Source organism: Henckelia pumila, chromosome 3, assembly GCF_033568475.1.
Source record: "Henckelia pumila isolate YLH828 chromosome 3, ASM3356847v2, whole genome shotgun sequence".
Lineage (NCBI taxonomy): Eukaryota > Viridiplantae > Streptophyta > Magnoliopsida > Lamiales > Gesneriaceae > Henckelia > Henckelia pumila.
The window spans coordinates 29983081-30055169 of NC_133122.1; the positions used below are offsets into that span (position 1 = coordinate 29983081).

At 34.4% G+C, this 72089-nt stretch overlaps 2 protein-coding genes across 2 annotated transcripts; one reads left to right on the forward strand and one right to left on the reverse strand.

Moving 5' to 3' along the window:
- The first annotated feature begins 9129 nt into the window (after nucleotides 1–9129).
- On the forward strand, nucleotides 9130–10082 carry LOC140892996 (protein OXIDATIVE STRESS 3-like). The gene is made up of 2 exons (XM_073302062.1): nucleotides 9130–9479; nucleotides 9595–10082. The coding sequence occupies exons 1-2, from the start codon at nucleotides 9247–9249 to the stop codon at nucleotides 9851–9853; spliced, it is 492 nt and encodes a 163-aa protein (XP_073158163.1). The 5' UTR covers nucleotides 9130–9246; the 3' UTR covers nucleotides 9854–10082.
- A 19682-nt stretch (nucleotides 10083–29764) lies between these two features.
- On the reverse strand, nucleotides 29765–53561 carry LOC140887127 (RNA cytidine acetyltransferase 1-like). Its single transcript, XM_073294183.1, has 27 exons — nucleotides 53439–53561; nucleotides 53141–53284; nucleotides 52946–53037; nucleotides 52359–52530; nucleotides 52125–52247; nucleotides 51801–51974; nucleotides 51370–51480; nucleotides 51152–51285; nucleotides 50970–51063; nucleotides 44687–44785; nucleotides 43894–44030; nucleotides 43647–43744; nucleotides 42058–42181; nucleotides 41888–41975; nucleotides 41695–41794; nucleotides 41582–41634; nucleotides 35240–35416; nucleotides 35126–35163; nucleotides 32979–33072; nucleotides 32402–32581; nucleotides 32178–32286; nucleotides 32011–32080; nucleotides 31782–31920; nucleotides 30952–31080; nucleotides 30378–30503; nucleotides 30234–30299; nucleotides 29765–30146 (listed from the first exon to the last, which is right to left on the reverse strand). Exons 2-27 carry the CDS (start codon nucleotides 53243–53245, stop codon nucleotides 29910–29912), a joined length of 3069 nt encoding a protein of 1022 aa, XP_073150284.1. The 5' UTR covers nucleotides 53246–53284; nucleotides 53439–53561; the 3' UTR covers nucleotides 29765–29909.
- Nucleotides 53562–72089: the final 18528 nt, after the last annotated feature.

The window sequence follows — 72089 nt, forward strand, 5'->3', positions numbered from 1 at the left end:
CATTTGCTCTGAGTGTCACGAGCAGATATCAGGCTAATCCTGGTCAAATGCATTGGAAAGCCGTGAAGGACATTCTTAAGTACTTACGAAGGACTAAGAATATGTTCATGGTATATGGAGGACGAGATCTGAAATTGGAAGGCTATACCGACTCTAGCTTCCAAAGTGACGTGGATGACTCGAAGTCAACCTCTGGATTTGTGTTCATGCTCAATGGCGGTGCTGTCTCTTGGAAGAGTTCCAAGAAGGACACCACAGCGGATTCCACCACTGAGGCTGAATACATTGCAGCATCAGCTGCTGCTAAAGAGGCCGTTTGGATGAGGAAGTTCGTCCAAGAGTTGGGCGTCATTCCTGAATTTGTTGGTCCAGTCCCGGTGTACTGTGACAACACGGGTGCCGTTGCTCAAGCAAAGGAACCAAGGTCTCATCAAAGATCCAAACACGTACTGAGGAAATACCACATCATCCGGGAGATTGTGGAAAGAGGAGACATCACTGTCGAACGAGTGGCCTCTGCAGACAATATCGCTGATCCGCTTACTAAGCCCTTGCCAGGACCATTGTTTGACAAACATCGCGAAGCAATGGGTCTACGTAGTATGACTAGTTGGCTATAGGGCAAGTGGGAGATTGAAAGAGTGGGTGCCCAGTGAGCCAACTTGTGGCTATGGGCTTTGATGACTCTTTGTACAAACGATCTTTTGTTTAATGTAATTTACACTTTTATTAATGGCAATGACTTTATCTTTCTTCATATTGTTATATTGTGATATACTATTGTTGTTTTGATAAAGACCTTGAATATACTATAGTGTATGTAAGATGTGGTAGAACATGGGGATGTCTATCATGAAATACATCTTATAGTCACTGTATATTCTAAACTGTTCCTAGTCGATTGAGCCGTCCGAGAATAAGGATAAGGATCGCTCGAGATTGAGACTAGCATTTGCGATGCGGAGTACCACGTTTCATTGGTAGGGAACATGGAGATGTTCGAAGCATGCAAATGGATATTCATAGGATGAATAATCGAACTACCCTATCCGGACTTTCCAAGTGGTTATCACTTATCGAGTGGATAAAGTCCGCGGTTTTGGTTGTACACCATTAGTCCTTACTACTTGAAACATCATGGAGACTCTATATGCTAGTACTGTGCTTTGACTCGTTTACCGACTCTATGGGGGTCATCAGGTGTCGGGATTGGGTACAGTTACAACACATATAGGAGTCGATGCATTGTTGTCAAGGATTCACCACATACTTGCGAGTGTGGATATCCTATGCGATCTGAGGAGATATTAGTGTGACGAATCTCTGGCCAGAGTACTTGATGTGATTTAAGAAATGGTTTCTTAGTAGCACATGCGATGTCACTAATTTGATCTTCAAGATGTATTGCATAGTTATCGAATCTTGAGCGACTCTCGATATACCAATGGTTGTTGATTCGATCGGGATATTTGGATGAAGGGACCGTACTGTACGCGAACCAAAATCTACTGGTTCTTGTAGGCACTATCAGTGATACCTAGGGAATCATGGGGCGATGTTGCTAGGCGCTTTACCATGATTCGTTGGGCAAGTCGGAAATCGTTGTTCCGAGTCACAAGGAGTTGTGAGCCCACGGCTAGCTGTATCCCTGAACCATTGAGGGTCACACAGTGTAATGGAGTTTTAATCCCCGTTGAGATAGTTAAATTTAAAGAGTTAAATTTAATGAATAAAGAAGTTGGACTTCTTAAATAAGAGTAAGGGAGTAGGATTTCCTAAAATGACATAGGGATGTACATTTTTGGAAACCACTGAATTCGGATTCAGGAAAATTTATCTTGACTTTAAAATGTGCAGAAATGGTTTCTGTGCACATTGGTAAAATCGGTTTATCAATCGGAGTCACGATGAATTTTATATTAATTTCTGAACATGCGGGCTTTGCTTGTCGGGCCTCAACTTATGACTAATGGGCCCTAAGGTGTTAGTGGCCTGCATTATAAATAAGTTATTACAGTACAGAAATTACACACAACAGGTCATAATTTGAGACAGGTTTTTCGAAAACCCTAGCCTCCTCTCTCTCAAATCGGCCGCCCCCTTCCCTTCTCTGCGTGAGAAATTCCGGTCTGTGATTTTGAATTGCAGTCTGGAATAGCGAATCAAATTCGTTTATTCTCTTCGTAGAAAACTTCTGATAGATTTTCTAGTGCAATCTATCAGAGGGATTAAACCTCCATTCGTGGACCTGATTGAAGGAAAGCTTGTTCATCAGTTCCAGGGAGATACAAGAAGCGCAGAGAAATCTGTGTGGTGTCCAATAATCTCGCTTCGAGATTGAAGGTAAAATTTAATAATAGTTATTTAATTTTACACACACAAATAATTTAATCGTTAAACGGTTGATACCTACACTATGGAATTGTTCCATAATAAAATTTTAAACTTCCGCTGCACCGGGTATCAATCGTGATTGATCTGAGAGCCGCGTTTTCCAACAACAGAAGAAGCTGAATCCGAGAGCAATCAATTTTAATCTTAGTTTTAGTTTTCTTTTTGTTTTTGCTAGTTTAGTTTGATTTTTTTTTGTTTAATTGTTTAGTATTTTTTTTCTCTGATCCTAATCAAAACTGTCTTTATGTGGTGTTAACTCTGATATGATTTCTTGTTTTTGTTTCTCCTTGCTCTTATGGTTTTTGATTTAAGGTGTCATAGCTAGATGTTGCCAATATCTCGCGACAACACCTCTGGATATACTTAGGGGGAGAATCTATTCAGGAGGAGTTTTGATGAAGAGGGAGTTTTAGTTGGTCTGTTTGTGAGTTAAATGTGTTTTGTCCAGAAAGGCAAAAAGGGAGAGATTGAAAGGAATATTTTATTTCTTAAAATCATCCTATTTTGAAAAGAATTTATTTAATATCTTTTGTCTTTTTTGGACATGAAGTAATTTTATATAAGTTATTTATTTCCTTGAATAACTTGATTTAAGATATGATTAATTTTATCATAATATTTATTATCTTATCTCTAATGATTTAATTTTATTATTATATAGATTTGACTTGATCAAAAAGAACAAGATCTAGAATCCTATGTATACAAGAAAATAACTACAAGGAAGGATTCTAGACTATATATTGAAGGAAGGAGACCGATTAAAAGTGAGAACGATATAGTTTCAAAATACGCACGTTGAGAAAGAATTGAAGATCTTTTGAAGTTAGTATCGGTCGTGGTTGCTTGAAGCCGTGAAGAACACTCGAAGATTGTTGATCGAAGAAGTGTGCTACTCACGTGTTTTGGCTTCAAGATTTTTCTCCTTACTTCGTTTTCGTTATTCTATTTCATATAGAATGTTTTAGGAGAACTTTTACTATTTATTTTTTCACTTGTTTTGAGAAATTGAGTTTTTCAATAATCACTAGCTTTAGGGTTTGTAAAACTCTTTGAAAGTTTCCTAGTGAAGTTTTGTCCTGATGCGCTGCAAGAGTATCTTATACTCTTGCTTAAATCATTTGAGTCTATTTATTTGGTTGCTTGTTTATTTTATTTACGCTTTAATTATATTCCGCTGCAAATTACTCAATGTGTTATTTTAGGTGTTGTCAACACCTTGTGACAACACCTCAAACTGTTTATGTGCAACCCCAATTCCCTTACAAATAAAAATTTAATTTTTTAGTTTTGATCAATTATAATGCTTGATCAAAATAAATTATGTGGGTTGGAAAAAATTTTAAATCGTATTTATTGTCATATTACAATAAAACCTAAATTCATAAAATTATCAAATGAGTTTCAAATATATTGTATATAAATTTTTTTAAAATTTTATGATAAAAAATTATAATTTATTATATTAAATTCAAGTCTTTCATAACTTTAATTTCTGAATCCGTCCCTGCTCTTCACGAAATAAAATTTATGCATATTTTGTCGAAAGAACATTAATAAGCATGATTCAAAAAAACTAAATACAAACGTAGAACAAATTTATACACATTTCGACTAATTTTGGTTATAAAATATTTTATATATTTTTATAACTAATTAAAAAATATTTTAAAAAAGCCGACACACGGCCTAAAGTGGGTTTAGTACATGTCGTCCGCATGGCAGTGCCCTGCGGGTGATGTGTAATCTCATGATTGGTCAAAATTAGTGGGTCCCACGTGGAGTCCACTGATTTTAACCAATCATGAGCCGCCACATCACCCGCAGGGCACTACCTTGCGGGTAGCATCTACTCAACCCCTAAAGTGACCAGTTAAACATCCAGATGTTAGGAGAAGGTGGTCGTCCGCTTACTCCGCTACCATTTCGTGTGTCTTGGGATCTCGCTTTAAACCAAAGTTTGAATGCCCCTGATTTCCGTTATATTATTTAATATAAAATTTATCTTTATTTTATTGAATTAGGTCCCTTGCATTCTGGGCTGGGCTCTTCTTAAACTAATAATAATAACAGCTAAAAATTTCTGAACGTGGGCCAACTGAAAACTTGGGCTTTTATTTTCTTTTTTGGGCCCGATATCAGCGGACAGCTAAAAATAGTGTATAATATACCTGATCAAATAGTTTTATTGATATCCATATGCATACATAGTCCAATTGATGTTTATATATTGGGTAGTACAAAATCAAAATATCAAATGAGACATCAAATTCTAGTTATTTATATTTCACAGTCAGAGATATTTACAATTTTATTTATTTTTAAATATATTTATTCTAGATGCTAACAAATTTCAGGTGGCCAGAATCCCACCCCAACACTCATTCTCCATTCAACTACATTCCGTGGAAGCTTTTACCTTATTTCTTGTCACGCACTTTCTTTGGGGTCACTCACAATTACACCATCTGTCGCTTTTTGGGATAGTTTGAAAAATGACTTAGATCAAGCATTTTTTTATGATCATTTTATAAAAAAATTTTGCAAAACGACCTTCAAACACAAAAGAAATACAAATACTAAACAAAGGAAAAAATTTGAGAAGCTATATTTCAAAATCATGGTCAAACAAATCTCATTTAGTTAAATAATTTCCTTGTGTTTCTGTCTTTCTTGGTAGTGTAAAATGTATTCTCAAAATAATTAAATTTTATTATGATTTTAAACATTTTATATATTGTATTGATTATACATCTTTTGATAAAATAACATATGCGAGGGCCGAGGTATATATGTTTTGGTAGACATGAAATTAATGTCTTGTTTACTTTCTAAAACGATCCAATCGCAAGGAAACTAAAGAGATACATGTAACATCAAATTTTTCGTTCGATTGATCACATGAAATTCAAAATATTTGATCAATAAATTAAGATGGGAGACACAATTTGTTAAATGAATTAATGTGAACAAATGAAAAGAATGGAGAATGTTTTAAAGAATATGAAAAAGAATTGTCAATTGTGCTTAAAAAAGGCAGGATTATTGAAAAGTACACTAAAGAAATCGTATTTGTAATTAACACAAAACTACCGTGAGTTGAATATTTTATTTGGATTATCGATGAAGATATTATTTTTTTATGATAAATATGAGCATGATTATGACCTACCACACTTATAAAAATCTGTGAAATCATCGTAAAAAAAATCTATTCGTGTGTTAAATATTAATTTTTCGTTGTAACATTTAAAATATGATATGTGAAAAAAAATTAATATAATATATGCAAGCAAAAACCGCGTGCACTACGATATTCCAGTGACGGTGGCAATAGATGCTTGTAGGCAAAGAATTAAATTTATTGAACTCACGGGTCGTGCTCGTGCCACTTGTTTTTTCCCTTATTAATTATTATTAATATATATATATATATATATATATATATATATATTAAGTGTTCTATGTTCAAACAATCACTGCGATTAGTCTCTAGTTACAACATGTGCATCCTTCTCACGTATGCATTTAAGTGGAAGGATAATAGTAAATAATACATTAAAATATTCGAGCGAAATGCGAATAAGTAAATTAATGCGCATAAAAACGTAATAAGTAGTCCTTTTTAGTTAATTCGTCTATCTCAACACCTTCTAATTGATAAATAAATTATAAGGAGTTGATTTTTAAAAAAATACGTAAGAAGTAGCAACATATCCTAAAAATTTTTTAGGATAATTTATAGGTTTTTATTTCTATTATGTTATCAGTTAATTTATAATCTTAGTTCACTAATCAATGTTTGACTATCAATTTCATCATAATATTGTCAGTATTTTACGAGATATAGGGAGAGATACATATACCATTTTTAGTGTTTTTTTTAGATGTTGGCGCAAACATCACACCAAAAAAATCTTACTGAGAAAAAAACATGTGGACCCCAACAATAACTTTTTTGGTTTTTTAACATGATGTTCGCGCAAACATCTAAAGAAAAATAGAGTGTAACTTCCCGTTATAGCATAGACCAACCTGTATTTTACGGTGAAACTAATCATTCCCATTATCACATCACATAATTTTTTGTGTCATGTCGAAATTTTTTTTTTTTAAAAAATGATTAAAATAGGAAAAAAAATACAAATTAGCAGTTTTTTTTTTTGAAATCACAAATTAGTAGATTAACATATAAATTAACCAAAAACATTGTTAAGAAAAAAATACAAATTACATGATAACAAATATATTTTTTTCCTCGTTAAACTATACGTGCGAAGAATCGATAACTCAACTAGTTAAAAAAACTCAATTCTCTAATATGTTGATTGGTTTATCTTGCTAATCCTTTTTACTTATATCATATTATAATGCTACTAATAGCCGAAATAACACTAATCGATAGTTTAAAAGTATATAAAATATCATTATCTTGTTACTCTAATCAAAGAAAATGTATTAGTGTTCTCGTGAGTCGTGACCCAATCTAATGATTAAGTCACAATTTATGGAGAGTGGAGACAGTATCAATCCAATTTATGAAAAAAAAAATTATATCAAAATAGTTTTTCATTGAATTATAGACTGGATTCATGACTTAATTTACATATCATTTCACAGAAAACTTAATCTAATTAAATTAGACATTAATGGAAGTTATGGAACCAACTCGATGCCACCGAATTATTTTAATTATATATTGCATATCATGATATCCTTGACATTTAATTGCAAGATCATTGTTGCAGACAAAATAAAATATAATAATCCCAAGAATTTATTTTATTCTCATTTTATTGTACACCAATTAGTAGATAATATTTAATAAATATACAACTCCTTTTTAATGTTATTTTAGAAACTTTAGTTACAAAAAGCAAACATAACGCAACTTTTTTATTGGCAATTTTCCCTTACAAACAACAAAGATAACCTAAAATTTACCTAATTAAGGACAAAAAACAAAAACTTATTAACAAAATGTTACCAAGTAGATTTCACTATTTTAGCCTAGCTATAACTCTTATGATAACATTTTTAAAAATTTTAGATAATAAAATTTAATAAATATATACATACTTATAAATATGTGCAATTCGTTAATTGGCCAAAACGTTTTACACAAAAAAATCATATAAAATGGTTTTACGGACTAATTTTTTGAAACATATTTCCTGTATATTCAATCCGATTCATAAAAATGCATTAATTTTTTCGAATCATATTACATTTATTTTAAATATAAGTTGAATTGATTTGACTCATGAATATAGACTCATAAGATCATCTCACACGAGACATACTAAACATTTTATTATACATAGCAAACATGGAAAATAATTTCAAGTTAAAGTGATCAATCAACATATATATTTAACTTTAATATAATATATTAATATAAAATCACACGTCTGTCTAGCCTATGTAATTACTTTCCAAAAGAATAAATAACGACTCTCGATTTTTTCTAGATAAGTGAAATCGATGGAGTTGATAATTCATGATCTGATCTTTTTTCACGGAAATAAATTTTTTTCTCAATCAACATATTCTATTTTCAGTTTTGGTCAACTAATTAAATATATTTAATTATTGATGCAGTTCGGTTTTTATTATATTTTAATCCTATTTTTTCGAAATGCTAATACTAATTCACCGATACTGTTAATATAACATCAGAAAGTGTTGAAATAATACTGAAACGTTAACGTGTACAATGTCATGCATTTTTACACTAAAATAGCTTGAAAATTTAGTATAATACACCAACACAAAATTAATGGATCAAACCCAAACAAAGATAAATTAGTGGAGTAAAAATTTTATTTTATTTTTTGCCGTTTTTATTAAAAATATTTTTTATATCTAAATCACAAAGATAAACAAATGAAGAAACTTGATATATGACAAGCATATATATATATATATATATATATATATCGTTATTAATTATGTATAATAATCACATAATAATCAACTAAAAAAATTTCAAATTACAAAAGGTGCACTTTTTGGCATAATAATCTTTTAGATTGTGGATTGTCTCGAAATTAAATCGAAGCTTGCCCGTGTATGTAACAACATGCATAACTATAAAGTACAAAAATATTGTGAAACGCATTTTTTATTTGATCCAAATCATAAAAAACAATATAATTTTTTATTTCAAAATTTTTTTGTTCTCCCGTCACTTTAAATATGGATAGAAGCTAGACAGGATAAAATGTATGTGGAAGAGGAGACTTACCCAGAAGAACATAATGTTCTTAATTTATGAAATTAAAATTGCATAAAGTGGACTTGTTGGCATAATGATCTTTATTTTAAACCGTGGATTGCCTCAAAATCAAATGAAATTAGAAAGGAAAACAAAGCCTGCCGTGTGTCACAACTTTGTGGGGACAAAAGATGCGGGAGATGGTGACCTTAGTCTCCCCAAAGTGCAAAGGTAAAAGCAAAGGGGTGACTCGGATATGGATGTATTCAAAGCCACACAACCTTATCCTCTTCCTTGTACAATGTGAAAAGATGAGCAAATTCAAACCAAGAATGCCTCCCATATCATGTCTCATTTTGGATCGAAACAAATGTTTTATGGATAACAACAATAATATTACAAAACTGTACACCTAATCATACCCCCTTGAAGCCCACTCTTTTTTAGCCACATGTACACACTCCCCCACTTGCATCCCCCCATTTCCCATATATATATACACATAAATGTGTACTCCCCAAACATGGCATTATTTTATGTGACATAAAGGGACTTATCCTCAATACAACCATCTCTCCTCTATCTTGGCTTGGATAAATATTCCTTTGGCTTTTTTTTTTATATAATTAAAATCAATGGTTGAAGAAATGAAGAATTTCCAAGAAATAATGGGATCGAAGAAGTCGGATTGTGGATCCATGGAGTCATGCTTTTCTTCCATCAACGATTCGATCGACTCGTCTTCTTCTTTGTCCTCCGAGCTAGTAGATGATGCATCGTCGACACCATCTTCGTCGGATTCTAGTACTTCCCCTAGACTCGGGCCTCTTTTCGAGTTGGCGGAGCTCATGTCCCAACTCCCTATCAAGTAAGTTATAAATTATACTCACATTAATTTGCGACTTATTAAAGTATAGTGTAGCAGATGATTTCGTCTTGTTATATGTTTTAATTAACATTATTTTTAAATTTGATTTGTGTAGGAGGGGTCTATCCAAGTACTATCATGGGAAGTCGCAAACTTTTGGGTCGTTGGCAAGTGCGAAGAGCCTAGAAGACCTTGCAAAGAAGGAGAGCTCTTACATCGAAAGAATGAAGTCGTGTAAGAGCTATGGAGGGAATTTGAACCGCCACAAATTTGGTCCGAAGGCGACCATAGCAAAGAAGTGCCCTAGGACATCATTTTCTCCTTCTTTGGGTACTAAAAATGGCGCCAGTATGGTTATCAATTGTAAAAATTGATCACCACCTTTTGTTTTGTTTTTTTATTTTTATTTTTATATATATTTTTTGTTTGGGTCTGACAATATTTTGAAGGGTTTTTGCTAATTTTTCCCTTTTGTAATGGCTCTTCTGCTTTTATTGGGTGAACAAGAAAATATCTGGTAGCCTTCCTTACATTAGAGATGCTGATCTTGTACATATATATTTATATATAATATGTATTACGCATATATAATTTTTTTTTGACTAAATTACACATATATAATTGGTTTATAACTTTTGGGATTTTGATTTGATTATCGTTTTTCTTTTTTGACCGTGATTATCGCTTTTCATTTAGCATGAGTTGAGAATTTCGCGGCTGACTCAGGGCAACGAGTTTGACCTACATAATTATCAGACCAAGATTTAAATACAAAAGCTGCTCCGATCAGACGGTTTTATAATTAATTTTGTGACATAAATCTCAAATTCGATTTAATTTACGAAAAAATATTATTTTTTATATTAAATTTATTACTTTTTCCTAAAAATATTAATCAATTATATTCATCGTCTAACAATTGATACAAATAATATAATATATATATATATATTGAAAAATATATTATTATTATTATATTGAATATTGAATGTTGAATGTTGAATATTGAGTTGTAAAATGTGGAAAATTAGTGTGTGATGATGTAGATGATGATGTATTAATTTTTGAACTAATCTCAAATGTGGATCTATAAATAGGTCTTCATTTCGATGAAAAATACAATTGAGTTGAGAGAAAAATATTATAAAGTGTAGAGTTTGATATATTTTGAGTTTTGGAGTATTTACTTTTTACCGTAAATTTTTACTTTTTCACAACATGTTATCAGCACGAAGCTCTAAAAGTCCTCCATATTTTTCCAAGCTCCAAAACACAAGAAAAATGTAACAAAAGTAAGAATATTTATTTTATTGTTTATTTATTTGTTGTATATATATTTAATATATAATATCATGTTATTATCAGAAATGATAAAAAAAATAGTTTTTTTAAAAAAAACTTGTTATAAATCCTGGGAGGATGTTAAGACGACATTCCACACTCACAGTAAGTGATACGACAAGTATAAAATCCTCTAAGGTTTTTAAACAATAACGTGATATGAAATATATTTATTATGTATATATACTAACTATATCAATATATAATTTCATGTTATTATATAAGAGGTTGTCTAGGACACTGACCTTATAATAACATGATATGATATATATTTTATTGCGTATATTTAATTATGATTATCATTATATGAATCACATGATTATCACAAATTTTTATTCAACACATATTCGATTTTTTCTTACCCCAACGGTAACAAACGGCTAGTTTTTGCCCTATAAATATGTTCACTCAAACTCATTTTCAATCACACCAAATTCACTCTTTCTCTCTAAATAATTTCTCCTCGATTTTTCGAAGATGAAGATGATGGCATTTCTAAGACTATTTTTCATAACGATTATGATCATCATGCTCACGAGTCTTGTACTCACCAACGATTTTCCACCACATACTTTTTCTTTATTTGTACAAGCACTTGTAATCTTCGTTCTTCCATTATTATGTATTGTCATATTAATGAAAATTAACTAATAAAATGCATTGTTATTTTTCTAGTACCACCATGTCAAATTTGGCAAAGATTGAATTCGTTGCGCTCGATATCACTGGAAAGAATTATATGTCATGGACTCTCGATGTAGAGATGCATCTTGAGTCATTGGGTCTAAGTGATACCATCAAAGAAAATAATATATCATCCTCACAAGAAAAGGCAAAGTCTATGATTTTCTTACGTAGACATCTTGATGAAGGATTGAAATGTGAATATCTCACAGAAAAAAGACTCAATGATTTTATGGAAAGGGTTGAAAGAAAGATTTGAGCATATAAGGGAAATGATACTTCCGACCGCCCGTGATGAATGGAATACGTTGAGATTCCAAAACTTTAAAAAAGTCAGTGATTATAATTCTGCGATGTATCGAATAGTCTCGCAATTAAAATTTTGTGGACTTGAAGTCACAGAGATAGAAATGCTTGAGAAAAACATTTTTCACTTTTCACGCATCGAATATAACTCTACAATAACAGTATAGAGTACGTGGATTTTCAAGATATTCTGAACTCATCGCATGTCTTCTTGTGGCGGAAAATAACAACGAATTGTTAGTAAGAAATCATCAATCCCGACCCACTGGTTCAACGGCATTTCCAGAAGCAAATGTCATAATTAAAAATGAAAACCAAAATCAAAGGCATAGACAAGATTTTGGTCGTGGACAAGGTCGAGGAAGTGGGCGTGGACGTGGACGTAAAAATTATCGCGGTCGTGGTCGTGGCCGTGGATATGAAAATAATCGAGATAGTTATTTCAATAACTCATCTCAAAAGAACGTCACGAATCACCCACCAAAAAGGCAGCATGAAAATACGAGTGAAAATGAAAATCACTCAAAAAGATCTGAGAGTGTTTGTTATAGATGTGGCACTCCAGGACAATGGTCACATATTTGTCGAACCCCTGAGCACCTATGTAAGCTCTATAAATAATCGACAAAGGGGAAAGGAAAAGAGACCAATTTTGTTGAAAATAGTGACCATTTAATTGGTTCAACTAGTTTCAATGCTGCAGATTTTTTGAATGATTTCGAAGACATTGATTAAAAGATTGGTGGGACTAGATTGTAACAAATTTGTATTTTTCATGCATTCTTGTATTATAAAGCATGTTATATTTTGCATTTGTATTGTACTTAATTTTTCTTTATTGCATTTTTGTGAAGTTTGATATGAAAAATACTATGAGCAAACATGGAAATAATATCATGAAAATTTGCATACCGGATAGTGGTACAACGCACACTATTCTGCGAGATGAAAGATATTTCTTGAAAATAAAACCAACAAAAACAATTGTGAATACCATATCAGGTCCTGTAGACTTGATTAGAGGTTGTGGTAAAGCACAATTTTTGTTACCAAATGGTACAAAATTTCTGATAAATGATGCTTTATATTCACCACAATCGAAAGAAATTTTTTGAGTTTTAATGACATATATTCTCATGGATATGATACTGAGACGATAACTGATGGAAATCAGAAATATATGTGTCTTACCACATATAAATCAGGAAAGAAATATGTGGTTGAAAAATTATCAATGCTTCCTACTGGATTGCATTATGCACATATAAGTCCAATCGAATCAAATATGATGGTTAATAGTTCTTCAATATTAACAAATTGGCATGATCGATTGAAGCATCCTGGTTCAATAATGATGCGAAGAATTATTGAAAATACGTATGGTCATCCATTGAAAGACCAGAAGATCTTTCAGAATAATAAGTTTCAATGTAAAACATGTTCTCTTGGAAAACTTATTATAAGACCATCGCCAGCTAAAGTCCAAACAGAATCACCCATATTTCTTGAACGCATTCAGGGTGATATTTGTGGGCCAATTCATCCACCATGTGGACCATTTCGATACTTTATGATATTGATCAATGTTTCTAGCAGATGGTCACATGTATGCTTATTGTCAACTCGAAATGTGGCATTTGAAAGATTAATGGATCAAATAATAAAATTGCGGAATCAATTTCCCGATTATACAATCGAGAAAATAAGACTTGATAATGTTGGAGAATTTACTTCCTTAACTTTCAATGACTATTGTATGTCAATGAGAATTACTGTTGAACATCATGTTGCTCATGTTCATACACAGAATGAATTAGTTGAATCATTGATTAAACGTCTACAACTGATTGCTAGACCAATGATTATGAGAACAAAACTCCCTATTTCTATATGGGGACATGCAATTTTACATGCTGCGGCATTAATTCGCATCAGACCAAGTGCATATCATAAATTCTTCTCATTGCAGCTTGCATTTGGTAAAGAACCAAATATTTCTCATCTGAGAATTTTTGGATGTATGGTGTATGTGCCTATTGCACCACCTCAACGATAAAAAATGGGTCCTCAAAGAAAAATCGGTATTTATATTGGTTATGATAGCCCATCAATCATTCGATATCTTGAGCCTCAAACAGGCGATGTGTTTACAACACGTTTTGTTGATTGTCATTTTAATAAAGAAATCTTCCCAATGTTAGGGGAGAAAAGAAACACATCGAAAAATAAATCACATGGTGCTTACCATCATTGTTACATTTGGATTCAATGACCAAACAATGTGAGAAAGATGTACAGCAAATTGTGCACTTGCAAAAAATTGCAAATCAAATGCCAAATGCATTTGCAGACACAAAAGGGGTAACAAAATCATATATACATGTTGTAAATGCCCCCGCTCGAATTGAAATTCCGAAGAAACAAATTGAAGACACTCATGATGTCATAAAATGCTTGAAGCGTGAAAGGCCAGTCGGTTCCAAGGATAAAAATCCTCGAAAAAAAAGGCATAGAAAAATACGATGATCATAAAATAGAAAATGATGTTCCAGAAAAAACACCTGATGATGAAAATGTTCTGTCAGAACCACAAACTGACGAGAATCATGAAATCTCTATCAATTATATTAATACTGAAAAAATATGGAACCGAAAAGATATAAAAGATATTGATGAGATATTTTCTTAAAATGTGGCATGTGACATCATAAATGAAAATGAGGATCATGAACCAAAATCTTTTGGTGAATGTAAAACTCGTCATGATTGGGCCAAATGGAAAGATGTCATCCAGGTTGAATTGGATTCGCTAAATAAACGTAATGTTTTTGGACCTATAGTCCTCACACCTAAAGGTGTAAAACCTGTTGGATACAAATGGGTTTTTATTCGAAAGAGAAATGAGAAAAATGAAATAGCAAGATATAAAGCTAGACTTGTTGCACAAGGTTTTTCTCAAAGGCTTGAAATTGATTATGAAGAAACGTATTCTCCTGTTATGGATGCAATTATATTTCGATATTTGATTAGTTTGGCTGTGTCTGAAAATTTTGAAATGTGTCTTATGAATGTTGTTACAGCTTACTTGTACGGTCCACTTGATAGTGATATATACATGAAAATCCCTGAAGGATTTAAGATGTCTGAAGCACAAAGTTCAAAACCCAAATAATTTTATTTTGTAAAATTGCAAAGATCATTATATGGGTTTAATCAATCCGGCCGAATGTGGTATAATCGGCTAAGTGAGCTCTTGATGAAAAAAGAATATGTAAATTATCCAATATGCCCTTGTGTTTTCATCAAGAAAACAACATCCGGATGTGTAATTATTGCTGTATATGTTGATGATTTAAATATCATTGGAATGAATAAAGAAATTCAAGAAGTTATGATGTACTTGAAGGAAGAATTCGAAATGAAGGATTTTGAAAAAACCAAGTACTGTTTGGGTTTGCAAATCGAACGAAAAAAATGTGAAATTTTTGTTCACCAGGCAAATTATACAGAAAAGATCCTTAAACATTTTAATATGGATAAATCAAATCCATTAAGTACTCCAATGGTTGTAAGATCATTAAACATAGAAAAGGATTCATTCCGTCCATGTGAAGATGATGAAGTTATTCTTGGTCCAGAAGTACCATATCTAAGTGTCATTGGTGCCCTTATGTATCTTGCAAATTGCACTAGACCTGATATATCTTTTGCTGTAAATTTATTGGCAAGATTCAGTTCATATTCAACAAAGAGGCACTGGAACGGAATTTAACATATATTTCGTTATCTACAAGAAAAGACAGATTTGGGACTTTTGTACTCAAAAGACACCAATCAAAGTATAATTGGTTATGCTGATGCTGGATATTTATCTGATCCACATAAGGCACGTTCCCAAACCAGATATGTATTTACTCGTGGAGGCACCGCAATTTCTTGGCATTCACAGAAACAAACACTCGTAACAACTTCATCAAATCACGCCGAGATTATTGCATTACATGAAGCAAATCGTGAATATGTATGGTTAAAATCAATGACCAAACATATTCAAATATCGTGTGGATTGACAGTAGATAAGAAGCCTGTGACACTATATGAAGATAATGTTGCATGTGTTGCTCAAATGAAAGAAGGATACATCAAAAGTGACAGAACCAAACATATACCCCCAAAGTTCTTTGCCTACACTCAAGAGCTTGAGAAGAATAAATATATTGATATCTGTTATATTCAATCAAGTGAGAACTCATCAGATCTCTTCACAAAGGCACTTCCCATGACGATATTCAGAAAGCATATATACAACATTGAGATGCGCAATCTACGGAATATGTAAAGAATCACTCATGTTAACATGAGGAGGAGTTTACGTGGCTGCACTCTTTTTTCCTTGCTATGATTTTTATCCCACTGGGTTTTTCCTAGTAAGGTTTTTAACGAGGTAGTATAAAACACGTAATGAAGACAGTCATCATATCACGATCATCATCACAAGGGGGAGTGTTGAAAAATATATTATTATTATTATGTTGAATATTGAATGTTGAATGTTGAATATTAAATTGTAAAATGTGAAAATTAGTGTGTGATGATGTAGATGATGATGTATTAATTTTTGGACTAATTTCAAATGTGGATCTATAAATAGATCTTCATTTGTGATGAAAAATACAATTGAGTTGAGAGACAAATATTATAAAGTGTAGAGTTTGATATATTTTGAGTTTTAGACTATTTACTTTTTACCGTAAATTTTTATTTTTTTCACAACAATATATATATATATATATATGTTGTACTTACTCAAGTTTAAAAAAATTTGTACGTTTTCGTTAGCTTTCTTGTATATATATATTAGATGCTGATATTGAACTCACACACTGACACACATATATCTGTGTGTGTATTACACGTATATAATTGCGTTTATAACTATAGGGATATTTATTTGATATTTTTTCATTTAGCATGAATTGAGAATTTTGCTTCTGAGAGACTTAGGGAAACGAATTTTATCTACATAATTACCGTACCAAAATTTAAATACCAAAACAATTATTTAAGTAAATTTTGTGAGACACATCTCTAAATCGATTTATCCTATGAAACGTATTATTGTTTATATTAAGGCTTCGTTTGTTACGATTATTATTAATCTCGATATAACTTATCTTATTTAATCCTACGTTCTTCTTGACGTATTATTTATCCATATATTAATTATTTATTTTATATCAATCAAATCATTAATTATTTATCTTATATCAATCAAATCATTGAATTGAAATTACTATTTTTCCCTTATAAATAATATTATTTATATTTTATTAATTATTAGAAGGACAAAATGGTAATTTATCATTTTTATATAAAATTTAATCAATCAAATCAAATAAACTATAATCTATCAATCAAATCAAATACTAAATTAACTATAATTTCTTATTTATTTTTATTTACATTACATTACTTATTTATATATTATCTATCATATCACGCAAAGCAAATTGAACCTAAACGTATTATTTTTCACTATAAGTATGGACATATTAATCGTCACGCAGATATAGATATTTGAGAGTATGAGACCTACTCAAATTTAAAAATTTCTTAAACTTTCGTTGGATCGATTATTGTCATATAATTATGCACCGAAAATCAATTTTAGTTTTTCTCATGTTAATCATGTAAGAATGGATACTTCCATTTAAAAAAAATCTAGCATTGTGTTTAATCACGTAATTAAAAAAATAAACAATGATATCGCTTACTTAATTACTTTAGTGAATTGCACGCGCATTGCACATGAGATCAGTTCTTTTTGAAAACAAAAAAAGAAAAATAAAAAAAAGAAAAATAAAAAAGTAGTTAATCCAGTACATGAAAACGACAATTGTATATTTTTACAAATCATGTTGTTCACTTATAAGTATATGCCATTTAACTTTCAAAAAGGCTCCATGTTCTAAATTTCTTTCGTCTTTAAGTTTTAAATATTCTAACTTTTTATCTATTGTTTTTATTATAATTCAAATTTTTGGTAAAGAACTCTTTTGGGATTCAAATACACCAACATATAATTATATGCAACAAATTTTTCAAGTTTGCCTTATGAGTACATTTATTTATTTCCAGATCTCGTGATTTTTCTTTATTATTACTTTTGTTGGGTAGTCAACAAAAGTCTCACATTGAAATATTAAGGGAAATAACATGAGTTAATATATTGAATGATATCTTCATTGGTAAGAGACCTTTTGGGAGTTCCAAAATCAAAACCATGAGGGCTTGTGCCTAAAATGGACAATATCATATCATTGTGGAGATATCCGGATTTCATTGACCTAACAAATGGTGTCGTATGTGGGAACGAGTCATGGTCTGATCGAGCCAATGTGGGTGGAATCCTCGGAGACTTGAACGAAGGAGAGTGAGGGCTCCCGATAAAAATCCGTGATAAGCTCTCGAGGGTGATGCTCCCGGAAATTCATATAAGGCGTGTGTCTCAACGCAGTGAAGAGGAGTGGCCTCGATTGGAGGATGTATTGAGAGGAGGCCCGGACCAAGTGAATGATCGTGGGACTTCGTTTGAGGGGGGATTGTTGGGTAGTCAATAAAAGTCCCACATTGAAAGATTAAGGAAAATCACCAGATTGTTGGGTAATCAGTGAATCTGGATCAACAAATCGGACTGGAAATCCAACCCTTGTGCTCAATCAATCAGGGTACACAGTCGATCCGGGTGATCAACCAACCCCAGCGGCATCCAATCCAATGATTAATCAATCTGGGTAGTCTGTCAATCAAAGTGGTCAACCGTCACTCCAACGATTAAAAAAAAAAAAAGTTTTATACGTCGTCGCATGCATAACGAACATGTGTCAAAGGTTTCAGGATTACTAGCAACGACACTTTGATAATCAAGTCACTAATCACTATATGACGTTCTCCTCATAAAATAAGAGTGCTTGAAATGTAAAATGAAAACCCTCCCTCCAAATGTGAGGAATTTGAGCTATTCATATACTTTTTCTAGACTAATGTGGGCCAATAATTTCCACCTCATAACATCGAAATTTTCACATGCAAATTGTGTTGTAAACAAAAATTTCTATAAAACGATCTATTAATTAATTTGTGAGATAAATATCTTATTTAACATGTTTATAAATTTTTTATGTTAAAATAATATATATATTTTTTTATATCACACATTAATGATATATAGAACACACGGGATTAAAATCCTAATCCAGCAAATTATACTATACCGAACACGTTTTCATCTACGATAAGATACTGTTATTCTAAAACTTGGCATGAAATATTAATAAAATATAAATTAATAATTAATGTTTGTTCTTATCCATTTCGTTCAAAGTCCTTGTCGGTCACGTGACCGCAAACCCCTCCCTTTCCACTATATATGTACAGACCCATAATATGAGAGATACGAATCGGTTCAAGAAAGATGAAGAACACCACCAAGAGTATCAAACCGGGGATCAAGCCGGACGCGAGGAAGGACCGGAAATCGGCCACCGGCAAGAGCGGATCCCCCAAGAAAGGCGGTCACGGCGGCAAATTCACGTGGGTGGGCGACGGTTACTCCCCGGCCGAGCTCGGATTCGCGGATAAGGAAGCCGTCACCATGGACGCCAACGATCCCAACATCGAAGATCGCGATGTGGTCAGTGCTCCTTGATCTGTGGATCATCCGCCCGTTTTCTGTGTATATAGGGTTTAATAAGTCGGATCTATTTGGGGATTGTTTCTTCGTGTCCAGTTCGTTGTAATTAATCTCACTCTCCTTTTTTTTTTCTTGATAATTCGTGGAATGAATGCTGCGATGTTTCGTTACGATCTATTGTTACTGCCCAATGACTGAATACAACGCAGCGTAAGGTTCAGTAGTGAAAATTGTTCGGTTGCATATGAAGCGTTCGATGAATGTACTACGTGTGAAACAATCACTGGTTGACACATAAAACAACATACATGCATTCATCACATTGAAATATCAAAGTGATTGGGATATAAGAAATGGGTTAATTAGGTAGATTGAAGGGCTTAAACTACTCAAAGTTAATGGGGGATCATTTGGTTGAAAGAGGGACAATTTGTTATGTTAGAGGAAGTGTCATACATCTCTTTCTGGCATTCGATTCCACAAGCAAAACGATGTCTTTGATGACACCCATTTTCTTGAACTTGAGCTATAAACGACTCAAACAGGGTTTGGACCAAGAGTTTAAAGTTTTATATTTTTCCACTTATGTACAAGCAGGGTTGTAGTTGAATCAAGTTGCGCACGAGTTATTAGGAGTGTGACACGGTGAAAGATCGTTTGAGATCATTTGTCAATTTTATTGAGTTGAGTTTGAGCTTCAATGATATCGAACATGTTTGTTAGGATAGCTCGTTTATAGACTCGCGAGTGTTAGGATAGCTCGTTTATAGACTCGCGACTCGCGAGTCTGTTCGTGAGCTCGTCTCGTTCGCTTGGGTTGATTCAAAATTTTCAATAACCGTCCGAACACTGTACCAAAACGCATAGTTTTTTTTTTCATTTTTTTTAATAAATAACCACAGTTTTTTTTTAAAATATGAAATCCCACCGACTCCACGATGCGGTTATTTATTTATTTATTTTTTATCTAAAACTGCATGCACCGCATCGACTTACCTTATATAGTAGCTTTTAATAATTTTATTAATGACACATTAATATATAATATATTCTTAGTTTCTAACTTGCATTTCATCACTTTCTCTAGAAATCTTCCTTCAATATTTTCTTTTTTTTCTTTTTTAGCACAACAAATATTCTTAAAAATTATTTTATAATCATGATTAAAAATAAAAAAGGATCTAATTTATCTATTTAACTATTTTTTTATGTTATCTAGTTTATATAATTATGTTTTGTACTATTTGTGGTTATATTATCTTTAAATATGTTATTTATTATTTTTTTCATTATTGTTTTAAATAATTTAAGATTTTTTTTCATTCTAAAAAAAAAACCGCAAACCGTCCGCAACCGTTTAAAACCGCGAAACTAGTTTTATATGTAAAATCACAATTAAAAAATAAAGTATAACCGAACCGCAAAGGGCAAATCGGTTAAAGTTTTTTTAAAAAAATCACAAAATCGCACCGTGATCATCCCTACTATTCGCAAACACTTTAGTTTAGTACTAGTTTATAGAGATGCATTATATTGTATGTGTGAGCTCGATTTTATCTGTAATAAACTCGAACTAAGCTTGAACTTCAGCTTTGTATGCTTAACGAATTCGAAAACGAGTATATTTAACGAGCTCAGTTGACGAGCTGAGTTCGAATTGAACTCGAGCTAATTAATTTCAAAACAAGCTCAATTCAATGTTATATAAATCTCAAGTCAAACTCGAGCTTCAATGTTGGTATCCTCGCTTAGTTTATTTACATCCCTAGGCATAACGACTGGTCATAGAGATTAAGAATGACAAAATAGGTTAGGTCATTTTTTCGACATAAAGTGAATTGAGTTAGCGATTTCCAAATCTGCTAAATAGATAGATAACTCACTCTAGGAGTGGTAAAAATTTTCGAAATCCCGACCCTTCTCGAATTCCATCTCATTTCCGTCCCGAAAAACTCTCAACCCAACATTTTTTCGACCCGAGTTTTTGGGATTTTTTTCGTCACAATTAATATCGGGAGAGAGATTGAGAATATAACCTTATACCGACGTGATTATCGACTTTTCCAAAATAATATTATAATATATTTTATTAAAAATTTTATTAATAGATTGAACTAAATATTATTGGGTTTCAACATATAACAACTAATTATGAATTTAATTCGCATAATTGTTTATTGTTGGAACGGTGAAATTGTAAAATCACGAAATGACTTATTATTATTATATATATTTTTAAAAAATTAAATTAATAATTTAATTAATTCATATTTCTATTTATCTAATTAGCTCAAATATGTAGAACAATAAATGCAATTTGACAATCTATTTAACAAAAATTATCTAGTAATTAGTATCCGAATATTATATTAATAATTATCCGATTCACTTCTTTTCTTGACAAAACCTTGAAGCATTGTCCAAAATATTTTAATATTATATGTGTTAAGTTGAATATTTATTTTTTTTTATTTAGAAATATAAGTTTCGAAATAGTATTTTTTTAATAAAATAATCACATTATTTGTTTTTGGAACAAAATCTTGAACATGCAAACAAATTTCGAGATTTTTTCTATCTATCAGATGAGATCCCGAATGTTTAGGTCCCAAAATATGTCCGGTACGGGATCGGACCCATACATGAAACGACATGTCGAATATTGCATTTTGATGTATCTATCTGTTCATACATATGTACGTATTGTGTGGTAACCCAGTCCCATTTTACAAGATTAATTTGTTAATCATATTTAGATTTAATAAATCTTGATTAAGAGATTTTTATATGATCAAAAGGACCAAGGAATCGGGTCCAAAACGCCCGAAAAATGGTTAATGGGCATCTTTGGATCTGAACAAGTTCGGAATATCCGAACTAGGTTTAGAAGGTCCGAATAAATCAGAACCAACGAAGCAAGATCAGATTCTACGGGATGATCGGAGCTTCCGATCTGTGGTATCCCGTACGTGGCATTGAAGCTTGAACATGTAGCTGCATGTAGGAGTTCAGAACGTCCGAAGTGTAGATCGGAGCTTCCGATCTTGGCCGATCGGAACGTGGCATACAAGCGCAGATCGGAGCTTCCGATCGTGCTCTATAATAGGGACGAAATTTCTCATTTTCAAATCGTTCAAAATCCTCTCATCTCCTATAATGGCTCGATTTTAAGGGCTTTGGGACTCTTTTATAAATAGTTGGAGTAGGTACTAGTATATTTTTATATAACGGACAGTGTTCGTAATAGTAGCCAAGCAGTGGAGCTTTGACGAGGTGTCTAGAGGCCATAGCAGGGCTGTGCCCAAGCTCTGGGGCATTCAACATCAGCGGACTGACGATGGACGAAGTTATAACTTTAAATCCTTATAGAAAATAGGAAATATGCGATAGTTTAATTAAGACTTTTAGAGCATGTTAGATTATGCATGGTTATTATGAAATGTAGTGCTGCATGCAGGGGCGGAGCCACCCCAAAGGCTGGGGTGGGCTCCAGCCCAGGGTTAATTTTTTTTTTAATTATTAGTTATAATATATGTTTACTCTTAGCCCAGGTTAATTTTTTTAATTAGCCCAATATTTGGTCCAACTTATTTTCTGAAATATATTTGTGAGTTTTGTTTGATTTGATTTATTAAAAAAGAATTCAAAGAAATAGAAAACAACTCTTCTTTCAATCATGATTCTTTCCAATTGCTCTAAAAGTTTATTTTTTTTATCAAGAGTACTTTTGTATTTTCTAAAATTATATTTTGTTATTTTTTAACTGTTTGAATTTATTGATGTGTGTAATTATGAGTTTTTTGTAAATAATTGTGAAGTGGACTTTTTGAAATGATTTAATCTTAGTTTTTATGACTTTCTATGACATTTTTGTATTTTTTTTAATTGGAAAATGAAATGGTCTGTATTTTCAAGTAATTTATTTTTAGGATTTATATATTTAAAGTTTCTTCATTTCTTTGATCATAAATAAGGTGTTTTGAGTGGTTCATGTTTAAATTTTTTCATGATGTATTATATTATTTGAAACATCATATTTTTCATTTTGAGAATATTGTAAGGATATCAATTGAATGCGATGGTTTAATATATTATATATATAAATTAATTTTTTTACAACCACAAACATTTTTTTCGAAGTTATCTCACTTGTAACATCGATCACATCTTTAGTAGTTTATAATTTTTTTGTCACTATATAATATTTATAGTTATAATAATATTTTTCGAGTGTTCCTTGATTATAAATTATACTTTTAATATATTTTAATTTTTAAATATTTTATTTAAATTATTTTAATTTTTTCATCGAATCAATCAGCCCAGAGTGAAATTTTTTCTGGCTACGCCCCTGGCTGCATGGTAGGCTTGGAACCTAAATGTGTGCTTCTAGGAACTACCTTAGAAAGGTACGTAAGTACTGACTGAGATTGCAAACGGGTTTGCATGCTTATGTGTTGCATATTATATGACATGATGCATGTTACTGATTTGAGATATTATGCTGCATGTGCATTTCATATTGAGCTTGAATCTCCTTTGAGATAAGCCAGTGTTATGGGGTGCTCAGCCCTTGTTAGGACGTTTTGATACTGAGAGTCACTATGACCGACGGGTCTGTCGAACTATAGTGATCTGGGGATATTTTGTCCACGTCCAGTTAAGAGCGAGTGGTCGTATCCAGTTGTTTGATTCCCCGAGATTACAACTCACATCCTAGGAGCCAGTCTGAGAAGATTCTGATTTGTCTACCCATATATGATACCCGTTCATTACATTTCATGCATCATATATGTATGTTTACCCGTACTAGCATATTGAGATTTACTGCTCACGTCCAGTTATTTTTGTTGTCTGGACACCCCATTCGACGGGATAGTTGCAGGTAGTTCTCTTAGAGATCTGAAGATTGAGTGGTTATCAAGACAGGATTGCAAGATCAGCCAATAGGTTTTACCTTTCTGGTATTAAGTTATTTATTTAGTTTGAGTTTCCGCAGTATATATCTGATTATGATTAACTGTTGTTTAATTACATGCCTAAGTTTCTGATTAGTAGATGATCACAGTGCGGGTCACTACATATTGGATACTATTTTTCAAGACAAGTAAATTCATACCATAAATCGAGACCGTATTTCACTTATATAAGAAATGTATTCCCCTCTTTCATTCAATCAATTCGTTTAGTTTTTGGAATTTGGTCATCTAACTAAAATTTCTAATATTACAGTTTTTAGCAAGGAGGACTATAAACTAATGTGATGACTAACTGTAGGACCAACCGCTTGCCGCTTTACCAAAAGCTATAACTGGTGGTAATTGTGTAACTCCAATATTTTAAATCGCACAACAGCCCAAGCGTCATGGTTCGAGCGCTCTTCCAACATGGACAATTATTGCACCCCAACAATCTCTCTCCCAATAATTGCACTACTTGCAATCAATGGAAATAGAACCAATGACCTTGACTCTGATATCAATTGTAGGACCGAGCGTTCGTCGTTTTACCAAAAATCATTGTAATGGTACAACTAAAATCTTTTGAACCGCACAGCAGCCCAAGCGTAATGGTTCCAGCGCTGTACCAACAGGAATAATTATTGCACCCCAACAATAACTATGTAATCTTTTCAAAAAATTTAGGCATTAAAAATATTTTAGTGGTGCTAAAAGTGTAATCAGCAACTTTGATTCTTTTTTGTCCAAGGTAAAAAAAAAATATGATTAAACTAATAAAATATAAACTTTATCTTTATCCATATAAAAGTGACCATTTATTTATGAATTTACAGTTTTGTCCATATTTTATTTCATTTAATGATTAATTTTTTGTCCTTTTCAAGTTTTTTTAGGTTTTTTTATGTCATTTTGTAGCTTTTTTCAATGAATATTTAATAAATTCCTATTTATTATTTTAGGTAAATTAATTGCTAATATTTAATTCATATCCTAAACAGAAATTTTTATTAACTGAAAGCTATCTTAATTTCTTTGCCTATAAATCTAAAAAATTTATTAATTTTATGAGCTTACTTTCAACCTTTATCTACATCGCTATATTTTTAGTCTTCTAAACTTTTTAACAATAATATTTTGGATATTAAACTTTTACGACAAAAATAAATCAAATCATTAACTTTAGTCATCTGGTTCAAGACAAGTAAAATCATATCATAAATCGAGATTGTATTTCATTTAGATAGGAAACATATTCTCCTCTTTTGTTCAATCCATTCGTTTATTTTTTTGAATTTGGTATAACTAAAATTTTTGGTATTCCAATTTATAGGAAGGATGACTATAAAACTAATGGTAATAATTAAACTATGTAATCTAACTATGAAAGTTTACTGATAAAATATTAAAAGATTTGAACCAATAAAATAATAAAGAAAAATTTACATTGATTGTTGCATATTATATGTATTTGATTTTTCAAAAAGGAAAGAAAAAAGCGATTTACTACATATTAATATGTTAGATTTTAAAATAAGAGTATGACGAACTTATGAAACAAATATGTTTATTATTAATTAAATAATTAATCGTATAAATAAATTAAATCTTTTTGGAATAAATTTGTTAATAATTTAACACCGAAGTTTATATTAGAAAATCTATTTTTGTATTGTATTTTTGTTAAGACATTGATTATTTTATATACTAAATCATTATTCAGTATATATTAGATTTGATATTCAAAGATAACCAAACAAAGATATATTCAATTGGCTAGAAAATATACACAATAAAAATTTGAATATATTATGCATATGCAAGATAGTTGAGAATCAAAGCTAGTCATATGGATAACATGTTTTCTCAAACGTAAAAATAGTATGTGTTTTAGATATACTTTATCCACATAAAATCAAATTTTATCTCCAAATAAAGCCTTTTAATAATGGAAAATTACTTTTTTTTTCACTAACTTGCTTAATTTTAGGTTTTGACCACTAAGTTTTCAAAGTTTATTTTTTGTACGCTAAATTTTAATTTTCTACTATTTTGACCTAATTGCTAACGTGACACTGGAAAATACTTATTTTGCATCGAAAAATACTGACATGACATACTAATGATGATACGGCATCGAAAATTGTTGTCTTGTTAAATGTCACGTCAATAATTGAGCTAACAATAGTCGAAAATTAAAAGTTAGTGTACTAAAACTAAAATTTGACAAAGAAATTGACTAAAACTTAAAATTTCATGGATTAAAAAAATTATTTTCTCAAATTAATTATTATTTTAACTTACAAATCAATAGAATTAAATTGAAGTACAATAATTATTCATACTGGGTAGAACAATCAATACTTGACGTCAACATAGTTTACAATATTTGAATAGTACTGTTACCATTGACTATAATATAATTTTTTAAAAAGCGATAAACATGGCCATACATTTGGTATCAAAGGCAAAGTCATGACTTCGATTCACACTGATTGCAAGCATAATTGTTGGGAAGGAGATTATTGGGTGCAATAATTATCTCCTTGCTGGTAAAACAATCGAACCTAGCGTTTGAGTTTCTATACAGTTTAAAAGATTTTAGTTGCAAAATTATCACCAACTATTGCTTTTAGTAACACGCAAAACGCCCAGTCTTATGGTTTATAGCAAAAATCTATGTATTTTGTTTTTACGTTTCTCGACAAATATATAATATATGTTATTGCTTTAAAGTCGTTAATTATAAAAATAAATTAAATAAAGCATAAAAACACCGATTAGAGACCACAAATCGATCGCAAGAGAAAAGTTAAAGACATAATATTCTCACTTCAATAGCTAATTAGAGATCGAATCATTGTGACCGGAATTCGAAATTGGTCGTACAAAATATAACACTTAATTAAAAAAGCTAAATATTTTAAGACAAAATATGATAACTTCAGTCTCAACCAAATAAAATTATTGTAACGTGCAACATACATGCAATTTTCTAGTTATACTAACAGAGTGAACAGAATGAAAATTTTTCATTATGAATTTTTTGTTTTACTCTTAGATTGTGTATTTTTTTCCGATTAATTGAATAGACATTTCTACGCAATGCTTTGAAATCTAAAAAGTGATATATATAAAATGAATATATGTTTGATAATAAAAAATATTTTTAACTGAAATTATTAAAAGAAAATCATATTTATATACATACACACACATATATATATATCTTACTATATCTTATTATATTATTAAAATTGAGTCTCTCTAATTAACAAACTTTCAATTAATTGGTGAAACTTGATTTGAAATTATCATTATCTCCTAACTTAATTTTCAATAAAACCAAAATTATTGGGCAAAATAGTTATTTTATATGGTTTCCTCTTTTCTAGCCATTAAAAGCTCACTTTGTGTTCTTTGATATTATTTTATTTACACAAATAACACTCATTTAATAAGATATATATATTTTTTGTGAATATTTGTTTAGGAAAACGTTATATTTTTATTATTTTTTAATTTTTTAATTTATTATTTATTTTTTTCGTTGAAAAAATGAAATGTACGAGCACGCAACACGTGCAGCGAAATACTAGTTATTATAGTAGATCTTACTTAGTGTTTGACTAAACTTATTAAAAAGAGCTTATAAGCTCCTAGAGCTTAAAAGTTGTTTTACGAGCTTATAAGCTGTTAGAACTTATTTTAAAAATAAGTTGTTAAAGTGTTTGGATAAACTTATTTTAAATAACTTTAAGATGTGTTTGGTATTATAAGATTTTTTATCGTCAAAATTACCAAATGTTATAATTATATGAAAATAATGTTTCGAGTTATACATATATAAAAATAGTTTTAGAATATACATATATTAAAAAATAAAATTGTTATAATATTTTATTTTAAAAAAATTTATGTTATTTGGAATTTTTTTAAAAAATAATATTTAATATTTAATGGGTGAAAGATATGATGGAGATTTATTAAAATATTTAAGGATATTTTAGAGATATAGAATGTTAAAATAAGATATTTTTGAAAAAACTACCTCCCTCCTCATTTTTTTTAAAAACAGCTTATAAACTGTCAAACAACTTATTTTGACAGCTTATAAGCTGTTTCTAAAAAAAATTACCAAACAGATCCGGAAAACTTTTAAGCTCTAAAACAGCTTAAAAGCTGTTTTTAAGAGCTTATAAGCTCTCCCAAACACCCTCTAACTTTAAATTAATTGGTGAAGCTTGTGATGAAATTACGATTATATTTTAATTTAATTCCAAACAAAACCAAAAATATTAGACAAATTAGTCATTTTATATGATCTCCTATTTCTTTTTCCATTAGATTTTATCTTATTTATCAAAATGACATTCTTTATCTTTATTTGTATTTTTAAATATTTGGATTAGATTGTTATCACTCTTAAAATTTTGAATATTTAATTCATCATGTGACTTTTAAAAATAACATGAAAATCAATTAACATAAAAAATTTATATATATGCACGCATCGCGTGCAATGAACACTAATATATATATATAATCTATTCTATCTACAAAGTGAGAATAGAAGGGGGAAAAAAAATTCGTTACAGATATTTTTTGTCCGTGCATAATTGCATGAATGTTTGATGGAAAATGGGTGTCAAAAATTAAGAAAAAAATAGAATATCAAATTTATGGATAATTTAGAATTTCAATAAAAATTAAATATTATAATTTAAATTCATTAATAGAAATAAGACAAAAAGATAATTATTGAAGAATAAATGTCAAAACCTAATCCACATTTATTTAAATAAATTTAAGATTCAAATATAAACCTTTATAAGATTCAAATATAAAACCCTTAGCTACTCATTAAATTCATTAATACGTATTTTACAAAATAAAACAAATAGATTATTTGTTACTTATTTTTACTTTTATTATAAATATGATTAAATTTAAATTCATTTTTTATTATGTCTAATACATTTTTCAGGTGTCTCGCACATATGCTTCTTGACTAGAATATATATATAATTAAACTTACGAGCATACACTTTTGTCATAAAGATGACAATTATGACGACAGGTTTGGAGCCCTGCTAGGAAACTTGAAATATACGTTTTCGTGAATGACTAAGTTTGGGGATTTTCCAAAACCTGATTACAATTGAAGGCAGAATCCCATCCCCGAACCCGTCCGAATTATCTCATCATAATGTCTAACAGAGATTAACCAAGTTGCCAAACACTTTCAACATGGGCGGGACAAGGAACAGGATGATGAATGTCAATGGTGTTGACTCTCGATGGGAATGAAACGCACGCTAATGTGGATCTGTTTATATAAAATTATACCTTTGAAGTAACATCAGGGCAGTATTGCCATGCCAGAGTTTTTAGTAACATCATCAAAATTAACATAAAATAATCACGCAATAAAATGTGAATGTTATGTCAATTTGATTTTCTCTTCTTGTTAGTCTTGAAACCTTTTTCTTGCTTATTTCTCTTCCTCTCATTCAGCTTCTCAATCTTACTTTTACTTGATTTTACACTAAAATGACCACCAGACAAAGCCTTTCCACCGCCATTTTGCAAGGCATGCTCGAAATCAACTTCTTTATCTACAATCGCGTACCGTTGTAGATGGTCAGGGTTTAGCATACCATCCGCCTTCGCTTTCATCTCATCCTGGACACAGTATGAGGCAAGACCACAACATAAATGTGGGGAGAAAAAAACCCAAATTGAAGAATAGCAACAAGGTGGTCCACAAACCTCAACTTGTTTCGCTGCTGCATTGAGTTCTTCTTCCAAGGAAACTGGATGAGGTTCCATGGCAAGCTGAAAACCAAACACACATCAGCCATGACAAAAGTTCTTTCTTGCAAACAGTAGTTTAGTAGTAAACTGTAAACTTACATCTCTCAAGTGAGGAACACTAGAATGAGTCTCGTTTGATGCCAAATCATGCAAGAATTTGTAAAAACTCTTCATTACTTGCATGTACAACGACATTATTTGCTGCCTCTTTACCTCCATCTCTGCCTATAGACCAAAATGAGAAACAGAAATGGTAATCAGATCACCATCTCTCCAAGTTTAAGAAATTTGGAGTCAAAATGTTGCTGAACCACAGCTTCATGTCGACGTCATGCTTTGGAACCCGATGTTCTGCCTACATCAACATATCTTTTGGCACTAATGAAATCATGGCAATACTAGGGGAAAATAGTACCATTTTAAAGCTAAATGTGAACAGTTCTAAAATTTCATGGATTGGCTGTAATTCTGCTTCCTAGTGTGAGATTTTGCTGAGTTCAGAAAAAGATCATTGGACACATATTCAAGCCACCAAAAAACAAATTGAGAAAGCCACTAGCCTTTGCTGAAGTGGCATGTTGTGTCTCAAATTTTGAGACGTCTCAAGTTTGAGACTTACCACCCACACCCCACTTGTAATTTTTAAAAAAAAATTGAGAAATGACAAGTATACCTCAATGCAGGAAATATCTTTTCCCTGCAACCCCATGCAGAGCAAAACAGAAGCCTGGTCTTTCGACAAAGTGGTTGGTATCTTCCCCCAGAAGTATGCACGGGCAAGATCATCTACAAATGCTTCAGTCTGCAATATGCATGAGAATAGGCAAATCACGCTTGCAACTCAAAAGGCAACGACATCATATAGGGACACAACAGTTTTGATCCTACGCACCCAAGTGTGCAGGATTTTCGTGAGTGACCCTGATGCCCACTATTGTGTTTAAGTGGTTCTTTTTTTAAAAAACCACTAAAACACACTAGTGGATTTTAATGGTTAATACTGAAAATCTTGCATATTAGGGCGTGTGGGATCAAAACAAAGGGACGCAGACTCTCAAGTGAAGGGAAACCATAGAAATATTAACAGCTTGTAATCAGTTTTATATTCAAATATTCAGCCAGAGAATAAAGTGGTTACTGAAAATTGTGATCAACTCTGAAAATATAAAAGGTACAAAAAGATTCCATCGTGGAAAAAACTAAGAAAAACAACTGATTTTGATGATTGCCGGTCAACGACATTAACTCGATGCAATAATTACAATTTCATAAAAGCAAAAGCATATTTGTGCACTTTCTTCTTAAAGTGATCATGACAATTTATAGAATCCAATAAGAAAGTCAAAACACACTATACCGTATATATTATTATTAACTATTCATAAGATATTTGAGAAAGGTTCTAAAAGTTCAAAAGAGAAGCCCATTGGAAAAATACAATCGCATTAATAAAATTTCCACGACAAATACTATGCTCCTTCAATCATTTAAATAAGATCCTACCATGCGATAGTCTACAAGGTTATTAGTGTATGCTTCCAATCGCTCCATAGCAAGGGGTGATAGGATTGCACTAATTGAATTTACAAATCCACTGGAAGAGGACAAATCCACCTCAGAGAACTTTATCGGGTCCAAGACACTGGCAAAAAAACCAGCAATGTTAGAATACTAAATTCTTTTTTATAAGAAGAATACTAAATTATGATTAAGAAGAAAACCAGAACCATACCACATGGCAAGCTTGTAATCCATTCGACAAAATGTACGAGCCAACAATTTAGTGAAGTCCTTCCTGAATTCTGAGAACAGTTAAAAAATTATCATTACTTCGGTCCAAACCAATCAACCCCTAATTTGAAATAGAAGGGTTCGTCTTAAAGAAGCAACAGAGTAAACCTTCAGAAAATGGACTGAAAAAGCCCAAAGTATCAGATCCACTGGTTTCAATGTCATCATTATTTAATGGTCTCAGAACCATGCAAGAGTGTTCACCAGTCACATTACTCTGTTGAATGAAGTGTCTCAGAGAATATGCTAGTCTCTTAGAACATTCAGAAAGTAATAATAATAATAAAACAAAAATCGAGAGTTTGTCCATTATAGAGAATTCATCGTCTTACCGGAACTGGGCTAATGTAGAACGGATCAAACTTATGGTTCTTCCAAAAGCGAAAAAGGTCCAGAGTAAGCCCAAAAGAGACACCAAGATAATGGAGCTTTTCTGGTCGTCGTTCACGGAGAGGTATAAGCAGCGGAGGAAGGTCAGTTCTTGGGTTTATGTTTTCTTCCAACAACGAGGCCTGCAGTCAACATGACCACCACTTCATATTACACAGAAGACATTGATATAATTTAACAGTTTCTGCAGCAGCAGTTAAAGTTACAATTCTCAAGCTTCCTCCTTCCCTCGTTAGAAATTTGTTGTCTCAACTAAAACAATTTCATCTCAGAAATGAGTGTGTGGAGACTGTAATTTATCCTAGTCTTTGGTGTCAAGTTGAAAAAACAAGAGGCCAACTATCATAGCAAACAGCAAAACAATCACAATCCCGCAAAGACGCAAATGATAAGATGTACAAGATCCTCACCAGAAAAGAAACAAAAAGAATTGAAGGTAAAATAAGTACATTTTTAAAAAAAAAAGGACAAGGCTAAAAAAAAAAGGACAAGGCAACGAATGAGAACTGTGAAAGAGACCTTCTCTGCAGCATCAATGACTCTGCGTGGGGAAATCTCTGCGAGTTCGTCAACTTCTAACTCAGATATTGGAGTCAACTGGCCCTCAAAATACCTACAAGCAGTACATATATAATCTTTGCATCCAATATCCAGGTGATTGGATCATTACAGACAATTGGCTGCTCATTCTTAAATGCTTGCGAGAGGCGTTGAAGAGTGATAAACATACCTTCTAAAGACAATTATTTAACCAAGGAGATGAAGATATGATTCACCTTACGCTAATTTATAAATATAAGGCAAGAAGAAAAATTAAAATCAACAAAAACCAATATCCTTATATGTTTTCTTTAAAACATATAGGTAGTTCGGCATGTTCAAAGCTACTAACAATAACCCTAAAAAAGCATTGAGGACGCGAGTCATTGTAAATTACCAAGCTAGCCAACATCACCATAAAGGCGCCTCATTTCCACACTCACGTAATCAGCAAATCATGTATGGACATTGTATCTCAATTATTGCGGGATAATGGCATCCGCCCATGAAAATTTTAACTGCCAAAAAAAACCTTACGAAAAATCAATGGGCTAATATGTTCTTAAACTTTTAAAATTTTGGCTCACAACACCCATGCTCAAATAAAAATATACTTAATTATCAAATGACCTTTATACACTTAAAACCATATCATTCTTAGGGTCTTTCCATATCAATTTTGGGGATTTAGTGTTCACGCTGTCCAAGGCTAATTCCGACTGGTTCGGGTCTTTTTCAGGCGATTGCCAACTGCTTCTCGTTGTCAATTGACCCTAAGACAACAGGGTTTTCTAGATCGGTGGTCGGAGTACCCAAATCAAAGCTAAAATGACCGAGATCGAAGCTCAAAGTTGAGCATGTGAAAAGGGGCAATCGGTTCGGATTGGGTTCAAGCTAGACTAGGTTTCTTTGCACTTTTGGTATCAATGGAAATCTTAGGTACAAGGATTCCATTGTGGTCAATTTCAAGTTTTAGATACAAATTGAAGGCGAAACCTGGCGAAAAAAAATCGCAGTTAGGGTCCTCGATTGGGGTTCAGGTTTCGAGCTTCATATACGTGATTTTTTAAGGAAATCGGAGCAATTGTTTTAGGGGTTTCAAACAGGGAGGTGAGACGCACATTCCCAGTGGTTGATCAGCGGTAACATCGCCGGAAAGCGGTTGATTGAGTTCTGACCGGTTCAGAGTGGGTTCGGGCTAGACTTCAAATCTCTTTGAAATTTTGGTGTTAATGGAAAGTTCAAGTCACAAGGATTCCAAAATATGTGGTCAGTTCAAGTTTTGAACGCAAACGTGGGTGAAATCGAAGGATGAAGTCACGGCTATTAAGAATAGAAAGAAGGTAGAGGAAGGACAATTAAGGCAAATAATGTGACAACACACAAAAATATAATAATTACTTGAATGTACAATGTTTGCACTCACAAATTGGACACCAGGGTGTTGTAAGCCAAAATTTTAAGTTCAAAGACAAATTAGCCTATTGATTTTTCATAAGGGGTTTTGTGACGATTAGCATTTTCACAGAAGGGTCGGATATCAGTAGTCCCTATGCAGGTAAGTTTAAAGTAGCTGCATCAACAGTTTGGAGGTTCCTATGCAGATATATTGACTACAAGACCAGAGCCATGACACAATTATATGCCGTCATAACATCGGTTTCAGGAAATTTTGTTGTGGCCAGTCTATGATTGCAAGAGATTAACTAAAATACAAACAAATTTAGTTAGACTTCACAAAACATAGAGTCGTCGATAGAACATTTTAAAATTTAGACGTTCTATCTGTCACAAACCGCATATTCTCCTAAATCACAGTACATGAAAAGCAAACATAGCCCCCACCTACACAGACAACCCAAAACTTCGATCTTCATCAAAGAAACCAACAAAGCAATCAACCAAATAGAAAATGAAAGAACACCAGCATGATGGATTAAAATATTCTTTCTTAGGGGCTCAAGAATCATTATTATTAAAGAATGAGTAGCAGTAAGTGAATACTTTTAAGAACATGCATGCAGATTCATTTTGCACAGCTTAAAAAGATAGCATCCAGTACAAAGAAATGGTATTTATAAAGACCTAATGAGTAGAATAATAGCTTGGAAAGAATATGAACATACCTAACTAAAAGTTCAACAGCTGCAGAGCCATATCCATGCTGCAATGATTGAAATATGTTATTGATGAAGAGGGTACGAAATTACTTCATCAGTATCAGATTACGCTTGTATTACCCTCATTGCACTTGGATGTGTGGCAATGCGCACAATACGAGCACCTGAAAGACTGGGAAAATCTGTGTTCCGAAACTGCTCACAAAATTTCCAGGGAATTTGGTCTCCAAAGGGCTGACGACCCTCACTTATGCTTTTAACCGCAGATTTACGAGATATGTGTCCCTCAAGGCAGACCTACAGATTTTATATACAAGGAAATACTTTACCACCAGCATAATCAAGACCATTAATGTTGTATAAAAAGTAGGTCATTACCCAGTATCTTTAATCATCTAAGGTATGATTTTGTTACGGGAGTGTTTCTTTTATTATTCTGCAAGTTTATTGAACAATATCGTTTCCCTAAGTTTCAATACTGAGATTCATCTCTTTTTGTTCATTATATTGTGTGTTGTTGAGGTAGAGCTCTTAGAGTTCTATCAATTGGTCTGAACTGCCAAGCCAGCCAAGGGACTTCCATGGCTTCCACACGCACTGATGCTAAGTTTGAAACGTCAGAGAAGATGATACTTGCTCAGGAAGAAAAAGATCAGGTTACCCAAATACAATCATTATATGGACAGATTAGTGCCTTGACTGCTTTCACTTCAAGTATTGACTGATGCGGCAAAGAGCCCTAACAAAAAAGATGAGGGTGATGGGTTCCGAAGGTCATCTATGATGATCACTGATCAGTATCAAATTCCCAAGAGTCGCACTGGGTGGGATTTTGAGGCCGAGCGGGGAGGATACAAGAAAGGCTCTGATCGTAATTATGGATTTGGTGAAATGTGGCATGCCTTCAAGAGAGTAGACTTCCCTCCATTAATGGTACTGATCCCATGGGCTGGATCGTAAAAGCATAGCAATATTTCGCGGAAGGACGTGCTCTAAATTTGTTCTGCTGGATTAAAACAAGTAACTCCAGACTCCCATATCTCTTGGGAGCAACTTACCCGAGAATTGTTCCGTCGTTTCTTAGGGAGGATGGCTAGGAATCTTATGAGCAGCTGCTTCCTTGAAGAAAAAATCATTGTCGGTTCAGGAATACATAGAAAGTTTTGAATCTTTGATCGCCCAGGAGCCGGAACTCTCCGAAGATCATTTATCGCCTATTTCTAAAGTGGGCTGTGGACCGACCTACGGTATAGTGTATATACCCATGGACTGATGATTGTGATAAGGGCAATGGAGTTAGCTCAAGTGGTGGAGATGGAATTACGTGGATGTGTGGCTGGGCAGAGGAAGAAAGGGTTTCTAGAAGGATGTAGCAGCGGGCCTGCAAATTTTAGGTTATATGGAGGAAGGCCTATTTCTAAAAATTATGCCCAATCCATCAACGCCAATCCGGCCAAACCTCAACAAATGGGATCGGGTGGAGGGAAGGGCACTAAATGCATAAAACATTCCCTTCCTCAACGCCATTGTCCGATGTTAATCGGTTAAATTTGATCGAACAAGGTGAGCGAGATACACACATCCAAAGAACGAAATTGAGAAGTTGGTTGGTGAATGATAAATGTTGGAATAATTCAATTCACCACGAGTCCCTATACAAGCTCAGTTATATTGGTTAAAAAGAATGGAAAAATTGCTTTAAATCCTCAAACCCAAACTTAAATTTGAATTCAGTCACTATCAGAAAAAATGTGTTCGCACTCTCTAATTCACAAAAAATACGGTACAAAACAATGAATATAGAGTACTTATATATGATATTTGGTACAAAAGATATATTTTTTCTGAAGGGATTGAAGGTAAAGTTATGTTTGGATTTTAGAATTTAAAGCAAATTTACCCGAAAAAGAAGGATGAGAATTGGCATTTTTAATGCACTATCGGGCTTTGAATGAGATAACAATTTTGGACAAATACCATATTCGGGTTATTGATGAAATATTGGATGAGTTGTATGTGGCTAGCATGTTTTCTAAAATAGATTTGAGGCCCGGGTATCATCATATTCATGTGAGGAAGGAAGACGTTCCCAAAACGGCCTTCCGGACTCAGTCTGTGCACTATGAGTTCCTTGTTATGTCTTTTGCGCTTCGAATGCACGGGCTAGATTTCAGGCTGCCGTGAACGAAAAACCTTTTCTGAATCAATTTGTTCTAGTCTCCTTTGATGATATTCTAGTGTGCAGTAGAAACAAAGTGCGGCGAGTCTTTGAAGTGTTGCAAAGCACAAATGTGTTGCAAACGGAAAAAAAATGTAAATTTGGACAGTGAGGGTCGAGTATTTGTGACATATAGTTTCAAACAAAGGCGTAGAGGTTGACCCGAACAAAGTGCTTTGTTCGAAACAGTGGCCGAAGCCTAAGTCGGTGAAAGGGGTGAGAGGATTTTTGGGGTTGATAGGGTATTATCACAGGTTTACAAGGGATCAAGATTGCGAGACCTCTTACACATTTATTGAAGAAAGATGGGTTCAAGTGGGGGGAACCGGCAAAAGAGTCCTTCGAAAAATTGGAGTTAATCACTACAGCTCATGTGCTAGGTGTACCAAATTTCAACAAAGAATTTGTCATTGAATGTGACGCTTCCGATTGAGGATTAGAGGCTGTATTGATGCAGGATGGCAGGCCATTGGCATTTTTCAGCAAGACTTTGGCTGAAAGAACAATAGCCAGTGTTCTAAATGTCAGCAGCCCCGCCTATGTCTTAGGCGGTGTTGTAGGCTGTCGAAGTTCGGGCGAAGCAGTCCAAGAGGGTCTAAAGGCAGGCTAGGCGGTATATGTCGACCATGCCTATCTTGGATCTCAAATCTTCAAAAATCGGTCGATGGAGAGCTTTAGTTAGGATGTCTTCCACTTGTAACTGAGTAGGGATACATCTCCTACTTTGAAATTCAATGGGTGCTGTGACGCCGATTGGGGTAGCGATTCCAATGATCGAAGATCCATGTCTGAGTTTTGTTGGTTTCTTGGGGATTCCCCAATTGCATGGAGCGCGAAGAAGCATACCGTTGTCTCTCGTTCCAACACAGTAGCAGAATATTGCAGCCTTGTTAATGCTACATCTGAGTTATTATGGCTAACATCTCTTATGTCTGAGTTTCACATCCCACTGTCTGGTGTACCTATTTTACAATGTGAGTACAATAGCACTAAGTGCTAATCTGTTATGGTCCCCAGTTTGGATCATTTTATGGGATGATCAATGTATTTTTGGATAGGGTTTCGAGGCTCATTTTGAGAGAACCTCGCGATCCCACATTTACTATTTGATTTAGAATTATGGATGTCTTTATTCCTTGCAACAATAGTCATTTAAATATAAGGAAGACAATTAATTTCCCTCACAAGAAATCTGACGTAATCCCCCTATTCATGGCTAGAATGCATGCAATATTAAATAAGGAAACTAAATAAAATCCTTCTAATCAATTCTTTATTTTTGAATCTTCCACAAAATTATCCTTGATATCAGTAGTTTCTCCTTAACTCTTGCCCAATACATAATTCAGTGCTTCATGCTCGCACTAAGCATCTTGAGTTGGATCTCCATTTTGTTCGTGAGAAAATTTAATCCAAGTTTCTCTCTGTTACATATGTACCTTCTTATGATCAGACTGTTGACGTTCTAACAAAGCCTTGGTTTGCTTCTGCTTTTCTTCGCATGCGTTCCAAGCTTCGAGTGGATCTGCATCCCCTGCTGTGCTTGAGGGGGCAAGTGAAATGATAACTTTATTTAAGATCAGGCTGTCTCCTTCAGGCCCAAGACTACAAACCCATTATGTGTATAAAAATATTCCTAATCGATGTTGGTCTGTCAGATTTTGTTACAACAGATTTCTACTGGTGTCAACGCATTATGAATTGTAATCATCTATACATACACATGTTGTACCATGAAGTAATCTTGGGAATAAAATTACAATTCTATGTTCTCCGTCATTTTTCTTCTTTTTAACCGACACCGGACCAGCAAAATTGGTTAGCCAAGTTGTTGGGCTATGATTTTGATATTATTTATAAGCCAGAACTAACCAATAGAGCAGCTGATGTTTTGTCAAGAGTAACGTGTGAGGGAGACTTGATGGCAGCCAGTATTCTTTACTGGGGGAGTAGAAGATGTGAGGGAGACAGTCGAACAAGATGCTGAATTGCAACAGATAATACAAAAATTAAAAGACGAACCTAATGAACCAACTCATTATTCTTTGGTGCATGGTCAATTGCCGTATAAGGGCGTTTGGTGCTCCCCGCAGCTTCGGAGTGAGTTGAAAGATTATTAACAGAGTATCACAACACGTCTATTGGGGGCAAGGCATCCAGGAGCATATCTTTCTTTGAAGTGCCTCGCAGCTAGCGTTTAATGGAGAGGGATGAAGTGTGATGTTATAAATTTGTGGCAGTTTGTGATGTTTGCCAAGCCACAACACCTGCCTGGTTTTACAACCACTTCCGATTCCGGAAATGATTTGGGAAGATGTTGCAATGGATTTCTTTACAGGCTTTCCCAAGTCAAGGGGGTATTTAATGCGATTTTGTAAGTCATGATAGATTATCCAAATATGCACATTTCCTTTTGATCAAGAATCCATATTCTGCTCAAGTAGTTACGAAAGTGTTTGCTAAAGCCGTGGTGAGACTTCATGGGTTGCCGAAATTGATTGTAAGTGATAGGCAACCCTCCTGTATAAGTCACTTTTGGTCTGAATACTTCCGTTTACAAGGAACAAAATTAAAAATGAGTTCGACATATCACCCGGAGACCAATGGTCAATCCGAAGTGTTGAATCGTTGTGTTGAGACGTACTTGAGATGTTTTGCAGCCGAACAACTGAGTTTGGGGTCGAGTGGGTATAACACTTTTTTTTCAGCTACACGTCTAACTCCATATGAGATTATGTATGGCCGGCCACCCCTGGCCTTAGTCCATTTTCTTCATGGAGAAACTAATGTTGAGGCGGTAGCAAGGGACTTGGAAGAGAGGGATGAACTTCGAGACAACTAAAGTTCAATCTTAGGAGAGCCCAACAAAGAATGGCAAAATATGCTAATGCGCACAGGCAATATTGTGTCCTATGGTGCAGGGTATTGGGTGTTTGTTAAATTACGACCACATAGACAAGTGTCAGTGGCGACGACGGTAAATCAGAAACTGGAAGCAAAGTTTGTGGGCCTTTTCAGGTGTTGTAAATAATTGGGGCAGGGGCGTATAAGCTTATATTGCCGGAGAGGACCAAGGTGCACCATGTTTTCCATGTGTCCCAATTAAAGCATGCTAAAGGTGACTACATAGTTGAACCAGACCTGCCGAGGGAAGTGGAGAACGGGCTTGCTGAGACTCGTACTCCCAGCAGGGTCTTGGCTGAAGGATGCTACATAAAGGTGATGGATTGATCCATCAGGTACTGATCCAGTGGAATAACAAACCTAAGAGGAGGCAACGTGGGAAGAGGCGACAGATATCCTACAGCAATTTCCAAACTTCATCCTTGAGGACAAGGCTGATAATGAGGGAGGGAGTACTGTTACGGGACAAGCACTTATAGGCCCCAAGCACTGATGTGGGAGGACCAAAAATACATGCCCAGCAAGAAGAGTTTACAAAGTATATCAAAGCAGGCCCACAGAACATGTGGGAAGAGGCAAGTAGTTTGTTATGCGTGTGCAAGGGGAATAAAAGAGGAGAAGAGAGATGTAGTGAGGCAGGATATGTTTTGTTACGTGAATCTAGTACCGCTAGGGCAAGTGGGAATTTTCCCTTCTTAAGTGAAGTAGTTGGAGAGTTCTTCTATTGTGTTTCTTTTAGTATTCTGCAAGTTTATTGAATACTATAACCTTTCCTTCTTTCAATACTGAGATTCATCTCTTTTCCTTCATTATATTGTGTGTTGTGAGCTCTTAGAGTTCTATCAGATTTCAAAAATGAAAAACGAAATCTTAGGATTATTATTACTCACTGAATAGTGATGCTATATATAAAAGAAGATGGCTAGTGGATAGAGTGCAACCAATGGAATTTTCAGAATCAAGAAAAGATTGCATTTTGATAATCAAATTGAAACAATCAGGCCAAAGATTGGGATCAAATAAAAGCCAGGTTCCAAACCTGTCCTGCTACAATCCTACATCATCACAAAAGCTTGAAGAAGCACAGAAGAAGTCAACAAATTAAAGACGAATGAACAGCAAACCATATAGTCACCGAAGATGAGGGAATCATCTGAAACATGCAAATAAATAGCAATAGAGGACAACTAATGCTATAATGTTCACAAAAAAATTGATCATATCAGGCTTGATCTAGAACATTTCTTAATAAAACAAACTTCATTATAAATAAGAGCGACTAGTACTTAAAGGGCATGAAACACATTTTTTAAGGTGGTAGAATATGAAGAAGTTCAGACCTGGATTACACACAGAATATCAGGAAGATGGTTTTGGGACTCATCAACAGGACCTGCAAATACGATCAGTAAATATACAGCTGGAAGCAAGTAGATAATACAAAAAAATTTACCAAGTAGCACAAACAAGTGGTGGGCGGGAGCATCAGCCATCAATTGCAAATCATTGGGAGAATTCTTGTAGTGTGAAGCAACATACAGAGCCATCATTCGCTGCAAAAATTGTCATAAAACGAACTTAACCACCAGATCGATAAATACATAATAAAGGAACTCATTAGCATCATCATGTTTTAATATAATTACCTGCAAAAATAATTCACTGTCCCTATGATAGGAGAACAATGTATCCCGATTGACATAGTACAGATCGCATTCGCCAGTCCGGGGTAGCCTGATGAAGAAAGAAGAGACCTCAGTAGAGATCTAATGTTTAGATACTCCTCTCAATAAAATATCTAAAATAAAATTGCAACCTGTTAATATTAGGGATGGATTTTGTAGCATCAAGACATAGTAAACCATGAAGCCAGGATTCAATTGGATCACTGGAAGCATATCTGATAGATTCGCTCAATTCAATCTTTTTGAAAAGCCGACCTAATGATGAAGTTACTGTTATTTTAGCAAATTCACCAAGCAAAGCTTTACAACAAAAATTCATGAAATAAATACATCGCCGAGGCTTCTCCACATAGAATGGATAAAATGTTGGAATGGATGCATAAAACTAAAATTGTTACAGCATTCTAGAATCTATCCAGTGAAGAAAAACAATAAAGCTGAGAAGGGTTGTGAAGCTGTTTTGATTGTATTTTTCCGGAAGTCAATAAGGCAACATTTGTTAAAAAAGCAGAGAATAGTGTCACAATCTGCCTTACAGAGTTATTTGGATTAAAAATAACCAAAGCAGGAGAGTAATTTACTTCAAAGACTAAACTGACACCAAAATCCTACACACAAACACACACACACACATATATTTATACAAAGACCAAAAGTCAAATCTCAGATGCAGACTTTAGTGCTCAGACACAACTATCTCACATTCCTCAAGCTGAAAAACATCATTGAGGCATTGCCTTGTGTATTGATATTTACATTATTATTTCATACTCGGAGAAAACTGACAACAGGTCATGAATCCTCATGCTCAGCTTTACTATATATCCCATATTTCTATATCACACCCACTCACATGTGCCCTATGACACTATAAGTACCCATTCACATATAAGCCTCTACATTGACCTTATTTATCTAGAAGTGACATAAGTTCTTTCATGTGCAGAGACTGATTTGACGTTAGTATGGGACTTAAGCACTAGGTTCTGGGATTAAAGTATGGAATGTTCTTTCACATGCTAGCACCATATTTGACTTAAAGCTGGGAATTCAACCTTTATAATGCAAAACATTTTCATTTGCACGTATCTATGAGCATATATCACATGCAAGATGCAGCCGTGCAGTTTTTCTTACTATACCTCCAATGTCGAGTAGAATTGAGGGGGTTTACACCCTAAAGGAATGTAATTACTTTTGTTCAGATGGCAATTGACAAAGAAAAATTTGAAATAAACAAAGTGCTATGTTTATGAGAGAAAGGAATTTGATAAATGTGGGACTTCGGTTCCAAATATTTCTCAATCACACAAAGGGCATGGGCATATGCCCGAGGACTACTTTTCTTTTACAGACAACTTACCATTATGCATTTGTATCTTGAGTAAAGTTGGGTTAAAGGTGAGGTAATCCAATCGCATTGATGCATGTAAGAGTTGGCCAAAATGTAAACTATAGGGGTTTAGTTATGTTTACAAAGCAAGCAACTTAGGTCAATGGATCAAAATATGTCAGGCGGCAAAATTGGTTCATATTATATCATTGCTTCATACTTCTTTGAAACTACAACTCATATAAATGTGTACGTACATGCATGATTACCATCACTACTCAGTATTAAAAAGAAAGAACATCATATGACATAAAATAAATAACTTTGACTAGTAAAACTCCAAATGCAAGTATCTCTTTTATGTCAAGAAAGATGAACTTAAAACACCTGAGACAACGAACTCTGTGTTCTTATTTGATATCTGACTTCGTTCCTCCAGTTGCTGCAGAAGTTTTAGAGATAATGACCGTCCTGTACCTTCATAGCTTAATAAGAAGGAAATTGGAAGAAAACATCAACAAGTCGCGGCATTTAGTTAGGAAATAATTATTCCTTCAAGAAATCTACAATTTCAACCACTGAGGGTACTCGTTTTATAGAGTATTAACAGAATCCGAAAAAGAGCATCTTTTACCCATTGACAGTAGATGAAAGGAATACGAGATATGGACCAAGCAAGGACTTCACAACTGGTAATGGGATAGCTGCTGCTTCATCAACCACCAACAATTCAACTTGGGAGAGCTTCTCATGTTCATGTGGTTGAATATACTGCACAAACAATGGGATTCAACTTATTTTTCCAATTTTCTTCACTCGAAAGTAGATAATGGCATTCTTGACCTATCATTTCAATTATTTGCTATAAAGAATAGCCTCAAAGAATGTCTAACCAATTATTTAATCCACTTTAAAGCATCCTTCATGTTCTTTTTGAGTAGGCAACAAAAGAACAAAATTTTTTTTCTTATTCCCTCCACATGAAGCACTTTAATCAGAGATCTCGCTCTTACACCAAGCATTTCTCAATAAATGAAGAGTTGGTCAATGATAAAAAAAAAATGCTATACCACTCCTCTCATTTTCCCCTTCCATAATGCCCAAAGGCACAAAAAACTTCACACACACTTCTTTTCAGCTAAGAGGCCCTTAACATTCTACCACTTCCATCTTCACCACGAAAAAACTAAATGCCAAAGAAATGAAATGAGAGGTATTACTGACCATGAACGACCACATGTTTTCCTAGTCACATAGAATAGAAATGAAGTCCTAAGAATCACATTACACCGCCCAGAAAAAAATATGCATAGCAAAATAACTGGGGTAAAATAAAGTTTGTGAGACAAGTCCTCGCAGTATGGTTAATACTCAATATCGTTGTCCGTAAAGAAGAAAAGCAGAAAACCACTACAAAATCCACTAACCTGTATTGTCTGTCTGTGTTGTTTGTAGATATTGATTCGCACAGTGGCTTTCTTAAAATTAGGATTTGCGCTTTTCACCATGTCATAATCTAAGTGCTCCTACAAGTGGAGAACATTATGTTTCAGCTAAAAATATTGGCCTGCAACTTACTATAATAAGAGTAAAATATTTTTACAACGCTCAATACTGAAAAACACTACTACTCGCGCAAAATCTCTAAATTAAGTTGAAAATTCTATAAAACAAAAAGCCCTTGTGGTCAATAATTTTGGCAAAAGATCTTTTAACATTAAGAGTTTATTTGATTAGAATAGGTTTGGTGTGATAGAAATAGAATATATTTTACAGATTTAGTGGGATATGGTTTTATATCTATTTAAATTGTATCAATCGGTGAACCTCAATATACAAAAAAATAGAGGAATAGTTCTTCCTTCTTTATTCTGTTGTTCCCTTATTTTTCTGCATGGTATCAGAGACCAAGGATCGGTCTTGAATTTCAAGGCAGCTGGGGTCGGTGCTGATGCTGGCATAACCTCCGCTTCCAGCGGGTCCAGCAGCATCGGAAGTGCAACCTCTTCGGGCAGCGGATCAAAACAAACCTCTGGTCTTGCGCTCCCTAATACATCACTTCAAACTACAATCCATAATTCAATGGAAAAAACTACCTCCAGTGGGTGCAAATCTGTGCGCCTTTTGTGATCGATGGCAAGGGCAAAGTAGGATACTTCATAGTGCATTGTGTTTGTTGTTCAGTGTGGCTGGAAGAAACATAAGGATTTTTGAAGATGAAGAAGTCTTTTGGAAGAACTATCCCTACTTGGGCATCTAAGATTACCGATTTTCAGTCTTTTGCGATATTAGAATTGTATAGGGAATGGAGATTAGTTTTGGGTTGATTTAGAAGTGTTTGACTAATCTTATTAAAAAACGTTTATAAACTCCAGGATTTTATAACCTGTTTTAAGAGTTTATAAACACTATCCGAACTTATTTTAAGAATAAGTTGTTAAACTGTTTTGATAAACTTATTTTAAAAAACTTAAAAGACAACACATGTTCGGTAATATAAGATCTTTTTATTGTCAAAATTACCAAAAATGTATGATGCTACGAGGTAATATAAATATACAAAAATAGTTTTGTAATAACATATTAAAAAATAAAACTATTTTATATTTTAATTTAGAACTTTTGATATTATTTGGGAATTTTTTTAAAATAATATTTAATCTGTGGAGGGCGTGATGGGGATTTATAAAAATATACAAGGATATTTCGTAGAAATAAAATGTTAAAATAAGATATTTTTTAAAAAATGTAAGGGATTGTTTTTTAAAAAAAATAAGGTCACTCTTACTCATTTTAAAAAAGGCTTATTAATTGTCAAACAACTTATTTTGACAGCTTATAAGTTGTTTGGAAAAAAAATTATCAAACAAATTAACACCCTGTTAGTCAGTTGATACTTTTCTATATTATAAGCGTGGACCCTGGTTCGTTTTTTGTAATTATAATCTCACAACTTATAAAATACTATCGTTTTTTATCAGAAAAAACTTCGGATTAGGATAAAAAACTTTCGGACAAACAATGGAAAGGAAAAAATTATTTTTATAGGAAACTCGAGTAGTATTGATGATAGAAGAGAGAGAATTGCAAAAGTGGACCAGAGGTCAACATTCTATAAAAAACTAACTCCTCAAAATAATGCTCCAATCCCTACAAACGTCTGACACCGGAAAAGATTTAAAGTTCGCAGACGACTGAAGCCGCCTAGGTATAATCTTATCGCAATAGTCTATATCTTCTAGAACTTCAAAAATCTTCTTGTTTTTCTCCAACCAAACAGACCAACAAATACAATGAGCTACAGTATGTAGGAAAATCCTCCATTTCCTTCCCAAAACTCGTCCTAGATCCAACTCAAACAAAGATTTAAAGTTCACAAACGACTGAAGCCAACAAGGTACCCTAAACTTAATCTTATCCTAGTAGTCTACAGTTGTGTCTTCTAGATCTTCAAAAATCCTTTTGTTGTATCCAACAAATGCAATGAGCTACAGTATTCCAGAAAATCCTCTCTTTCTTTCCCAAAACTCGTCCTAAATTGAACTCAAATAAATCCCAAATAGATTTTGGCACAACACGGACCAGATTCAAATTTACCAAGGCGTTACTCCAAAGCGAACGGGCAAAAGGACAATGTAAAAGCAAATGATCCCGAGTTTTCAAATCTTGCTTGCGTAGAACACACCAACTTGGACCGAGATAACACGAGGGGTTCTTTCATCACCTCCGAAGTCGAGAGTTTACCAAGAGTAGCAATCCGCAACAACACTTTAACCTTAGAAAGAATCGGCATATTCCAAATGACATGAAAAAGAAGAAAATGACATGAAGATGATGAGAAAAAAGAGTCAAAAATGATTTATTTGAAAAGGAACCAGAAGAATCCAACACCCAAAATTCATAATCCGCAACCCACTGAACTAGAGAAACTCTCTCCAAGAAAACTAACAACATGGTCAACTCGTTCATTTCCTCATCCCTGAGACTACGAAAATGCAAATCCCAAGAAGAAAAACTAGAAGACAGCTGAAGAAGGAAATTGGCTGATTACGAGCCACCGAAATCAAATAAAAAGAAGGGAAAAGGTCCTGAAAAGAAGAATCCCCCATCAGCGATCCTCACAGAAGCTGATCGTATCACTCTATGACCACATCCCTCACTGAATAAAGAAAAGCCACCGGATATATCCTAGAGATGAATTTCAAAGGACTCTTGAACGTGACATTTTTATCTAAACCTGCATCCCACCCATTGACCTGCAAGCCATATTTGCTTACAATAATCAGAATCACTTTCCTTAAAAACCTCCACCACCACTTTCCTAATAAAGCTTTATTCCTCAAGCAATTACTACCAATGCCCAAACCCCCACGTTCTCTAGGTCTATAAACTTGATCCCAAGACACCTGGTGACAATGATGCTCCTAGTCACCTCCATCCCCCATCAGCGATCCTCACAGAAGCTGATCCTATCACTCTATGACCACATCCCTCACTGAATAAAGAAAAGCCACCGGATATATCCTAGAGATGAATTTCAAAGGACTCTTGAACGTGACATTTTTATCTAAACCTGCATCCCACCCATTGACCCGCAAGCCGTATTTGCTTACAATAATCAGAATCACTTTCCTTAAAAACCTCCACCACCACTTTCCTAATAAAGCTTTATTCCTCAAGCAGTTACTACCAATGCCCAAACCCCCACGTTCTCTAGGTCTATAAACTTGATCCCAAGCCACCTGGTGACAATGATGCTCCTAGTCACCTCCATCCCACAAAAATACCTTATAGTTTTTCCATGAAGTCCGCTGTACCAAAAGGTATCCTGAACAAAGAGAAGTACAAAGGCAGGCATTTGATATCCATTGTTTTAGCCTTATCCAACATTTTTCCCAACATCCACTACAAGATTAAATAAATAGAGATAGATAAAGGGTCACTTTGCCTAAGAAATTATCTAGGGGAATTTTTAATTAACCAAGGGATTGTGCATCAAAATACTTGTCCACGTATGCCTCAAAAAAATAAGGTAGCTTAAAAGAAGAATAAACATCTCCTCGAAGTTGCTCGGTGTATTCGTTTTCACACTAAAGTTCCAAGCTATCAATGGGGAGAGGGTATTTACAACTAATATGATTAATAGGTTACCTTCAAGAATTTTGAACTTCCAAACCCTTTTGCACATTTTTAAAAAATGTTTCCCTGATACGCCTCTAATTAGTGAAATCACCCAGAAAATTTTTGGGAGATTTGCTTGCATTAACAATCATGATCCGATAAATTCGAAACTTGACCAGGAAACTTTTAGGTGTGTCTTTGTTGGTTATCCTGCAAACCAACGGGGATATAAATGATTTGCTCCCAATTCAAATTGTTTTGTGTTTATGCATATCACATTTTTTAAAGATCGGTCTTACTACACCTCTCATCTTCAAGGAGTAGTAATAGTGTAAATGAATGCTTAACCGATTCTGATTTCAAAGTTGAATTTGGAAATAAAGAAATCTCTTGCCAACATGTGTTGAGCAAAATATTGACCACATTGACACAATGAGAAAAGGTGGAAAGAAAGATGGAAAGGTGGCAAGAAAGATGGAGACACTGTACCACTATAACTTAGCCATGAATCAACTCTAAGAGTAAGACCCAATCATGAAGCTCACAATAACATGACAATCTCTTCAAACAGCATTGCCCTTTCTATTGCTCAAAGGAAAGGTGTTCGACCGTGCACAATACACCACGTTGCCTTTCTATTGCTCAAAGGAAAGGTGTTCGGCCATGCACAATATACCCAATCTCAAATTTTGAATCTTATGATGATTGTCATCCTCCTATTCCACATTTATCTTGCAGAGCATCCATAACAGTGTACAAGGGACGGACTTTAAATATACCTGAGTGAAGCGAAGAAATTCACGTGGAGAAGAGAGAGAAAATCGATCTACCTAGTGGCAAGTCTATTATGGGTTGTAATTGGGTCTTACTACAAAGTACAACTCCGATAGGTCCTTAGAACGATACAAACCTTGCTTGGTAGGATTCACCCCAACATATATAGGGTTGACTACAGCGAAACATTTTCTCCGGTGGTTAAACACAACACAATTCGAGTTATTCAATTTGTTGCAATGAAAATGGATTGGCCATTATATCAACTGGACGTACATAATGTTTTTTTGAATGGGGATTTAAAAGAGAAAATATATTTGGAACCTCCACCGAGCTTTATTGATGAATTTGGATACAAGGTATGCAGGTTGAAAAAATCATAATACAAGCTAAAACAAACACCCAGAGCATGGTTCGAGAGATTCACGAGATTTGTTAAAAGGCTAGAGCACAGTCAAGGACAATCTGATCATACTCTTTTCACAAGAATGTCTAACACAAAAAAAAAAATTATATTACTTGCTTATGTCGATGATATAATTGTGATAGGAGATGACATAGAAGAACTGAACAGATTGAAGAAAAGCTTGGCAACTGAATTTGAGATAAAAGATCTAAAAGAATTGAAATACTTTCTTGGAATGAAGGTGGTAAGGTCCAAGAAAGGAATCATGGTGTATCAAAAAAAGTAGGTCGTGGATCTCCAAACAAAAAAAAAAAGAAGGATTGGTTGTAGACCATCAGTACTCCTATAGAGGCCAATGCTAAGCCAAGAGGCATCAAGGATGACGTTTCAGTGGATGCTAGTTGGAAAATTGATATACCTATCTCACACACGCCCTGATGTCGCCTTCACAATAATCTTAATTAGTCAATTAAGCAATTTCTGCACTAACCTTTGCAAAACACCTTGAAGGTTGTTTATTGAATCTTGAGATATCTCAAAAGAACTCCGGGAAAAGGACTTCTTTTTGAAAAAAACGAGAAGAAAGAGATAGAAATTAATACTAAAGCAAACTAGACTGGATCAACCACTGATAAGAGATCTACTTTTGGTAACTACACTTTCGCATGGGCAACTTGGAGAAGTAAAAAACAAAGTGTTGTCACTAAAAGCAAGGCAGAGGCTGACTTTAGGTCTACGGCTCTAGGAGTGTGTAAAGTGTTGTGGCTAAAAAAAAGTTATGGAGGATCTGAACATGAGGATGAACTTTCTAATGAAGATATATTGTGATAACTGATATCAAGACAGTGATTGGTATTGTTCACAATCCTGTTCTACATAACAGAACCGAGCACATTGAAATCGACAAGCATTTCGTAAAAGAAAAGCTTGAAGAAGGTAAAATTTGAACTCCGTTTGTTCCTAGCATATTGCAAGCTGCAAAAGTCTTAACTAAAGGCCTGTCAAGGCAAGCCTTTAATGAACAAGTGAGCAAGTTGGACATGATGAAATTGTATATTTTATAGATTTAGTGGGATATGATTTTATGGTTTCTTTACCTATTTAAAATGTATCAAACGGTGAAACTCAATATACAAAACATAGAAGAATTGTTCTTCCTTCTTTATTCTATCGTTCCCTTATTTTTCTGAACTTACCACAAATTATTTATATTAATGAACGTCATAAAATGACTACCTTTGACACAAAATTAAGGCATGAATCCGAAAAGCTGATGGGTAAATTTTCAGTACGTAAAAAATAACCTGGAAATAGTTGAGCCTAACAAGGAAATTGTGTTGCACGACCGCTTTATCAAAAAAAAATTTGTTTTCACTCGCCTCGTACAAAAAGAGGTACACACCATATACCTTGTAATCGAGTAAATCAAATCCCTTGCAAATAAACTCAAACAATGTTTTCAGGTTCTCTGGGCTTGGTGCAGTTACATAAATGTTTGAATACCTATGATTGAAATAATTAAATTAGCAAGCAGAGAAGCTAACAAAATAGAGGGAAAAGGTTAAAGCATACAGACAATGTACTGAATTACCCAGTAGCAACTGCTCCAGCAATTGCCAGACCAAGGGCAGCAGACTTCCCTCGGCCACGAGCAGCAAGCAAAGCTACTGTTCTTCGAAGGCTCTTGTCCAAAATTGCATCAAGGAACGTAATTACAGCTCTTCCCTAAGCAAACAAGCAGAGTTCATAACAATCAGAACACCAAAAAATAATAGTTCTAGTTCATTCTACCAAACATGCAACCTTTACCTGATCCAATGTGCAGCATTTTCTAATCAGAGGACCCACAGGGAAATCATCATTGAGCTCTTCCTTCAAATTCTTCAATTCTCTTTCAGCTTCTGAAAGCCCCTCGGAATCCTTGCAAAGTCAACAGAAAATAGCAAATTATAAAGCCTTCAGCCTTCTTCAGACATATCTTGCCATTTTGGTTTACCAACAATTAAAAAAATATCCACTCAGCAGAAGCCCCGTAGCAGGATTTGCATAAATGTGGCACGTACATCAAGGGTATACATTATTTACAAACAGTAGTTCCTACAAACTAAAAAAATGTATTTTGAAGTTGGGAAATCTGAGAGATGCTGGTTAGCTCCATTGTAAGCGATAGATCATAAATATGGTGTAATACTGCTCCATCAGGTAGAAATCAAGACTACCCTAGAAATAAAGAATTTCACCTCTCGAACTATAACCGGGGCAACTGTTTTCATATGCGAAGAAATTGGTAAAATGTTGAGTTCATCATCCATGACAACACAAGCTTTGCACGAAGCAACTGAAAGCAAGAAACGTTCATTAAAGCGCCCAGCAGCCTGATTATGAGATTCTGTACGAAATCTCTCATGAACATCCTGAGACAGTAAAGCCCAATGAGCACAAAAGACAAGATTAAATGGGGAAAAAAATCATCTTATCTTATCTTCAAAGAAAAATTTGTATCATCAGAATTCAAAATTATCCTCCATATCATATGAATTAATTGGGAAGTGAGTTGATATTACCATGACCATAGTGAACAAACTAGTGAGTGAGGAAAGAGAGCGCAGCAACAATACTATCAATCCACCACCTTCAACAGTTTCAATAGTCCTTGCTAGAAGGTTTGGTGTCAAAGCTTCAAAATCCTTAAGGAACATAAAGATTGAGAAGTAAATATTCCAGGATGGAGAATCAATGCTCATAACGATTGTTGTAAAACTGGCAAGTATTAGGTAATCAAAACATTCATGCTTTACCTGTAATATACACATGCCAAAAGTGTTCCCCAGAATTCTCTCAGAATCTCTGTACAAGCAAAAGGTTATTTCTCCAGTTTCAAGAAAAAGCACAAAAGGATCGACTTTCTCAGGATCCAGCTGCCCCCGTTGCACTAACTTCTTTGTTTGCTTGGCTCGCTTTTTTTTGTGGCTACAGTGCCAAATATCATATAGTAATGAATCCAATTTCTCTTCTCAGTAAAACAAGATATACTATCAAAGATTCAGAATTGTGCAAAACAAAAAATAATAAAAGAAGACATCATGAAATATATGGAGAGGCTTTAAGTAAAGAAGAGTAATGTGGGTATGATTTTTTTTCTCCTTTCCATATCCACTTATCTGCACAAAATGGACATGAGTAACTGTGTGATACTGATACATATAAAGTTGGCATCATCAACAATGTAAGTGATGTTTGGGTAAAATCATAACTGATTGAAATCCAAAGTTCAATCCTATATCATAAAGACATAAGTTGAATTTGAAATGCATAATTCTAATTTGCATATTGCTAATACTTGAAAAGAAAAGAAAAAAAAAGAAAAAAAGGGAAATTAGAGAACCTGCTAAGCTCGAGCTTGTCCTTGTAGCACCACAGAACACTCGGTCTCGACTTAACCACTGACTTGCTCAGCATCTGATGCAAATGCAATATCTGTTTCAAGAAAAAAAAAATTGATGATAAATTTCAGGTCGCCTTCACCAACAATATCAAATTATTACTAAGCAATGAATTGTGTGCATAAGCATATATGTACCTGGTCAAGAGACTTGTCACCAATTATGACAAACATGGAGCGATGGCGGGACTTGACTCCATTTTCTATCAAAGTTCTGATTCGTTCGTCGACTTTTTTCCTCATATTTCCTTTATTTCTGCTTCTTTCTCTTATTTGAAACAACTAGCAAACAACAGGAAAAAAGAGAGAGAATAACCTTCAAATTTGAACGTATACTTCGTAAAGTGCTCGAGGAAAGTGCCTTCCTTGGAGCAAGTCGGCTCGAAAACGGGGGAAAGTGTGAAACATCATATTTGAGTTGATAGGTTACAGTTACCTCAACACAGTTAGCGAACCACCACGGCGGCGGCGGCGGCGTTTACGGACGCGGTAAGGAATTGAGCGGCGGCATGGCGGGCTTGCCTTCTGAACAGAGTGCTCACTTCTCCGTTCTGTCTTGGAGGTCAATATGGATGGGCCTTTTATAATGCAGTCCGACTTACTAAATATCGTGGGTTTGCATGAAGAGTAGCTCGCTCAACTAGGCCCAAAATTGTGGCCCGTGAATGCGATCAAGCCTATTTTCTTTCTTGCCTGCTTTACACCATTTTTTTCTCCGTGTTAGTTTAGCTTCTTTTTTAAAAAAAATCAGTTAGTTTAGCTTTTATTTGAATTTTGTATTGATTTGGTTTTAATGGCCTTAAAAAATTTATTTTAAAAAAAAAAAAAACCTCTCTCAGATTGCACGTCTCGTGTGTTTGCTTGCTTGAGATTTGTGGTTTGGCTTTTATTCAAAAATCAAATAGAAATTTTTTGTTGAGCCTCAACATACATGGGATGCAAAAACTTAGTAGACATGTTACGGATTCGGACAGCTGTGTCATGCAATCTTTTCGCCTCTTCGACTACTCAGTCCTATGATCATCGTTTAAATCGTTGATTTTTTTGTTCTCACATATATCATTCAAGCACAGTGAGTCTAAAAACTCAACAAGCATATTCTAATACTAACAAATACATAATAAAATCTTATAATATGCGTAAGACGTGAACATAAAACATAACTTGCTTGACTTTTACGTTGATGAAATAAAATGCAAATGTGATAACCATTAGATTACATTATATGAGTTTCATGCATCATACACAAAAAACCATTCTCAGAACCTTACATGCATGCCATATGACCAAACTCACTCAAACAGATGATGAAAATACCTGTCATACCCACGCTGGGGGCACGCTCACGTTCCCCTCCGCGTGGGTCTCTTTGATGTGCTACCCAACCCACACAGGGGGGGCACATAAGGGTGGGAAAAGCTACCAAATTTTCGGTATACCGAAGTTATCGTATCGAAAAAATATTGAATTTATCGAATTTTTGGTATACCGAAAAATTCGGTATCGCTATGATAACAGTATGAAATTTCAAAATTTCGGTATATATCGGTATACCAAAATACCAAATAACTATATTAAAATATAAAAATATATAATATTTATGAACAATAAATTTTTAAAATTTTGAAAATATAAAGTTTATAAACCTTGGTCCTCGACTGGTCTTGATTTCCTTCATCACCAGAATTTACACATAGCTGGAAAACATCAAATTAACTAACTTTTTGCATAAAAATTCATAATTTAAACTTTTAAACACATATATTTTCATAATAATTAATTAAAATCTCTCGTTAGTGGATTTCGGACATTACATGTAATAACTCAAATCTTAATTTGAATAAAGTACAAATTAAGACATGATTAAAGAGTTTTTAACTAAGCATTGTGAATGAATCGATTGATTGAAGATCAGAGGATCCACCAATCTAATTCAGATTATCTTATCTCAAGTAATCCAACTAGATGAATGAGAGTGTGACACATGTCGGATAAGATAATGTTCGGATCTTCTGAACTAGTCCAGATACAACCTATAAATAGGAGTCTACTATGGTTTCCTTCACCGATTTTTCTCAGCTTCTCTCTCGAGTTATAGACATATATATACCTTAGGTTTTCTACCCATTTCTAGGGCATTTTAGTGTTGAGAAGCTTCCGAGCAAGTGTCGACTTGAGGAGGGGTTGGTGACCCGAGGAACTCGGATCGAGACGTCATCGGCAAACTGACGACGGGTATAACCATAAGCCTTCAGTGGTGAGTTGAGAAGCATGTTTAGTAATTTTGGATCTGCTATGATAGTAATTTCAATATGTTGGTATTTTTTTTATAGGGGCGAGCATTCAGTTAATTCGGTCAAAAATCGAACCGAATTAACCAAAACCGAATTAACCGAATTATTTTTAAGTTAATCGAATCGAACCGAATTTATGATAAAACCGATTTAATCGAACCGAATTAAAATCGGTTAATTCGGTCGGTCACCGAATTAACCGAAATTTTTACAAAATAAAATAAAAAAAATTATAAACTTAATGATTGAAATATGATATTTTTATCATAATAAAACAATTAAGCTTTAAAAAATTATAATAACAAAAATTAAGTGCAATATTAAATATAAACCCATTAAAAAAATTATAAATTATATATAAAGCCTAATAAAAAAAATTAAAAATTTAAGTATTTATAATTCGGTTAACCGAATTAACCGAAAACCAAACCGAATTAACCGATTTAACCGAAATTTCTTAACACTAAAACCGAATTTTCGAATTAACCGAACCGAATTTTCGAATTCATTCGGTTCGGTCGATTAATTCGGTTTAACCGAAATAATGCTCACCCCTAATTGTTTATGTAACACCCGGTACTTTTAATACGTAAATTCGCATGCATAATTAGGGATTTTATTTATTTAGAATTTTAGATTATGGGTTAAATAATTATGTGAAATTATTTATGCATGATTTAAGTTATTTTAAGTATTTAACCCATAATTAGTGATTTTTCATGAATTATTGGTATTTGAATTATTTTATCGCGTTGACGGGACCGTGGACGGACGAGATGACAACTTTCTATCCAAATTATTTTATGAGTCTTTTTAGAGCCCAAAAATATTATTTTGAGTTTTATTTTCTCAATATTTTTAGTATTTAATTTTATATAATTTTAGGAGTCCGTTTTTATTCAAAATAAGCCAAAATAGTGACTTTTAATTATTTTTAAAATTCCCTTAATTATGTATTTCGGGATTTTTAAATTTATTATCAGATTTTAATTGTTAGTTAGAGTTTTTAAGTTATATATTTTAAATTTAAAAACCCTTATTAATATATTTTAATTATCCTAAAACTTACTTTTAATTAAATTAAAAACTTAAACCTAAACCTATCCTACCCAAACCCTTCAACCGATCACTCAGCCGCCTCCATCAGTTTCTCACCCCCATCTCCATCGTGTTCTTCAAGTTCTTCAGCCTCCATAGCTCGATTTTGAAGCTTCCAAGTCGGTTGTCATCGCCCCGTCGTCCCGGAATCGTTCTACGCACTCCTTTCTCTTCAAACTACGGTGCAAGGCATGATTCTTTCCCTATTTTCGTGCCTATCAGATATTATAGTGTGTGTATTGTGTATGCATCAAAAACTTTCAAGAATTTTCAGAAAAATTTTGGCTTTCATGAAGTTTGTGACTCGTAGTGTGATTTTGATTGTCATGCTCACGTTTCTTAGTCATGGTTGCGTCTAGGCTGCTGGTCAAGGTCCCTAGAAGGTATAAGGTGAGTCTAGGCTCGATTGGCTTGGATGGTTCAAGCCAAAAGTGCCTAGAATTGAAGCTGGTTCGATCGGGCTCCCTTGGTGCGCAGATTAGGGTTTTGAGAAGGGGGGGCTCGGTGATGAGGTCTAGGCTGAATGGGGCTGGGGCCATGGGATGGTTCGAACCGCCCAGATGTGGGCTACGTCTGGGCGGCGGGGCTCCGGCCAGGGGCGGCCGGAGCAGGGCGGCAGCAGCCCTAGAAGGGCTGCTGCTCACGGCCGCGGGCTGCAGGGAAGGGGGGGTTCGGGTTTAGGTGGTTCCGGGTCGGGTCTTGGGTCCGAGTCGGGTCTGGTAGTAAGTGGGTTAAGTTAGTTGAGTCCGGATCCGGGTTAAGTTAGTTGGGCTCGGGTATTTTATTTTTAAGTTAATTAATGAATTTAAGAGTTTAATTGGGCTAATTAGATTAATTTAATTTATGGGCTTCTCTTAAGTTATTATTTGGGCTTAATTAATTTAATTAAGTTAGTCCACTAATTTTTATAGGCTTTAGGGCCCATGAAAATTAGTGGGCCAGTCTTTGGGCTTTTGGGCCCATTGGGCCAGATTAAGTTGTTATTGGGTCTAGAATGTTTTAATGGGCTTTAATTATTTAATTGAGCTTAGAATAATTTTTATTGGGCTTAAGTATGTTATTGGGCCAGTCTCAGTGTTAATGAGCCAGATTTAAGTAAATGGGCTTGAGTGTTAGGGCCAGCAGTCCAGTACAATCCATGAGAAATTGCATGTGTCCTGAATATATATATTTAATTATTTTTATGCATTGAAGATTATTTTTATATTTATATGTTAGTATGAAATTAAATTAAATATATATGAAGGACACACATTTTATTTAAGTGCATGCATTCATGAAATTATTTTATGCATGATTTAATGTTTAAGGTTGAGCAAAAGAAAATATTTTACGTTGGAAGTTGAAGTAGTGTGACAATTTGAGGGGGATTCGTCCCCATATGTGAACTATTGAAGGGCGGTTTACTGCCAATTTAAGAGGTGATTCGTCACCGCCACGTACGTTGGTTTCCACGCTGATCAGTATTTGATGTATGATTTAAGGTTACACTAGGGATACAACCATGCGATGTTAGAAAATAATTTGCTCAACAATGTTTATGTATTATGTATGATTATGATATTTAAGTTAATTTAAGTTATGTTATGTCATGATATTATTTTAAGCATGCTCATTCATGTATATGTTATGTATTAGTATTAAAGTGATTTAAATTATTTTAAATCCTTGTTATGTTAGAATGTTGGGCTTCTAGGCTCACTACACTGATATGGTGCAGGTGAGTACGTAGAGGACGTAGTACCCACCGGAGGCGAGGACGTATGAGCAGACTGGCAGTGATCCCCGTGACCGTGATAGATGTCTGAGTCACATTGCATGTTTTGAATACTTCAGTATGTTATACATTTTAATTATTTTCAGTGGTTGTGGTTTGAAATATTTTATTTAAATATTTTCAGTACATGCAAACTTTAATCATTTTATTTATGCAGTATTTTAATTCAATATTTGAATCAGATATTTATTTTATTAAAGAATGCATTTTTATTTAAGTTATTTATTTTAAAATCTATTTATTCTTTGCATATATGTATGGGCATGTATGTACATCTATTTTACTTAGTTTTATTTTTAAAAAAAAAATTTCCGCATATTTATTTATATTTAGAGAGTTAGGGTCGTTTCAGTTGGTATCAAAGCACGGTTCTTGGAGGGGTCATTACTGCTATGCTAGCTCAGAAATCCACGCTAGCGGTCTGTAAGTTTTAAGTGTTTATAGTATGATTTATTTTTTTTAAGGATTTAAGTTAGCCTTTACTTTTAAACCACTTAGTTATGCATGGCGATTTACGTAAAGAAATATGTGGTGGTGCAGAATGCCTCCCAGACCGATGAACAGACGTGGGGGATCTCCACCTACACCTCCACCTCCACCTCCGCAGAACCCACTTGCAGCATTGGAGCAGGCCAATGCTACCTTGATGGCAGGAGTTATTGCTCTGTTAGAGCAGCAGGCTTCACGTCCCAGAATGTCCCATGAGGAGGACGTAGCTGAGCGGTTCCAGAAAAAGGGGCCGAAGGAGTTCCTTGGTACCACCGATCCATTGGTGGCTGAGGGGTGGATTCGTTCTTTGGAGTCCATCTTTGCTTATATGGGGATCACAGATGCGGACAGGGTGAACTGTGCGACGTATATGTTGAGGGGAGACGCAGCTCTTTGGTGGGAGGGTGCTGCCAGGGGAGTACACCTCCCTACACTGTCTTGGGCGGAGTTCAGGCGTGTCTTCTACGCCAAGTATTTCACGGAGGATGTGAGGAGTCGCATGATCTGGGAGTTTATGAGTCTCCGGCAGGGGGACAGGTCAGTGGTGGAGTACGTGAGCCAGTTCGAGAGGAGCTGTCATTTTGTGCCTCTGATTGCAGACAGTCCACCGAAGAAGATGAGGCAGTTTGTGGAGGGACTGAGAGCGGATATTAAGCACAACGTACGTATGATGGACGTCGCTACATATGAGGCGGCAGTTAGTAGAGCACTGAGGTTAGAGGAGGGTAGGAGAGAGATGCAGCGAGAGCAGCAGGGGAAGAGACAGTTTCAGTCGGGGTATCAGCGACCATCTTCGCAGCCTCCTGCGAAGAAGTAGTTTACTGGGCCGGCTAAGGGCCCGAATCCGCAGCAGAGGCCGCAGCAGCAGAGGCCACAGCAGCAGAGAGGCGGGGCCCCTAATGCTATAGGTTTTTCTACTTGCCCGAAGTGTCAAAAGATGCATTCGGGACCTTGTCTGTTGGGAGCAGGAGTTTGTTACCACTGCAGAGAGCCAGGGCATCAGATAGCTAACTGCCCAAGGAAGAAAAACACTGCTGGTAGAGTGTTCGTCATGCAGGCAGAGGAGGCAGACCCAGACACCTTCTTGATCACCGGTATATCTTATCCCTAGTATTTTATAATTTTTCCTTTGGTTAAGAATTTCGTTTTCTTTATGGAATTGTTGTTCTTTGGGTTATCTATCTGCATGTTAGAATAAGAATCATGTTTACTTGTGATTAGAATTAAGGGTTATTAGTGACTTGTTGGGGAAATGTTTAGTAGTGGTATGAAATTGTTGGGAATTTTCTGCGTGCAGGGAGAATTCTAGTTGGAGGCAACTCCACGTTTGCGTTGCTAGATTCAGGGGCTACGCATTCGTTTATCTCCCTGGAGTTTATCAGGCGGATAGGCATCACACCTGAGATTATTGACAGTGGGTATGATGTTACTATGCCGTCAGGGCAGATTATTTCTACCTCAAAGGTTATTCGAGAACTGGAGTTGGAGCTTTAGGGACACTCCATTCGAGCAGATGTGGTGGTTTTGCCATTGAGTGGTTTTGATTTGATTTTGGGTATGGACTGGTTGACAGTCAATGGAGCTTCGATTGATTTTCGTCGGAGGTCAATGTCAGTGAAACCGTCAGGAGGCGACCCGTTTACTTTCCATGCATCTCATAGCAGTGATTTTCCTCGGGTGATATCTCTTATTCAGGCGAGGAAGTTGTTGAGACGGGGTTGCCAGGGGTGTCTAGCGAGTATTGTCACGACCTCAGAACCATCTAGCAGATCATTATCAGAGATAGAGGTGGTTCGTGACTTTCCGGATGTTTTTCCGGAGGATGTTGCAGGAATTCCACCAGTGAGAGATGTGGAGTTCAGCATCGACTTGGTGCCAGACACCGTGCCTATCTCTAAGGCACCGTACAGACTTGCTCCTACCGAGATGAAAGAGTTGAAGGAGCAGATTCAGGAGCTATTAGAGAAAGACTTTGTTCGTCCTAGCTTTTCTCCATGGGGAGCTTCGGTGTTATTTGTGAAGAAGAAGGATGGCAGTATGAGATTGTGCATCGATTACCGAGAGCTCAACAGGGTCACAGTGAAGAACAAGTATCCACTGCCGAGGATAGAGGATTTATTTGATCAGTTTCAGGGAGCTTCAGTGTTCTCCAAGATCGACCTGCAATCTGGTTATCATCAGCTGCGTGTTAGAGATGCAGATGTGTCCAAGACTGCTTTCCGGACATGGTATGGGCATTACGAGTTCCTAGTGATGCCATTTGGGATGACCAATGCTCCAGCGGTTTTCATGGATCTCATGAACCGAGTTTTTCAGCCGTATCTAGATCAGTTCATCATAGTCTTCATTGATGATATCTTGATCTACTCTAGGAGCATTGAGGAGCATAGACAGCATCTACAGACAGCCTTGCAGACCTTGAGGGAGCATCGGTTGTATGCCAAGTTCAGCAAGTGCGAGTTTTGGCTAGAGCAGGTGGCATTTCTTGGCCACATTATTTCGAGAGATGGGATTGCAGTTGATCGGTCGAAGGTTGAGGCAGTGCAGAATTGGGGTATTCCGAAGAATGCTTCTGAGATTCGCAGTTTCTTGGGTTTGGCAGGATATTATAGGAAGTTCATCAAGGGTTTTTCCTCTATTGCAGTACCCTTGACTTCCTTAACCAAGAAGAATGCGAAGTTTATCTGGAGTTCAGACTGTCAGAGGAGCTTCGATCAGCTGAAGGAAGCACTCACTACTGCACCGGTTTTAGCAGTGACAGTACCTCACGAGGAGTTAGTGGTGTACACCGACGCGTCTAAGCTGGGTTTAGGCACAGTACTTATGCAGTGTGGCAAGGTTATTGCGTATGCGTCGAGGCAGCTGAAGGTTCATGAGCAGAATTACCCGACGCATGACTTGGAGTTAGCAGCAGTGGTTTTCGCTTTGAAAATCTGGAGGCACTATCTGTATGGCGAGAAGTGCAAGATTTTCACTGATCACAAGAGCCTCAAGTACTTATTCACCTAGAAGGAGTTGAACATGAGGCAACGGAGATGGTTGGAGTTGGTGAAGGATTATGACTGTGACATTAGCTACCATCCGGGTAAAGATAATGTAGTAGCAGATGCTTTGAGTCGGAAGTCGTCAGTGGTATCATGTTTGACCGTACAGTTACCACTACAGAGCGAGATTCAGAGATTTGACTTGGAGTGTTATCCGAGTGGTCAGGCACCGAGCTTGTCAGTGTTGACGGTGCAGCCAGTTCTGCGAGATCGGATCAGGGATGGACAGTCTACTGATGAGGAGTTGCAGCGATGGAGACAGAGAGATGAGGCTAGGGGTAACCTCTTGTATACAGTGGTGGATGGTATTGTTCAGTACCATGGTAGGATGTGGGTACCGAACGTCGATCAGTTGAGAGCTGATATTTTAGCAGAGGCTCACACATCTCCGTACTCCATTCACCCCGAAAGTACGAAGATGTACAGAGATTTGCAGCTAGTGTATTGGTGGCCCGGGATGAAGAGAGACATCGGGAGAGTGGTGTCAGAGTGCTTGACTTGTCAGCAAGTCAAGGCAGAGCATCAGCGTCCAGCAGGACTTCTTAGACCTCTTCCTATTCCGGAATGGAAATGGGAGAATATTACGATGGACTTTGTGGTTGGCTTACCGAGGAGTGCCAGAGGTTGCACAGCGATTTGGGTGATTGTGGATAGACTCACCAAGTTAGCTCATTTCTTGCCGGTGAGGACTACTTACTCATTGACACAGTATGCAGAGCTTTACATCAAGGAGATTGTTAGGTTGCATGGCATACCAGTGTCAATTGTGTCAGACAGAGATCCGAGATTCACATTCGCGTTTTGGAAGAGTCTGCACACAGCTATGGGGACTAGACTTTTGTTCAGCACAACATTCCATCCCCAGACAGATGGTCAGTCTGAGAGAGTGATTCAGGTTCTCGAGGATCTTCTGAGATCTTGTGTCCTCGATTTTCAGGGCTCGTGGGAGACTAGACTGCCATTAGTAGAGTTTACCTATAACAACAGTTTTCAGTCGTCTATAGGTATGGCTCCTTATGCAGCATTGTATGGGAGGAGATGCAGATCTCCTGTGCATTGGGATGAGGTTGGTGAGAGGATTTTACTTGGTCCTGAGATTGTGCAGCAGACAGCTGACATTGTGACTCAGATTCGAGATCGGATGAGGACTGCTCAGAGTCGTCAGAAGAGTTATGCAGATACCAGACGACGAGATTTGGAGTTCGCTGTAGGTGATCACGTATTCCTGAAGGTGTCACCTATGAAGGGAGTAGTGCGATTTGGCCGGAGAGACAAGCTTAATCCAAGGTATATAGGGCCATTCGAGATCTTGGAGAGAGTTGGCACGTTGGCCTACTATTTAGCTCTACCACCAGGGCTAGCGGCAGTGCACAACGTTTTCCATGTATCCATGCTTTGGAGGTATGTCTCCAACCCGTCGCATGTGTTGGATTTTGAGCCTCTTCAGTTGACACCGGAGTTAGCATTTGAGGAGAGGCCTATACGGATCTTGGCTAGGGAAGAGCGGAGGCTTAGGACGCGTGTCATACCGATGGTCAGAGTCCAGTGGCTGAATCACTCGGATGAGGAAGCTACTTGGGAGACCGAGGCAGATATGAGGACTCGCTACCCGGAGTTGTTCGGGTAAGTACTTTAATTTCGAGGACGAAATTCAATTTAAGGGGGGGGGGGGGGGAGAATTGTAACACCCAGTACTTTTAATACGTAAATTCGCATGCATAATTAGGGATTTTATTTATTTAGAATTTTAGATTATGGGTTAAATAATTATGTGAAATTATTTATGCATGATTTAAGTTATTTTAAGTATTTAACCCATAATTAGTGATTTTTCATGAATTATTGGTATTTGAATTATTTTATCGCGTTGACGGGACCGTGGACGGACGAGATAACAACTTTCTATCCAAATTATTTTATGAGTCTTTTTAGAGCCCAAAAATATTATTTTGAGTTTTATTTCCTCAATATTTTTAGTATTTAATTTTATATAATTTTAGGAGTCCGTTTTTATTCAAAATAAGCCAAAATAGTGACTTTTAATTATTTTTAAAATTCCCTTAATTATGTATTTCGGGATTTTTAAATTTATTATCAGATTTTAATTATTAGTTAGAGTTTTTAAGTTATATATTTTAAATTTAAAAACCCTTATTAATATATTTTAATTATCCTAAAACTTACTTTTAATTAAATTAAAAACTTAAACCTAAACCTATCCTACCCAAACCCTTCAACCGATCACTCAGCCGCCTCCATCAGTTTCTCACCCCCATCTCCATCGTGTTCTTCAAGTTCTTCAGCCTCCATAGCTCGATTTTGAAGCTTCCAAGTCGGTTGTCATCGCCCCGTCGTCCCGAAATCGTTCTACGCACTCCTTTCTCTTCAAACTACGGTGCAAGGCATGATTCTTTCCCTATTTTCGTGCCTATCAGATATTATAGTGTGTGTATTGTGTATGCATCAAAAACTTTCAAGAATTTTCAGAAAAATTTCGGCTTTCATGAAGTTTGTGACTCATAGTATGATTTTGATTGTCATGCTCATGTTTCTTAGCCATGGTTGCATCTAGGCTGCCGGTCAAGGTCCCTAGAAGGTATAAGGTGAGTCTAGGCTCGATTGGCTCGGATTTTTCAAGCCAAAAGTTCCTAGAATTGAAGCTGGTTCGATCGGGCTCCCTTGGTGCGTAGATTAGGGTTTTGAGAAGGGGGGGCTCGGTGATGAGGTCTAGGCTGCATGGGGCTGGGGCCATGGGATGGTTCGAACCGCCCAGACGTGGGATACGTCTGGGCGGCGGGGCTCCGGCAAGGGGCGGCCGGAGCAGGGCGGCAGCAGCCCTAGAAGGGCTGCTGCTCACGGCCGCGGGCTGCAGGGAAGAGGGGGGGTTCGGGTTTAGGGTTTCAGGGTGGTTTTGGGTCGGGTCTTGGGTCCGAGTCGGGTCTGGTAGTAAGTGGGTTAAGTTAGTTGGGTCCGGGTCCGGGTCCGGGTTAAGTTAGTTGGGCTCGGGTATTTTATTTTTAAGTTAATTAATGAATTTAAGAGTTTAATTGGGCTAATTAGATTAATTTAATTAATGGGCTTCACTTAAGTTATTATTTGGGCTTAATTAATTTAATTAAGTTAGTCCACTAATTTTTATGGGCTTTAGGACCCATGAAAATTAGCTGGTCAATCTTTGGGCTTTTGGGCCCATTGGGCCAGATTAAGTTGTTATTGGGCCTAGAATGTTTTAATGGGCTTTAATTATTTAATTGGGCTTAGAATAATTTTTATTGGGCTTAAGTATGTTATTGGGCCAGTCTCAGTGTTAATGGGCCAAATTTAAGTAAATGGGCTTGAGTGTTAGGGCCAGCAGTCCAGTACAATCCATGTGAAATTGCATGTGTCCTGAATATATATATTTAATTATTTTTATGCATTGAAGATTATTTTTATATTTATATGTTAGTATGAAATTAAATTAAATATATATGAAGGACACACATTTTATTTAAGTGCATGCATTCATGAAATTATTTTATGCATGATTTAATGTTGAAGGTTGAGCAAAAGAAAATATTTTATGTTGGAAGTTGAAGTAGTGTGACAATTTGAGGGGGATTCGTCCCCATATGTGAACTATTGAAGGGCGGTTTACTGCCAATTTAAGAGGTGATTCGTCACCGCCACGTACGTTGGTTTCCACGCTGATCATTATTTGATGTATGATTTAAGGTTACACTAGGGATACAACCATGCGATGTTAGAAAATAATTTGCTCAACAATGTTTATGTATTATGTATGATTATGATATTTAAGTTAATTTAAGTTATGTTATGTCATGATGTTATTTTAAGCATGCTCATTCATGTATATGTTATGTATTAGTATTAAAGTGATTTAAATTATTTTAAATCCTTGTTATGTTAGCATGTTGGGATTCTAGGCTCACTACACTGGTATGGTGCAGGTGAGTACGTAGAGGACGTAGTACCCACCAGAGGCGAGGACGTATGAGCAGACTGACAGTGATCCCCGTGACCGTGATAGATGTCTGAGTCACATTGCATGTTTTGAATACTTCAGTATGTTATACATTTTAATTATTTTCAGTGGTTGTGGTTTGGAATATTTTATTTAAATATTTTCAGTGCATGCAAACTTTAATCATTTTATTTATGCAGTATTTTAATTCAATATTTGACTCAGATATTTATTTTATTAAAGAATGCATTTTTATTTAAGTTATTTATTTTAAAATCTATTTATTCTGTGCATATATGTATGGGCATGTATGTACATCTATTTTACTTAGTTTTATTTAAAAAAAAAATCCGCATATTTATTTATATTTAGAGAGTTAGGGTCGTTTCAGTTTAGGTTCAGACAAACAAAATTTTGTCAGATTGTTTAGTGAGGTATGTGATGCACCAAATGAGATATCAAAGCATAGTATACACACTTATATGTTGCATTATTCATGATTTACCTTTTTCATATTATGCATTTTATATCATGTTGGACCTGATATAACTCTTTGAGATACAATGTTCGACGAGACCCGTGGGCTATGATGACTCTGGACATTGTAGGTCCACGTCTTGTTGTCGATTGTGGGAGCCAAAAGGCCCAAAACATGCCTAAGGTAGATCAGAAACTACATACTCATGTACCTCTAGACTAAGCATGAGATTCTAGACCTTGATATTCGAGAATATTATATTTACATGCATCATATCGGTTTGTATACTCGTACATTTTGTATTAGGCGATTTTTGCTCACATCCTTGTTTTCATCTTGGACACCCCATTCCAACGGGCACGTTTATGTTGGACGGCTCGGACGGTCAGGATAGTGGCTAGAGCAGTGAGTTCTCGGTGGTGATCCGAATGAAGTTTATTTGGTTTCCCTTACTCTCATGCAAGATTGTGATTATTGTTATGGTTGTATTAATGTTTAAGACTCTGATTATCGTATTTTTTTGTTTGGGTGTAAAAGTACTTCAGTTGTTCCCGCTGTCTATTTGATGTTGTTAAGATTAAATAGTGTCCCACCTGTGCGTTGCATGAATTGAATTGTGTACAAAACGATTAAAAATTTGAGAGAACGAGAATTTGAGTTTGTAATTGAAACTAAATATAAAAAACGAAACTGACGCTAATTAAAACAAAAAAAATTGTGTAAAAGTAATATTACAATTTTTTAAAAACTTAAATACAACATTCGTCGTTGAGTTTCTTTTATTGTCGTCATCATCACATGTTAAAATTTTAAAGCCCTTAAGATTTGTAACTCTAAATACAGTGATGTAAGTTGGTAACCAGATCTAATGAGATTCAAATTTTTTAAAAAAATATTATCTTCAGTTTTTCAATTACTGTTTTACTTTTCTGAATATAGAAACTCAAATATTTTGATGAATGTTTTTTCGTTCTTTTAATATTTACTTTTCAGATTCTGAAAATCATGTACGTATAATCATTGAGTCTGTAAGGATAAGCACTTTTTTAGATACCAAAGGATTTATCTCTAAACCATTGTTTTTGAAACAAAAATTCCTTAATTATGTGTTAAAATATTTTATTTTATTTATTAGAAGATATTGTATGGACCTCCGTCAGTTTCGAACCAGATATAATGAGTTCTGATGATTATATAATCTTATCTACAAATTTGCTAAATTTTATTCCTATTTTTGTTTAAAACATAGATGGATCATTTTATAATTGTGGTTTCGGAGTTGAAAATTTTATTTTTATTATTTTTAAAATATTATTCATTTATTTTGGAAAGAAATTTATAGATCCGGTAAGTTTCGAAAATGATATAATGTAAAATTCCGTTATTTTATTCTGAATTTTCAAAAGAAATAGTCCAATCTTTTTTGTTGTAGTTTCATGTATTTGATTATTTTTTTATGGGCAATTTGCTCAAAAATCCCCAAATGCAAACATGTTTTGTTTTGGGGTCCCTAGTCATAAAATGTGGTACAAAATAATACAAGATGTGGTACAAAACCATACAAGATGTGGTACAAATTAACAAAAATTGTGGTACAAAAAAGTGGCTAGGGAGTGCAGAGCAAAACATGTTTGCATTGGAGATTTTTGAGCAATTTGCACTATTTTTATTATTATTTTATTTAAAATTTTAGAAAGGTGATTCCATCAAGAAGCCATTGATATGAAGTCATATACGTGATGTCTAATTATCTTAATTGATAATGTTGTATACGTTCAAAAATATTATATTTTAAGCTATATAAATAAAGTATATTTAAAATGATTGATATTTTGTGTTTAATATTTATTAAATTTAAATTAAATAATTTGAAAATTATAAATAAAGTATATTTATCATAAAAATTGAATTTGAAAGTGACACAAAAATCGAAGAGTTCTAGTAATTATATAGATAACCATTCTATTTATAGTATTGATTTTGAGCAAGAAAACTTAAACTTTCTTTTTTTATAGGCTTGCATATATATATATATATATATATATATATATATATATATATATTTGAAATTTCATAAAGCCGATTCCATCAAATCATTGATTTATTGAGAAGGTGAATTCAACTATGTGCATGCCTAATTGTCTTAAGTGATAATATTGTATAAGATCAAATATATTATATTTTAAGCTATGTAAATAATATACTTTTAAAACGATTAATATTTTGTGTTTAATATCTAAATTTAAATTAAATAATTTGATAAATATAAGCAAAGAAACCAGCTTATTAAAACAAAAAGTAAACTTTGTTTGATCACAAAAAGAACTATTTTAATTTTTTTTAAATTCAATCGTATTTTTATTTGTATTTTAAAATTTTTAAATAAAAGATGTTATCACTTATAATCATCTTTTTTTTATTTTTCAATATTATATTATCTATAAGTTTAAATTCAACCACATCTTTATTTTTTTATATATGATATATTTTTACTATTTTTGAAATAAAACTTTTGGAGGGAAAAATGTCACTTTTCTTCTTTTAATATACTTTTTTGTTATAAATTTATTAGACAAAAGGAGAGAAAAAAAATGATAGAATGGAATAGAGAAAAGATGAATGATATCAATTAACTCTCATTTCAACTATACATCTTTATTTATAGGGTAGACGGAATGTTAAACAAAAGGAATGATACAATCAAATCAATCAACTAAATATCATCTATATATAACACTCCCCCTTAGATGATTAGTGGAGAGTTTATTGTTGCATCTTTAAAACCTTGTCAGTAAAACCCAATGAAAAAAACCTGAGCGAAGGAAAAAGAGTACAACAATTGATATTCCCCCTGATTTCAATAATTGAATGTCCTTTAATTGATGCATCCCTATCTTGTGCACCAATTTCTTGAATGTTGATATCGGTAATGCTTTTGTGAATAAATCAGTTGCATTGTCATTGAAGCAAATTTGTTGGACATTGATATCGCCTTTCTTTTGAAGTTCGTGCGTGTAAAAGAACTTTGGCGAAATATGTTTTGTTTGATCGTCTTTAATATATCATTCCTTTAATTGTGCAATGCAAACAATATTATCTTCGAATATAGTCATCAGAATATCTTTTGTTGTTGGTAGTCCACATAATTCTTGAATATGTTGTGTTACGGACCTCAACCATACACATTCTCGACTTGTTTCATGCATTGCGATGATCTCTAAGTGATTTGATGGTGTCGTTGTTAAATTTTGCTTTGTCGACTTCCATGATATAGCAGCGCCCCCTCGTGTAAACACATAACCTGTTTGAGATTTGGCTTTATGTGGATCTGAAAGATAGTCTGCATATGCATATCCTAATAAAGAGAAATTTGATTTTTTTGAATAAAACAAACCCATGTCAGTTGTACTACGAAGGTAACGAAAAATGTGTTTTACACCATTTCAATGTTTTCGGGTTGGAGAAGAACTATATCTCGCTAAAAGGTTAACAGAAAAAGCTATATCGATCTGGTCGAGTAAAATTTGCAAGATATGATAATGCACTAAATGCACTCAGATATGGTATTTCCAAACTAATGATATTTTCTTCATCTTCAAGTGGACGAAAAGGATCTTTCTTAGTGTCAAGTAATCTAACGATCATTGGTGATGCTAATGGATGTGCTTTATCCATGTAAAATTGTTTTAATATTTTTTGGCGTATTAGGAATGATAAACAAATATTCCTTCTTGTAAATGTTTAATTTTCAAGCCAAGACAAAATTTTGTCTTTCCCAAATCTTTCATCACAAATTCATTTTTTAAAAATAATTGGCAATTTTGGTGAGCTCTTCGTGAGTTTTTATGAGATTTCATAAGTATTCTTCAAGAATAACATTATCTTTATTTTATTTGATAATATTTTTTCAAATCACTTCTTCTGGAGTTATTGATCTTTTTGTTTCATATATCTTTTTCTCTCAAGATATAATATCTTTGAACTAATTGGTCGACCATGCTTTTGGTGTATTTCAGAGTTATTTGCAAGTCAGATGGTCCTACAAGGACATTGATATCATAATTTTCAGATACCTAAACCTTTTTTTGAGGTTTTACTATTATTTATGTCATGATCTCTTCAAGACGATCAGTCTCCTTAATTTTGACATTTTAGTTATTTTTTTCATTCTTTTGAGTAGGGGTTATTGGTTTAAATTTAAAACTAATTAGAAAATGAGAAAACAAAAATTGTTCAACTGGAACAATTACTATAGCTAATATATCTCATCTATAAACACATTGCATCAAACAATGTATTTAAAAACTAAATTTTGACCATCAGGTTCATTTTATAGTTTAAAGACAATACATTCTCATTGATATACATTTAGCTTCTACGTTCTTCCCCTTCAATGTTGGAAAACATTGTTTAACTTAAATAACAATTGAGAAATCGCGTCATAAAAATCTCATTGTTATTGATTCGAAATAATAAATAATAAGAATCAAAGTATTTCCAACATGTCTTGAGTTTCTTCGGGAGATTTCTTGTATATGCATTTAACGCACAATCAATAACTTTTAACCCATAAAACTTGGCTCAAATCCAAAAGTTAATAATAATTAGTTGGCATAATATTTACAATATTTGTTGCAGGCACCATATCACATCCCAAAATATGACGCATTATTTTCAAAATCTATGGTCTATTACTTGATTGGAGGCATCTGATAATTAATCAACTAAACCATTTTTACTGATTGTATATTTTGGAAATTATTCTCAGTAAATATCTTCGCAAACATCAGGTAGCGAGTCGCGGACACACGTTTATAATTACTTTTCATTCTAGAAAATATAGGGATTCGGTCCCAAATGAACTATTGATAGCTATACTATCAACACATAAATTCTTGAATTAATGATATAATCCTCTGGTTCTTTGGTTCAAGAATCATCTTATTTATCAATCCAAGAACTTCTGGTTAATTGGTTAATACCCTTGTATACTATCAATAATTTATTATACTATTGTGTAATTGGGATGGCAAAACCAATCAAATATGCCACACTATGAAAGTATTTGTATCAATAAGTTTATTGTCATGTAAACTTCTAGTTTGCGATACCAAATTTAAGTTTATGACATCAACAAACTTTTATTCATGATATTAATAAACTTCGGGTTTACAATATCAGTAAATTACAATGTCGATAAACTCTTGGTTTATTGTGATGTCTATTTTTATCATACTAACATTAATACAATACTATTTATGAGAAATTGAGTTTGTTTACCGCCCAATTTATTTTGATATCTGTTGGATCAACTGTCTCGATATTATATTTATATATGAGACATAAAAATAATATTCATTCTTAACAATAATATTTTTTTTTCTTCAAAAAAATGAATATTAACTCTTCTAGAGTATTAGAGCTCTTCTAGAACAATGTTGTAATGATATAATATATTGAATGAATATTGTCTTTGGATTCCAAAAACCCAAATACTATCAAACACGTCATTTTTTTATTGATAATCAAATGATCTTCTGGATCTTTAACATCTATGTTAAGTTACTTTGAAAATATAATTTGGGTAATAATCAATCTCCTCCACAAATTATGTATCATGTTTGATGGAGATCATTTAACGTACTTTGTGTACGATTTAGTAACTTCTTATGCCTCATATGTCGAATATAAATATCGACTCATTTGAGTCCTTATATCTTAATTCACTGTTGGTGAATTATTATTTATTTGAAATGACAAAATCTTAATGATCTACTGAATCATTTAATAAATCTATATTAGGTTACGGTGAAAATATTATTTTGGGTATGTACCAATTGCCCCACAAATTTATTTCATTGAAACCTGTAAAATATTTTAACATAATTTAGATACGTTATTCTGTAAATAGGGATATGATAAATCAATGTACATCTAGTACAA

Coding starts and splice junctions, on each gene's coding strand:
- LOC140892996 (XM_073302062.1), top strand. CDS start 9,247: ATGGTTGAAGAAATGAAGAATTTCCAAGAAATAATGGGATCGAAGAAG. Junction 9,480..9,594: donor ATGTCCCAACTCCCTATCAA/GTAAGTTATAAA, acceptor TGATTTGTGTAG/GAGGGGTCTATCCAAGTACT.
- LOC140887127 (XM_073294183.1), bottom strand. CDS start 53,245: ATGAGGAAAAAAGTCGACGAACGAATCAGAACTTTGATAGAAAATGGA. Junction 43,745..43,893: donor CTTTCATCTACTGTCAATGG/GTAAAAGATGCT, acceptor CTTCTTATTAAG/CTATGAAGGTACAGGACGGT. Junction 32,081..32,177: donor TTTCAGTCCATTTTCTGAAG/GTTTACTCTGTT, acceptor AACTGTTCTCAG/AATTCAGGAAGGACTTCACT.